Below are 53881 nucleotides of genomic sequence, written 5' to 3' on the forward strand. Positions count from 1 at the left end.
GTTCTGTCCTTCTGCACACTTACGACATTGTCTTTAGAGGGCCAAGCTGTGAGGATGACATATACGCAAAGGCCTCCCTTTATCATTTATGCAGACGGCAAACTCCCACCAACATCAGCAGCTGCAACAAAAATGGTAACAGTATGCCACTCTACCAAGGACAGTTTATTGTTCACAGGTTTAACTGTAATACCAATCCAGCTCAGTCATGAATTACTTAGTAGTTTTGGATAATATGTGCCGTCTGAACCTCAAAATGTGCCTATCTATGCAACAACAGAGAGCATGTCAGTAACCTATTTCAAGATTCATGTGAGGAATTTTGTATTTATAACTCCTGCATCTTATTTGGTACATGGGACACTCCTAGTGTATAATGAGTGGTTGTGAAATCCTTCACTATCTCCTCTTAATTTCCTTAACAATGAGATAAAGAGCACAATCTGAACTCCTGGAGGGAAGTAGTGAGTGATGGGAGTCACTGCGGCATCTGGTGTTCCACCATTTGTGGCAGCCAGAGTAGAAGGTGGGGCGCGAAAAGAATACATTTGCTGCACCAGCTCCAGGCTGGCGCAGCAAACAGGTGTGGCTCAGACTCCTCACAAGATTTGTCAATCGATACGAGCACCTTAGGGTCCAGTGGCTCCTTGGCTAGATCAGTTCCATATTTCTTCATTCCAGGGTTACCGTATTTCACCACGTAAGTGTCACATTTTTAATGCCGATTTTTCTTTTCAAAAAAGAGGGGTGCGGCTTATGCGTTGGCAACCATTATGTGGTGAGATACAGTAAATGCATAGCTTAGCCTGGGTCTCTTAACCCCGCCCTGCAAGCTCCCCACGGAGAAGTAGGCCCACTGCAAGGGCCCTGTCTTAGGCACACACCCCTCTAGAGCAGGCAGTTTACAATTGCTGGGCATATCCACGGGCCCAAGCCGCATGCCTCTGGCCAGGACCTTGCCACCACATTTCTCCTGTATCTCCATACTCCTCTCGGGTGAGGCCTCCTCAGCAGCTGCCTTCACTCCTCGCACAAGGCTGCCTCATCCTTCATCCTCCATGGGTTGAGGGCCGGCTCAGCCAACAGGCAAGTTCCACAGGTAGGAACAGGAAGAGGCTGGGAAACAGCTGTGCTAAGAGCAATTTCATTTACAAAAGCGGGCAAATGCTGTCAGGCAAAACTAATGTCCCACCAGCAAGGCATTTTCACTCTTGCGACTATTATGTGGGGAATGCTCTGGGGACGGCTTTTAGGGTCTGAAAAAGGGGTGGTGGTGCGACTATTATGCAGTGAAATACGGTACATTGACTACCACTGGTAGTAGCTTCTCCTATCCATGCTTTCAGTGGGTAGAGCAGGGACCTCCACAGTAGGCCACTGCCACATCTAAATCCACTCCAGGTTTGGATTCATTTATCTGTGTTTATTTCCTTTCAGTGGAGAGAAGCCAATGCTCCTAACAAAGTTCAAAAAATTCCTCCCCTCCAAAAACACCCACTTCCCTGATCCCAGCTTTCTAAGATATGCAAGTCCCTATATTATCTTACAAACCTTGATTTAAAAAAAATCAAAAAATCAAAGCACTAAGCATCCTTTGAAACGTTCAATTTTATTACATCCACATCAAGCTGGATTTGATCTAGTCCCAGTGTCTTTGATCTAGTCATAAAGAACTATCCTTACAACTAAGAGCTTAGACACTGCAATGTTTACTAGTGCACCCTTCATAGAAGCACTTAAGCTTGCACTAGAAAAGTGGTGGAATCTAGTGCATTTATAGTGTGATTGCATTGTGCCTTACTGTTCACAGAGTCATAGAACTAAAAAGTAAGAGGGAACTCCAAGGGTCATCTAGTCCAACTCCCTGAGACAAAAGTGATCCTGATTTCTATTTCAGTTACTACTGATCTATGCTTCTGACACCAGTATGGCAGTATGACAACCTGCAGCACCGGAAAAAAATATGTAGATTGCATAATACAAAGTACCCCATTCAATTTACACCTATTTGTGTATGTAGATTATTTTGCAAAAGATTTTATGATTTTCCTTGTGTGATGATTTCAAATTCTTCAGTGCAGAATTTGAAATTCTTTGATAAATATTTCATGACCTGTACCTCCAGACAATTTCTCAAACTGATATACAGAAATTCACCATGTCACACAGTGCCATAAGAAGTGAGAAATGCAAATAGAGAAGGAAAACGACAGTGACAAGTAAAAACAGAACTCTAGGAACAAACTCAGGGTTTCTGTGAAGTCAGTTATTATCAAACTGAGGCACAAAAGATGTAAACTTGGCCAATAGTTGCTTTGTGAAAATGCCAGATAAGTTTTAAAGGAGGAAGTTTGAAAGCTCAAGGCAGGACCCAGCCTCCGTTTAGCCATTTTACTGCATGGAGATGTCACACGCGAAGTTGAAACTTATGAAGGATTCCAACAGCACAGCCTAGGGCTGGAGGAAAGTATAAAATGATAAATGGGGCTAGGTACTTAAAAAAGAAAGAACTGTCTTAGGAAAGACTGAAGAATTAGGGGGAGACAACTAAATCTACCCAGCTGACACACAAGTTTTGCTATGCTTGCTATATTGTCATCTTGAGAGTTAGCCATTTCACATTACCAGAGCTGTGGCCATGAGGATGTAAGCAGGGAAGAGACAGTTTAGAAAGTTTTTGTTTATATGTCAAGCAAATTTCCAGCCAACTAGTACAAAAGCCAGGATGACTGTTAACTTAGCTGTAAACATTTAAAAACATCATAATACATGGAAACACATGAATACCACTTCTATTCAGAGGGTTTGTGTTTTTTGGGTACCACAGGCTCACCTTGTCTACCCCGATAGTTTTTTGTCCCATATCCAATGTTCCAGCTCTCAGTCCACACAAGACAAAGCAACGGAACATGCTGTTTGAAGGAAAGTGAACCAAGGGGGTGAAGAAGAGTACATTTCTGCTGCAGCCCTGCTTCCTCAAGAACATTTGCTTCCCTTCCTAGCAGTGGAGGAAAAAAGCCATTGGAGGAAAAAAGTCCCAGTCAGAAAGGCAGCTAATCATATCTTGTTTGTAGGGCTATGGCTAATAAAAGTATCCCCAAGGCTTAGCTGGAAGAAAAAGAAGGTTTGTGCAAATGTTAATCCACAAGTCCCATGAAATAAAGGAAACAGACTGCAGCAAACACCTTTAGTATGAAAACAAAGTTAACAATGGAGGCACATTCTGAGGAATGGTAACTTGGTAAAGTTATTGCAAGAGAAAAAATCCAATTGCAAAAAGTCATTGAACAGACAAGAATGTAATAAGGAATGATTTAAAATGTACTTGATACACACATTACATTAAGACTTAAACTAAACCATTTTAAGAAGCAACTGAATCATTTCAACATATAATACATAATTGTACAATCCATATAAACTGTTAAGTTATTTTAAGTACTTCATTTATATAAACACAAAAAGCAGTGAATAATGTGCAATTGAGGATGCTCCATAACAGTGAATTTTAAAAGGCTGTAAGAGAACAGAAATGTATGTTTAATAAAGGTTACACTATTGAGAAAAGAAACAATCAGTCGTATTAGTCATGTGACATGGTCTGCCGTTCAACAGAAGTACACACAACCCAGACTGGCCTCAGACTGTCTCTTTAAAAAGTCATTAATCCAAAGAGGGTTTCTTACAGATTATGTACACTGGGTACAAAGTGTGTTGCAAAAGGCACTTCTGAATTTAAGGCAAGTAAAGGTATTTTTTTTAATAGACATTTAAATATTAAAGAAGTAGGGCTATGGTCTGCTTCTCCAACAGTTCCTCTTTACAATGCTAAAATGTGTTTTCAAAGCTTCAGACCAAGAGGGCAATTCTATATTTAGTGTTTCTGAACCACAAAATTGAATGATCCAACATTTTTTTAAAAAGCTATTTGCTGCAATTCCAGGTATCAGCCAGCCACTGATATTTTGTGGATGTTGCTTGAAGGCCTTCCTTATATTATTACTCTGTAAAACATTTATTCTTTTAACACATTTACATGAAAAAAGAATCTTTAGAGAAGCTTAATACATTTATATAAAATATCTGATGTTGATACAAACCATGAGCATCTCCCTTTGAAAAAATTCTCATCTAGCCACCACAATTACCGGAGATCACGAACATCTTTGTCAGTGCAAATCTATATTTCCCTACTACAGAAAACCATCCACCCTCAAATACAAAAAAGATCTGTTTCTGAAATGGCAAGTTACATTTGGTTACATCCATCCACCCTCCCAAACTATTATAGTAATTATTATCAAGGGGGAAATTAAAGCTGCTTGTGCAAGTATCATTACAAACAGTCCTCCTTATACAAATTCATTGATTCTCATTAGGTGTACAATATTCTTGGTTGATCAAGGGATCTTCATGCTGTGGTCCTATTGCTGATCTTCAAGCCAGGATGGAGCATCTACTCCAGGCGTTTTCAATTTGATATGGAATAGCTTAAGAGTCTGTTCAAGCTGTTTTTGATTCCCCGCAAAGTATGCTGCAATGGCATTGTGGAACAGAACAAGCTGATTGTGCAATACTTTCACCTGTGGACAAGGATAAAGTTAAAGATGAAATGGCATGTAACTGAATATTGAAGAAGATCAGAGGTTAACCCCAAGGTGTTCCAGTTTTAAGAACAAACAAATAGTTTTCCAACATTCTTCACAGTTAAAAAGCTGTGCAGATGTGGAATCAGTAGCTGCTGATATGAGAGGGAAAACAAGAGTGCAGTATATGGAGGCCGAGAGAGTACCCAAACATTTTGGAGCTTCAGAGTTTAAAAAAATCCTAAATTCTTAAGCCTCAGCACACCCTGGATTATGTCAAGTATCTTCCAACAAGCTGCCGTCATCAGGAGGTAGGCCAAACATTCTACATCTGCAGACATTCTTCAAAATGACAACAGCACAAAGCACATAATTCAAATGATGCTACATATAGATGAGTGGTTTTTAATTATAAATAACAAAAAAGGGGAATGGACTGCCACTTTCTTCACAGGACATTGCTGAAAAACACTTCAGCCAATATTCCAATCTAAGTGTCCAGGAGGGACAATGGACACCATTCAGGTGAAAACAGTAAGAATGAATTTCTATCAGATATGTCCAGAAGAGCAGAACAAATGCTGCAGATGACTGAATGGATGGAAACCCCTGAAGGAGACTAGTAAAATAAAAGTTGTGGACTCCTATAAGAGAGGCGTCTGCTTCATCTTTTCACATACATACTCAATTTTGATCCGTGGATATTCTTAAAATTTAGCAGTACTATCATCCTTTTCTGTTATTATTTCACCTCTGCAAAATTGACTTTTGTTTCCTCCAGAACTCCCTCCCTCTCTCCCTCCCCCCCTCTCTCCCCACACACATCTTCTAGCTTAGGACAAAAACTTCCATGAATCTGATCCACAACTTATGCCATAATAAATTTGTTAGTTTTTGAAGTGTTACAAGTCTTTTTTTAGTTTTGCTACAACAGATAAACATGACTATCCCTCCAGAACAGGCATAGGCAAACTCGTCCCTCCAGATGTTTTGGGACTACAACTCCCATCATCCCTAGCTAACATCAGGGATGATGGGAGTTGTAGTCCCAAACATCTGCAGGGACAAGTTTGCCTATGCCTGCTCCAGAACGTCTGGAAATATGCTACATCAGTTAACTGTAGCAGTTACCATTTGGGCTCCCCGCAGCAACTTTTGCTACAAGGCAAACAAATACGATCTCAATTGATATTCCTTCCCTTTAATAAGCAAAAATATAGAGTGGCAATCTTGCAACACATCAAAATAAAAGCCAATGTAAAAAAAGGCATCAGTGCTGTATGGCAACTATTTGTTCATTGTTCACTTCTTCTACTATTCAGTCTTTTGGGTGTTTACAACTAAAGGCTGGGAAACCAGACTTCGTGGGTGAACTATGTGGGATGGACACACTTAAAATAATATGAACATCTGATTACAATACTCAGACAGCACACCTAGACATTGCTGTATTTTACTGACTAAACAGAATTTTAAAATCAAGTGTTTTGAATTAGATTTATGTATTCGCTTATAATTCACAATACTTTTAATGGCAGCCCATAATAGTCAGCAATACTCATACATACCAATAGAGCAACACTGACGTAAAAGAAAGCATAAAAGCCCCCAAAATCGTATTCCAAACATTGGAGGTCCCCCAGAACTGTTTTTTTTGGGTGCAGGGAAGGAGTAAAACTGAAAGTTCTGTAGTGCAAGCATAGGATACAACCCATCATATCTGAATACTTTCTATAAAAAGGGAAGTGGCAACAAGGAACAATGTATGCTTTTTTCATTTACTATTTGAACGCTAAATGCACATCTATAAAACTAGCTTGTGTTCAAAATGTTCAGAACTGTTGCGAATGTATGGGACAGAGCACATTTTTATGAATGTTGCTATAACTGTAGCTTTATCTTTTACTAATGCCATCATTAGAAGACAGCAAAGGCTTTTAAATGCATTTTTGAATTATTGAAGTAACCTCAAACTAAAAGATCTCTGTGCCATGCCACATATAGTTATTTAAGATGACAGATCTTCTGGAAGTTCCATTGTCCTGAAGTTTTAATACTTTACATTTATTTCTTGGAGACGCAGGTGCTTTAAAGGAGTGTATGGTATAGAACTCAGCAACTTAAGGGAGAAAATTATAGGTCCCATGGCTCCCACACACCCTTCTAAGATCAACGCAGTGCAAAAACAGGATATTGCAAAACAATTATGTTCCCTCAAATCTTCCCATGAAGAAGTGGATTTCACTACAATCCAGAGGCCTGCAAAATTATTTTCAGGCAATTATTTATATTCCTATATTCCTCTATCTTTCAGTATCAAATATTTAAAGGCTTCTTCTTAGCCACAACTTTGAATCATTAGCTTTGAATCTCAAATAGCAGGTATGTCCCTGAGGAAAGCTGGGAGAAGGCTAAAATCCTGTCCCCTGAAATCTAGCTTTCTGTATGCTGTTACTGCTGATCAAATGATTGGCACCAACAGTGAGCATTCCTTGCCAAGGAACGACCAGAAGGACTTTAAGGCTCCCAATTGTTCCTTGGCTGCTACATTTCTACCAACCCCACATGATGTCAGGTGTGGTGCAGGAGGGCGTAGCTTGGGGAAAACAGCCATACTGGGATCCATGCCAGGTCAAACTATGCCCACAGGCTGGAGATTCTCCATGCATGCTCTAAAGCAGAAGAAATTTTAGATCTTTTTCTTGTGTGTATGGAAGAGAAGGAAGAGGGGACTGCTATGTCCAAAACTAATCCACAGACATAAGTAGTGCTTCATGGTTACAAATAGACAAAATCAAAAAGAGTGATTTCCATGAGAAAATGACCCCCCCCTAATTTGGGTGCCATAAATTCCTCTGACTTTTGCCTGCATGTGGCTCAAAACCAAGGGGAGCTTACCAGAATTTGCTGTTCCCCACAGTGAATAAATACTATATGAGGCACTTATGGAAGCACTAGTGTGCAAACAGAAGCATGCTGATCCCAGCAGGACCTTCCACCACTACCACAGATTGCTTCATTGCAAAACTATTTACACCAGATGTGGATGACATTTCAGAATATTCTGCTACTCAAAATGTGCAGAGATCTATACAAGAGTGGATATTATTGGTTACATTTAATAAGGTGCAATCTGTGCAAACATAGACTAGGCTAGAATAACAGGTAGTGCTGCTAACTGTCAAAAGAGTTTTTGACATCTTACAGACACTTATCACTGCACATTGTCAGTACAGCTTTTTATTTTTTGTGAAGAGAGCAAAGATATCAATTTATCTTAACATTTGAATGGCTGCCAAACCTCCTTCCCCTTAGGGTGTCTATAGCTAATGAAGTCACTGTGACATAATTCAAAGACAATCAACATAAGAATTATTGACCCTCAAATTACTAGCCTTAGCAAATTTCTGAAAATGATGCAAAGGAGAAACCTGCAGCATTTTAAGTAAACTATCTGACAAATATTACAGAACTACATTCAGTTCATAGGATGAAGTCTCCACCTTCCCCTCCTTTCAACCCACGCACATCAGTCACAGCTTGCACACAGCTTCTGCCACTCATTTCCCTGTAAGCAGCCAACACAACAGGTATAAATATGGAACTGTCTTAGAAGTACATATATGTACCTTCAATGTGGTAGGTACCAGATTGCTGCTTAACATGGTGCAAATAGAACTATTAACCAGTCAGATAGTGGCTCATTATAGAGTTGTCCTACTGCTTCAAACTAGCACTTTTAATCAGTGGGCTATTACACATGAAACAAATCTTTTGGGAGGTTTGCCTTTGCCCAACGCAGCTACTTGTCATATACAGAATAAAAAAAAAAGTCTTGGCCCCTTTTTGTATAGAAGTTCATTGTACTCCAATTCTGATAGCAATCGACACTACTTATATGTTAACAAGAATAGCTATAGCTGTTACATTCCACATATTTAGCCAAAATGACATATTTGGTCAGGAAACAGAGGTCTACTAATGGTAGTACTGAAACTGGAACTCAATGATATTGGCCAGCAAACACTAACCAACCACCCAAAATTACAGAGTTTGGTTTCCAAGTATACCCTAATGTCAGAAAGAGAAACATTCAGTTCATGTTCTGAGCTTTTCTCCAAAAACTGAAGCAAGTAAGCATACGTTAGATGACATCTCAAGCTTCAGATAAAAAATGAATTTGCAATCTAATTTGGAACTCAAAACAAAAGCAGTTCTAGGAAGGGAAGAGTGCTGGCAAAACTTATGCTTGCCAGACAATAAAGCATTTTAATTTCACCAAATATGACAACTATTTCAGAACTGAGGGGGCTAATATCACCTCTAGAAGGTGTGTATGTGTCACACTTTCCCTTGCAGTAAAGCAGGACTGTTAACTGTTGTGGCTGCTCATTACATACTTCTGCTAGACTATCGATCAGTGGCAGGGGTTGAAACTTATGTCCATGTCACTGTAGCTCAGCAGCCAAAATTACCAGCAGGGTTAGTGTTCCACTCCTCCCTTTACAGTGGTGAACTTTTATAATCAGTTGAGCCCTGATTTTATCTGTCTTCAAGGGCTCCAAGGGTCCTCATGAATAGTCAGGTACATTACCAACCCCTTGTTGTCAATATGGCACTGAAATAATTTTAAGGTGTCCTGCTACGCACAAACAAGAAAAACAAAAAGGAGTTAAGAATAGAAAAAGAATCTGATTTAATGCTCTTACTCAAATCTATTCTAGTACTTACCTGTCAGAAGTTTAAATACTTTAGAAAAGAGACAGATATAATCAAATTCAATAGACTGTGTGATCTAATATATAGTTGATAATGCAAAGTTGAATTTCAAGTATATAGCAAATTAGGAAGTAATGCAGTTCCTTACCTTGTTTTCCTCCAAAAACTTCAATTTAACTGATACATCATTGCGCATTTTGTCATATTTCTCCTTATGTATTTGGAATAGTTGTTGCGACTGCTCAATTTTTGGCAATGTGTTTGCATCTCGTGGGCCAAGATTCAGCTCCTCTAGATCTGTGCGATAAGCATCATATTCAATCCTGAGAAGAAGAAAGAATTAAAATGACCTGTGCATATTTGCATGGAGCAATAGAAACACATATAAGTCTGGCGCCCCCCAATTTTAAAGGCTTACATATCATCCCGTCCATGCAAGTAACCCAGGTATCAGTTCTTGCAATCAGAAAAAGGGAACAAAGGCTCCCATTTGGGAATATGATATGGACCGAAGTAATGACAGAGTGATAACCAATAAGTCTGTCTGCTTACTTAACAGCAATCTTTTGCTTCTCACACTACCCTGGGTCTCACCAATACATGTAACAGATGTTTTCAAAAGATTACAAATGTATGATAATATGGGGGAAGCTAAAATCTTTTATTTTGTCATCTGGAGCCTCTTACAAATAGTTCCACTTTCTGTGCCTGGTAGGAATTGGTTATAAATGAGATGGGGAGATCAGATAGCGTTCATATTGCAGGTTTCAACAATAATGCTCATGGGAGCATGCAGGGTATTTCGCAATACTGTAAGCTACAGAACACGGGTGGCAAACTTTTTTTGGCTTGATGAGCCAGATCTTTATCTGACCAAACCACATCGGCCAGCTTTGATAGTACAACCCATCTGTCAATCACCTGACTTCATTATGATTGCAGATGACTGGCAGGTGGGCTGTTCCACCCATGAAAGTCCATTGCACAGCACTTCCTAAGCACTCTACAGCCAGTTGGTTGTTGGGCACTTGGGAACCACAGTATGTGGGGCTTTGCTGCTCCTATAGCACCAAGCAGTCTGCCTTGAAACTGTTGCTAAAATGCAAAGAACAAGCTTCATTTAAACAGCGTTTCAATGCAAACCTTTGGTGCTGTATGAGCAAGGTGCACCCAACGAGTGGCGGGAGCGCACCTTTCTCCAGCAGAGGAAAAATCGATAGCACACTTTAAGCTCCCAATTATTACTTTGTAGGCATGTTGATACCTGCTCCAATGGCGGGTGTGGTTTAGGGGAAATGGCTCAGCAGGCCAAATAGAGAGGTCTGGGAGGCCAACTTTGGCCTGTGGGCTACAGGTTTCCCACCCTTGCTTTAGAATATTTTTTAGCAATAATGGATGGCATTTCCACCCTTGACTGATCTCCACCCTTCCCCTCATCAAGGGAGATACTGACTTTTTAAAGACTTTGCGACTGGGTGCCCCAGGAGTCCTTTTGTTGGAGCAGAACTGCAGAGGAAGTGTGGAACCAGCTGTTGCTAATGAATGCCATCCACCCAGAGAGCTACAGAACCAGCAAGGTTGAGCCCCTCCTTCGAGTTTTGCCTTTTGGAGTGCCTCTTGCACCCCTTTAATTGTCTGAGGGCCCTCTTTGGTGACAGAAAGAAGTACCAGGGAGGGGTGTGTGCAGTTCAACGCATCTTTGGGTGAGACAGAGCAATCCGGGTGAGAGCCAGATTGCTATCAGGAACAGCAAATCTCTGAGTGACGGATGCGTGGCAATGTGTAGTGTCATTTATGTGGTTCTGTCAGTGAATGGTTTCATTGTCTCCTGGTGCTTCTGCAGTACATTTTTGTTGAGTGGAAGGAGTGGCGGGTGATAGCGGTTGTGATTGAGTGGGAGAGTGATTGTGTGTACTGGTGGATGTGTGTGCAGTACTGAATGAGTAGTAGGTGATGTATGATTTGTATAAATACAGGCAGAATGTGTGAGTGTGATGTGTATGTGTTAATGGGGTAAGTGTTTCATTTTGTGAGTCAGACTGCCTTGGCAAAAGGGAGGCTGAACTCTATAAAGATAAAGATGTCTCAAAATCTGTAGCTTTGCTGCTTTTATTTTTTATTTAAAAAATGTTTTATGGCAGTGAATTATATGGTAATTTCTCAGTATTCATTGTACTGTACTGTATTGTATTGAATTGTAATTGTTATTTTGTAAACTGTATAGAGACTGCCTTCAGTACTGAGTGGTATATATTAAATGAGTAAGATAAAAATAAAGTCATTTATAAGCAAGTACTAGAAACTATGGCATGGCCAGATCTTTCTCTGAAATGTTCCCCACATCAACTCACACCCTCAAATAGATTAATTTTGAAGATGAACAGCAGCTTGCTTCTTCAGCAGTGGAAAAGGACCAGTAAGAAAAGCTATGAAAAAAGCTGTAGCTACATAATATGGTTTCCTGACATGCTTATAAATTTGTTTTTGGGATGCAGACCAAGAACTGGTGCATCAGTTGGGTAGTTTTCACCTGCCCTCCACATCCCTGTTTCCTTTTATGTCATGTCTTAAGCCCAAGGGCAGGGACTGCTTTGTTTGCTATTGATCTCATGTAAGCTGATCAGGGAGGGCTTTCCATCTAAACAGCAGGGTAAAAATGCCTCAGACAGTATATTTGAATTTGTTTCTGTGGACAGTATGTCTTAATGAGATCTAAACTCAAGATTCAACGAACAACTAGCCTATGTGTTAAAACTACATACTTCAGGAAGACATCAGATAATATTGTATAATCCATTACCTGGCACTTTCATATTGTTTCACGGTTATTAATGTGTCCTCAATAGTTTTGTTCACCAAAGTGTTCACACTAGCAATAAAAAAGTTAATTGCCCCAAGCAGAGTTTCACCGTTTTTAGCAAGAAGTTTCTGAGTATCTGCATTGTATCCAAATTCCTCCTGTTAAGAGATTGGAAATATAAGTGTTTTTGAATGCTTAACTTTCCATTATTTATTAAACGCCAAATTATTGACACTATTCATAGCAATCAAGAGACTTCAAAGCCTTAAAATAGCCTGTGTTAGTTTACTGATTAGCTTCTCTCACAAAACTGAATTCTCCATTTGTAAGAACTTTATTCTATATGCTACAAGTCTATAATCATTTTAAAAGTGGAATGAATGGCTTTTCTATGGGCAAAAATTGTGGTGTCCTGTTTGTACATAACACTACGATAATTTCATTAATCCATGGCTTAGCTAATACGTGCAAACCATACCCAGTAGTTTAATTATGGTTCATTTACTTCCAGCAAATCATCATCTGAAGCCATGGCTTATTTTTAGCTTATGAACTTGATTTGTTTTAACTATGGCTTACTGTTATGCACAAACACTCAAGCATTCTTGGCTAGTTGGGCTACTGCACCCCAAATGCTCACCAAACTACAAAGGCACAAGGCAAAACCAGCTGGAAAACAAAGCAAGTTTTGGAGAAATGACTTACTGTTGTTTGATCATCTGTGGAATAACTCACGGTTCGTATAAGAAACCATGGCTTAACATTACGCACAAATAGGTACAGGTTCTGCCCTAAATTAGCTTATTGCAAATATTGAAACGAATGTGCAGAGATTAGCTAGAGTGGGCACAGGGAACCTCCGGCCTATGTGCCAGATTTGGTCTGCCAGGCCTCCCCACTTGGCTTGTGAAGCCATTTCCCAAAACCATGACCGCATGCCTCACAACTGATGTCATGTGATGTTAGGTGTGGAGCAGTTGGAGACATGGTTGGATCAGCTGCTTACAGAGCTAACCCCTAGGGAATGCAGGACCAAAATATCTGCACATCGGCTCTTGTCTGGCAAATTCAATCCTGCAGGGCTCAAGTGCATGAGCAAGGTCCCCCCTCCCCAGAAACTAGCTTGCATATTTGAACCCTGCAGAAATCAGGAGGCATGAGGAGTTGAACCCTGCTGGGGATTTCAATGTGAACTCCCTTTCTGGTCAGGGATACTTTTGCTCCATTTTAGCTGCGATTTCAGTTGTCCATCCCCTTTCTTTTCTCTAGGCAGGGAGATGGTTTCCACTGAAATAGTTGTAACATCAGGTGATCTGACAGGTGGGCAGGGCCCATGAAGCCAATCCTGATAAGTCAAAAAGACTCCCCCGCCCCACTGAGTTAGAAAGCTAGTGATTAACATGCAAGGCAACAATTCATGCTGTTCTCTTTTTAAAAATTATGCTATCTGTTATCAGGCAATTGTACTAAAAAATAGATGAAACAAATGGAGGCATTTCCAACTTTCCTGTAACTTTACTATTTTTCTATTGCAATTAAATGCTTACATGGAGTTCTAATGATTTCAAACTCAAGTCTGCAAATGTATCTCCCAGCTGTCTTTGGGTATTCACCATCTGGAAAAGCTGTGTGGACAATGTTTGTGCCAATTTCAGGACATTCTCGTACTTCTTTTTGTTATCCCTCAGTATTTCTATTTGAGCTTCCAATTCCAGATCTACTGTTCGTGAGCCTCGACCCAACTTCTCAGAGATAATCTGGCGAGTACACTGCAAAGTTTGCAAAACAAAGTATAAAATTACAATTTTCTTACAATCAGGCAGTATAAATATTTTGCTAAACAAATAAAAAAAATACACCTAAGAAGCTTTCTTCACAATTCGTAGCCTGTTTAGGACTCCAAAAATTATATTAAAATACTGAGTGCACCACACTAGTGATTCAAATGTTGATCTAGAACTCTAAAAAGTAGATCTGTGATCCCTGTAGTATGTATTCCACTCACTTAACTCTGTGAAAAGCCAATTAGAGAAAGCTAGTACAATTCATACTGGTTCTGTATGTGAAAAAAGAACAAGTGTATTTTTCAGATTAAAGGGTAAAAGTGTCATTTTGGGTTACTGCTGCTATGTAGCCATTGGAGACTGAAAAAGCTCATTAAAAAGATTTCAATTCATCCTGAAAAATAGAGAGCAGATTTTAGTATTAGTCAATCTTCTGTGTGGGCTTAAGTAAATATGCTGTAACACACAAAGAAACTCACCAATATTCTGAATAGTAAACCAAGTACAGGGCCACAATGAAATGTGAAGAAAGAAACCACTGCATTTTTTAAAAAGTTGCAGGAACTTTAATGAGGAATACTGTCCTCAGCAACTGATGAGGCAGCCGAATGGTGAGCAGATAAACAGAAAGCATGATCAAGAGAAAATGCAGCAGCAAGTTTTGAAACTATCATAATTCTTAAAATTTTCCATCAACAAAAATGATCAAACATGAAAGCGCAGAATGATTTGGGATGCACATAATAAACTCTGGGAGCAAGGAGCCAATTCACTACCCTGCTTAAAATTACCAAGTTCCATATGGACCAGTTCACACAACAATACAATTTCCTGATTCCGCATTGAAAGAAATTCTAACTTTCAATAGGTATACATGTAAATGGAAAAAACAATGTGGAAGTTATGGATCACGGATATAGCCAGTTAGCCACTCCCATGTTGAAAGTAGCATTTATATACTGTAACTCCTCTGAATCAGAAAATGAGGGAAGGAATGTAAGCATGCGAGCCTGAACTTTGTTGAAATAATGCATGCAGATCAGCCTTAACATGCTATGTCAACATGCAGAAGTGAGGTGCAAAAGCTGAGGGCAAGGTAACAGTCAGCCCATGGACACATTTCGTCACTCATTTATAAATGAGCTCATCTATGAATAGGTATAAACAGGCACATTAAGTTTCTCCATGTGAGGTGCACGTACATATGGGAAAGATGTAATGTGTCTTTGAACTAGTGGAAGAAATCCATTAATGGTTACTTATACTATATTTTCCTAAGCTGAAAAAGTTTGGCATCCTAGCGTATCCTTGGTGCCTAAAGTCGGAAACTACGGTGATGTCGCCAGGTCCTACGGACCTTCTTTGATGTGAGATTTTTGGAGTAATCAGTGAGTTTGTTTGGGCCATGGGTGAGAGCCAGCCAACTGAGAGGTGCTCAGGAAAGAAATGTGTCAGAAGAAGGAATTTATAGCAGTCTTTATTTATTAGCAAGCTATATGAATGGTTTCCCTGGTATTTTTGTAACGTTTGTTGCTGCTGTTTTAGTTTAATGTACACCGCTAAGATACATTTTTGTATATTAAGTGGTACACAAATGGTGTAAATAAAAAAAATATCCTTCCCAGGTTTGGAAAAATACTTTCTGCTGCCTTTAGTATAATTATGCTAGTAAGAAAAAACGTAACTCAGAAGCAAAAATATAGTTTGTTTTCTATTTTAAGTACATATATAGTTGTGGCAGTATAAGCAGTCTTCATAGGTGGGGCAGAGTCTTGTCCTAGTAAACAACTGCACATTTCAGATTAAAGTTGTGAATAGTAATTTCACTGGGAATATGCTGCAAAATGACATAATTATACACCCTAAGCACAAAACAGCACCATTAAAACACACACTGCCCCCTTCTTTTACAATCTAAAATCTACTGACTACATAATGAGCAGCACACATAACAATGAAATTCGAGATCTTATCGTGTGTAAATCTTACACATGTGTTGCATTTCTTACCAATTTCAGCAGTTCTATTAGGAGATGACCAATTCAAATAACCCCAAAGCAATTACTTAATAGCCCACTTTATTAAGAAGTTCACACAGTACTCAAAATCATCTTGAAGAAGCAAATTTTAGAAAAACAAATTAGGTTCCTTATTACATGTCACTGTTCCAAAAGCCTCTCTTCATCCCAAGGGGTCACTGTAGCAGAAGGAGATTAAATTTTCAAAATGCACGTCAGTCTCCTAAGACTTCTAATTCTGGTAAAACCCCAAATCCTTTTACATTTGTAGTATTGGAAACAGTGCTTCCTCTTAGCCAACAGGCCAAGAGAGAATGCTTAGCTTGCATCTGTGGGATCTAAACTGCAACTATGAAATACAAACCTTGTAAGTATTTAGGCTCCATCTTCTTACAAGCTCCAGCTTTTCCATGGCTGGGTTCTTCGCCTCCTCTGCTAGCACAACTGGTCCACTTTTCTGCTGCATTCTTAGATTGCCTGTTTAGAAACCAGATGTAAATAGGCATGCTGAAGTGTGCCACTTAAACAGAAAGCTACAAAGTAAAGCATTTCCCGCTTCATTCTGAAGTGAATAGCACACTAATCTCTGTGTTAATATTATGGTGAACCTTAAAGAATAAGATTGCTTGGGTATTTGGATTTAAGTTACAATAGTCAGTAATTTGGAGATCTTAATTAAGAAGCTTTAAAATACTTTTATGAACAGGATATTAGAAAATGCTACAAAGCAGACTCAATTAACCACTGCATTTGCCAGCTGTTGCATTGTTCACAGTATGAACTGATGTCCAAGTACACTGATGAATTAACAATTCTCTCAGCATGTGGAAAATATGCAGTATCTTGTATTTTCACTAAAGGCATATGTTGCAATAAAGCTTATGAAGACTGGTTCTTTTAAATATCAGCATAGCAGTTATGGTTACAAGCCTACACACATTTAACTGGAAGCCAGTCTGCTGAACTCTATGGGACTTGTTTCAGAGTTGAGAGGAACAAGATCAAGTCACAAGAGGACATCTACATGACATAGTAACTATGCCATTTCACTTTTAAAAAGATATGCAGACAGAATTAACTTCCCTGTAACTAATATACAGACAGATAGATAGATAGATAGATAGATAAATAGCTCTGACAGTTAAATACCAGTACAGCATGCTTGAGTGCTGCTCACTGTTGTCAAGGGAAGAGGCACTCTTCCTTCCAACCCCATCTAACTTCTATAGCACCCCATTACTCAAGGCGGCTTCAAATCTTTTAAAGCAGATGTCTTTCTGAGCTGTGAGCTGTGGTGAACCTAGGATGTGCCTACCATGTGTTTGCATGTGATGCATCACCCCCTTCAGATGTTTTGATGCTCAGAAGACATGTGTGAAGAATCACACAGTGATTCTAAAGTGACTCTAGTGATGACTACAAATACACTGCAAGGTAGAGGAGAGAAAGCAGCCACATTACAGTTTTGTCAACCAGAGGGCTTTTTTAGCGCACCATATTCCAAATCAGAATTATTATCCCAAATTCATGCAATGATTCAGTTAGGCATCTCAATAATTTTGAAATGATTTTTTACCATGACCTTCAAAATCAAGAGAGCAGTGGAACCCAGCCATAAGTAGAAGTTAGTAAAAGAATTGCAAGCAAGGCTGTGAATTTTAAAATGTTACCATCAGCACTCTATATTTAGTGGCATTGAACTGCAGATAGGGAGTGCATAAAGTCTGCTCTTTTTACAAACACCCACCAGAAACAAGCACAGAATTGTTGGAAAACATTCCAAATTGCAACATACGCCTCACCTATACCAGTTTTATGATATGTTCCTTCATAGCAATACTCATAGCTAACTAAAAAAAAATGTGTGGCATTGCAGCTTGCTAGTACAAAGATGAACTGTCAGGATGGTGTTGACTCCCACAGATGATGTTATTTTAGTATACAGGATAGAGCATGTTGAGAAGAAGAACACCAGCTCCTGCAATTCTAAAAGCTGCAACCTGAGATGTTTGCTATGTGAAAGCTAACAATCCAGTAGGAACATGTTTGGGCTATGACCTAAACATTAACAACCAATAGCAACTTTAGGAAGGTATCAATTCATTTGATTTCTGCAAATGATCCAGCAGAGCCACAAGCAAGCAGATTTTAAATTGCTGTAAACCAAAGTATTATCAATTCATTCTAAGTGGCTCATACAATTACTGGATAGCAAGTGCTTTCTATAACCTTTAAAATATGTTCACATTTCCAACCATGCATGAATCTAATTTTTAAAAGGCTAAAACATGAAGGCCTCAGGTACATTTAGAGATTTCAGTGCTGATCACTGACACATACTTTCAACTTCATCATACCTCAAATAATGTCTGCAGAATACCCTACACACAAAAGCCTTCCCCAAACTGATGTCCTAAATGGGTTTTGGGCTAAACTGCCATCAGCCCCAGCTAGCATGGCCAATGTCCAAGAATTATGGGAGGTGTCCAAAACATCTGGATGGCACCTGGATGGGGGAGGCTGCCTTATACAATAGACCTGGGAAATACTCTACCCTTTCAGAACGAAGTACCAACACTAGACTAACTTGATCAAAGCCAAGCAGTCCATGGTATAGTCTTGGAAATTATATATTCCTGTTATAATGGAGAACTAATGGAACACCACTACCACTACAAGAGAAAACTGCAGTAGCAAGGTCATTCCTCAAATCATTCTCCTGATGATAATATTTGTTTGATCATGTTTAATAGTAAAGAAAGATAGTATACAGAAAGAAAAATGCACTGGTTACTTTGCCAAGTGACAGAACCATGAAAAAGCAGCTGTTATGCTTAGCAATAGCAAGTAAAGGAATCATAACGAATTATCTGCTAACTTGGGAGTTAGTATTGTATTAGCAAGAGTGTTATCTGCTTAAACCTCTGAATACCTTTCGGCATAATTAAATCACTCCCTTGTTCAGCCAGTCTGCTAGCAGCTGCGCTGCTAGGAGATACAACAGGTGACATGGGTAATGACGAGGGACCTGAAAACGGGACATACACCATGAAAATCCATCCTTATTCGATCAACACATTACATGTACACAAAATACTGGAGAAACTAGACTGAAACTTGTACATCAGCATTTCATGTTAGGGCTGCTTTGAAACAGAGGCAGCTCCATTATGGGGGCTGCTCCACAGGGCAAGCCCTTTTGTGTATACTGACCATTTATTTATCTCACCACCACCATCATGAATTAGCCTTTAGAACTCAGCAGAGTTCTTTCATGTACAAATTCACTGAACGAATTGCGAATAGACATATTCTCCGGCCAAAGTGCTTTTTAAAAAAAAACATACAAATGAGTAACAATGAATAATACATAGAATCCCTTTTCTATCATTAATGTATTTGTAGTAAATATTCTTAGTTCATCAGTAATTACTTACCTTGAAATGGTCCAGCTTCAATGATTCCCTCTTTGGTACTGTCGAAGCCATGCGATGTAATTTGGGTTTCAGACAGACCAAGTCCAGCTGGTATTGAGTGCTTCAAGTCCTTAGAAATGTTTGAATAAAAAGGGAAATCCATGTAAAGATCCCAGATAAAGGAACTTGTAGGCATTATAACAACCTATCAAGCTCCTCTATAACAAGGCATTTGACAGCCTAGAATCTAGTTTATGGTGTCATGAGATTCTATTATGATGACTTAACACAGTACAGCTTTGCAGTCTGCATCATACATTTCACTTACATTTGTGAACCAGGTGCTATATGTCAGGGGTGTCCAACCACTAGATCGATTCCTGGATGACTGTGGTGCACCGCGGGATCCCTATAGATCGGCAGTAGTGATAAACAATGGAGTGAAAGTTCCCGCCCCCCCACTGCTCTTTTCCTTTGTTGTGTCAAATGGGTATTTTGCCAACGAGCTAGAAAACATCGTTGTTATAGGCGAGCGGTGTCCGTCCGTCCCCCCAAAAAATAAAGCTAACATGCTTTGCTATTCCTCCCTAAAAGAAGCTCAACAACTTTGGCTTCGTCCCCCCCCTAAAAAAAGGTCAACAACTTTGGCTCTACTGGGAGTAGTTCGCAGTCTCTTGGGAGTTGGATGTGCCTGCTATATACCAATGGTTTACAAGGACAAAGTGGTTTCTATTAGGAACATGGGGAGGGCAATATAACTTGTGGTCTAGAATGCACCTTGATTGGGTCAATATAGTACTTATATCCAATTTCTTTCCTAAAGGATTTTGCCTTGACTTCAAGTATCCCTCTGCCATTTGGAAGGCTTAAGAATGAGACGAGTTCCATCAAGTTCAATGCAACTGCATTCTAAATAAATGTGTTTAGGACATTTAGGACAGAGTTTTATAATTTCTGCCTTAGAGAATATCTCTTAAGTTTGGGATACCTTACATAAAGAAGCCACTTCTTGCAACAGTTTACTCAACAAGCCAAATTTGGTGAATATAGTTATGAGATGATAATAAAACATAACAGTTTCTAGCAAAAAGCTTTCTATTATCATTGTCCTCATCAATAAACTGAGCTAGACCTAACAGCATGTTAAGAAAATGTGTGGTATCAAGCACAACTTAGTGCCACAAAGTCCCCAGGGCTCCATTCAGAACCAACCTGGGTCTGATACAGCATGAATTAAGGCTTAGACAAGAATTTGGATCCCACTGCTTCTTCCCCCCAATTTAACCTGGTTAAGGAGGGGACAGCAGATGCCCCAGATTTTGAGTTTTCACACAGCAAGCTACATTTCCTCCGCTGCTCAGTGACAACAAAGGGAACTGCTGGTATGCCCAGGTCCTGAGCCTAAGGTATTTACTGTTGCCAGTCCTCCATGCAACTGACCCACAGTTATGGGAAGGTTTGAGAAAGAGGACCTGGGAGCAAGGGCTGATTGAGCAATTCCAAAAACACAAACGTCAGAGATTTGCATCAAATTCAGAAGGTATTTGAAATGGTTAAAAAAACCCAACTCCCTCCATTCCCCAAACTGGGAACTATTTTACCTTAAAAAAAATTAAAAAGTTTTTTAGAAGTTTACATTTAGACATTATGGCAGGCTATAGTTAGATGTTGCCAAAACAAACCCTTAGAAACTTCAGACTTACATGCTTCTGCTTTCTTCTTCAATCCTTATTTGCAGCAAACTATAGCTTGCAATTTTATACATACAAGTAAACTTGCCTGTAGACTAGGATCAAGCTTGGTTTGTAAGCTGGGACAAACCCCAAGATGCATCAGAGGTAGGGACTTGCCATGTGTCAGGGGAAGGAGGGAGTGCAGAGTTCTAGGTTCATGCACATAATGTCAAACAATGGGCAGCATTACATTTGACTAAGACGTAAGGCTCAATTTAGACAAGCTATTAACTAAATTTAACTTTGGATTTGTGAAATATCTGAACTGATAAACTATGGTTCATGACTTGTTGGCTAATCAAAATAGGAAATGGTTTCAAGTGGATTTACAAACCTCAATATAAATAATTATGGTGAAACAAGAACCCGCTCTAGTTGCGATTGCAATTTGTTTTAAACTGTTTTCAATGTTGTATTTTACACTGTGCTGACCAATCCTGGGACCTCATGGTGAAAAGCTAATAATAATAATAATAATAATGAAAATTAAAGGAGACAAGCATCTCTAGCCCAGGGTTTGCTATTACCTCTGGTAGCAATAGCATTGGCATGTCTGTGGTATGTTAGTGTAGCTAAGATTTTCTCAACATAATGACTAATAATGGCTGAGTAGTTCAAGAAATACTACACCACAGTAAAATGAGGATATAGTCAAACCTCAGTTGTTGAACATAATCCGTTCTGGGAGACCGTTCAACTTCCGAAACATTTGACAACCGAGGAGTGGCTTCCAATTGGGCAAGAGCTTCTTGCACTCAAGCGGAAGCCGCGTCAGACGTTCAGGTTCCGAAAAATGTTCGAAAACCTGAGCATTTACTTCTGGGTTTTTGGCATTCAGGAGCTGAAACGTTTGAAAACAGAGCCGTTTGAGAACCGAGATTTGATTGTATAAATGAATCCTACAGCTTCATCCTAATTTGTCCACACCAGGGCTGAAATCATAGAAGTCTGTGAGTCCAGGCTTCTCACTGCATGTATTCTGCTTTCATATTAAAAGTCAGAAACTTACATGCTAACTTATAGAAATAAGGAAAGTTGCAAAGGTAGCATTCTGCCACCCAGCAGTATGGCAGAGTTAAGAAACACAGTTAACACCCTGCTACATTTCCCAGCATTGCATAGGCTGATCAACTAAGTAGGATTTTTTTATTTCCCCTTTTTTTGCCAGAAATACAACTTACATTTCAGTTGACTAGCAATCACTGCCCTGACTGGCGGAATAGGCACTGATTTCCTTTGGTATGGATGCTTATTTCTACAAGAAAACTATGTGTGGTTTGGGGTTTGTTAGTTTTTTTAAAGAGGGAGAGAGAGAGAGAGAGAGAGAGAGAGAGACAGAGAGACAGAGAGAGAGACACAGAGAGAGAGCTGACTTATGGTGTTCCCCTCAGCCCAGGTAAATCCCCTTAAATATCATCAACAAGATTTGACAAAGATATGAACCAGATTTGCTTTTCAGTGGCTTTCTCAACTTTATTCCCAGGTACAAATCTCGGTTTTCTGAATCATTCTGTTACTTGCCCATTCTGCTAATGCTCTATAGAAGTATGCTGCTCTGTGGGACCTCTGTACAATATTCCTCCCTAGAGTCACTCTCATCCCCTTACCACACCCAACTTCTGGCACATCTGAAACATTTTCTTGTTTTCAACTAAGTGCCAAAGTCTTATAGCAATGAACAAACACCAGGGATTAAGGCTTTAATCTCTAATCAAGAGATCCAGCCTCTATTGAGAAAGGTTGTCAGCATTAGTTTCAAAACCACAATGTTAATGACCATAATAGGCACAAAAAACCATGCCAAAAGCCTACCCATATCTCAATTTTTAGCTCGATGCTTTAAAAGGTTTTAAAAAGCATGTATAGTTTCTGTAACTTTTTCAAGGCCTGGTTGGAATAGGGCACCTGCTTTATAGACAACTCTCTCACCAACCTTTTGTCACTTTAATGTAATTCACTGGCAACTCTTTGAAATGCAGAGTTGACAATGACCAAAATCCACAAAGAAACATAAAAATGAATGATGCCTATTCTCAGCTGCCTGTAGCTTTAACTGTTATTAATATGGGTGCCCAGATCAACAGGCTGGAATCCAAATGGTCCAAGCTACCCCAAGCAAACACTCATATAACTACATATAGGCTACCCTCTATAACATATCCCCCCACTATTCAGCCCATCTCTAACCCTAACTCCCCTTCTCCCACATTGTATGTTGGCACAACCCTCTAGGTTTGACAGACAATGTAAGGGGAGATACACGCAGGACAACCCAGACGGGTTGGCAGGAAAACATCACATATAACAGACATACAAAATGGCTAGCTTAAAAGCAACTGTGCTAAACTTGAGGGAACTGGGAAACCCTATCAAAAGAAAACACATTACCTCGTATGTAAGCACAATGAAATCACACATTGCCTTTCTACAGGAAATACAAATACAGGAAGCAAACTCCTGAGTGAACCCTGCTTCAGTCAACAATGGGTGGCCCCTGGCTCAGGTAAGGTCTGCGGGGTAGACCTAGTACTCAGTAGAGACCTAAATTTTAAAGCCACAACAGTGCTAAAAGACAGATTCATTTTTGCTAAAGGGGTACTAGATGGGAAACTAAACTGACAAATGGATCCATAAATGCCCCAAACACAAAACAACTAGAGTTCATCCAAAAGACACTAAGCAAATTCCTCTCCTTCTCCAAAGGGGAAGCAATCCTAGGAGATGACCTCAACCTAAATATGAGAGGCACCTCCCTAAAAGACATCCATCCTACAACCCCATGGGCAACCTTCCTCAGTGGGAAACCTCAAACAATTAGAGACTCTTCCAAACTACTGAAAATTCAAAGAAACAGAGGCCTTTATGACAACCAGGGAGAAAAGAACCTAGGAGACACCAGCCACATATTCCAGTTTGAATGCCATGGCACAATGTCCAGACTGGACAGAATTCAGCTCACACAAGGCCTGATCCCCGTGGTAGAAACAACAAACATTGGTAACATTAAAATCATAGACCACACCCCAGTAGAAGTTACTCTCAAAATAGGAGAGGAAACACAAACAACCCCATCACGGTCCTTTAGCCCCGTCCTAATCACAAACCAACTGGCTAGAGAGAGTCTCTTGAAAACTCTCCAAAGCTACTTTAAGGACAATTATGTGGGCGACATAATAACCCCCTCCTCTGGGACACAATGAAAGTGGTCACCAGAGGAGCCTGGATAAAGGAGAGAGCATCCTTTAAAAAACAAACCTCCAAAACTGGTAAATTAGAACAATAAATTACGACCCTCTCATCACACTACAAACAGGAGCAAAAAGCCTCCTTAAACTCATAGAACCAAAAAAAAAAAAAAAAAAAAAGGGGGAAATTGACTCTCCAGAAATCAATAAAACAATGATTAACATCCTATACTCTAAACGGCACTTTTACAAATATGGAGGGAAGAACTGGGGCTGGGGCTGATGAAGGGGAAGCAAGATTCATGTAGCTGCTTCTTTGGGGGCTGATGGATCCAAGTCGACTTCTGGGGAGGTATGGAGTCTCCCAGGGGGCCCTTGGACCCCATGCCAATGTCAGATGCTGGAGTGTGCTGCCCTACAGCTCTGACTTTAGAAAATGAGTTTAGGAGCTAAAGTCCCACGTCAGAAAATCTGCAGAAACTTGCATTTTTGGCAGCTGTGAAGCCTTGAGTGACTAAACAAGTAACCTAGACCAAAACCAATTCTTAAAAGGGGGCAAAACCCAATATATAGGTCACAGTGCAGAATTAGTTATTGGAAAGTCTGCCCTACACACCAGGCATATGAAACCCCCTTCCAACTTCCCCTCTGCAATATTTCTCCTCCTCCGTGGGGCACACCTAGAAGTGCTAATATGTCAAGTGCTCCCAAATGAGCAAAGATGAGTGATGCAAGCATTCAAATGACAAAGATAATTTCCTGACATTATTTATACAGCACAAGGCAGTAACTTTACTTGTGTGTCCCGCAGAATAATTTAGTCTGCTGGGTTTCCTGTCCTAAAGAGTAGTTAAGAGGGACCTGCAGCCAGGACTCCATTGAATGGGCTACCAGTAATGAAATCAAGGGTGCATATACTTTCTTCCATTTGAACTCGAGCAATTAATGTGATAACGTCGTCTATTCAGCATTACTCAAGAACAGATTTTGAAAGCCTTTTGTAGCTTCTAGTGTAACAAAGTGATAAGAGGATTCCGACTAAAACATCAGGAAAAACTTTCTGATGGTAAAAGCTATTGTTTTCCAATGCACTGTCTAAATAATTAAATACCTTAATCTCATCAGCTCTGATCTTTTAATACAAGTTTGCAGCAATTAATTTCTACTACTTTCGCTATGCAAGGGACTTGGGAGCAACATGGAGTTGTGTTTAGGAAATCCTTCTGACAGACAGGCAATAATGATTTCCTTCAATCAAAAGCCTTGGTGCCGTTTTAAGTAACAGCAGCAGCAGCAGCATTGTAACATCCCACACCATGGGTAGGCAAACTAAGGCCCGGGGGCCGGATATGGCCCAATCGTCTTTGGATGGTCCGGGAATCAGCGTGTTTTTACATGAGTAGAATGTGTGCTTTTATTTAAAACACATCTCTGGGTTATTTGTGGGGCATAGGAATTCGTTCTTCCCCCAAAAAAAATATAGTCTGGCCCTTCACAAGGTCTGAGGGACATTGGACCGGCCCCCTGCTGAAAAAGTCTGTTGACCCCTGTCCTACACAGAATGACACAATGGGAAGGGCTGCCCCCATTATTTCCATAGATCCATTCTGTAGCAGCATATTGCAACACTGCTAGGCTGCAAATTGCAGCTCCGCTGACATGAAGTGGCAGCAAGGCTTTTTAAAATCTTTAAATAAACTGGAAAACGCCCTGCCACATCCTCTCATATTGGTACGTTCCTTCCCCTCTGAAAATTAATAGATCTGATCTCTCTCAATAGTTGTTGAAAATGCTCTCCTACTTTTACAGAGGCAGCAGATGATTCTACAAACTTTTTATGGGCACAGCCAACCAGCCAGGTATAAAACATAAGATTTTTTCAAGTCTGAAAGAGGTTATCCCTCAAACCACACAGCCTATACCAGAGCAGCCCCTAGTGGACAAAAAGTATGTTACAATTTCATTTTATTCACGCAGTGTTTATTTTACAATAGCAATCCGTGTTTGGCAAGAATTATTTCACTTAACATTGTCAGCCTTGTAAATAAGCCAACAAAAGTTGCTAGTCTGCTTATGGATAATTTTAATGGGAGCATGATACTTTTACATATCCAGATGATAAGCCCTAATAACCAACACACACCACATTTGTAGGTCTCCTGCAGCCAGAAAAAGGTGCTCTTTGCAAAAAGGAGTAACACAGAAAACATTCTAAGAAAGTTAAAAATAATTAACTTCAAAGAAAGAATGCAAAACAAGGACACATATGCAAAATATTTCTACACCCTCAGCACTGATTTTCATCACTTATTACTTTGACCAGCCTCTCCATAGCCACCTAGACAAACCTTTTTTCATCCTTCCCATCAATAACAAACCTTCAGAATTCAGGCTGCAACTCCATACTCACTTACATGGGAGTCCCACTGAAGTCAATGGGGGCTTACTGAGCAGACATCTAGGACTGCCGCAACACACTGCTATCCTGTCATTTACAGTCACCCCACCACCACTTGCTCCCACACCTCCCCTATCACTCTCAGCAAAGAAAGCAATACTTAAGATATTCTTTTCCTCCTGTTCTCTCAAATCACTGCAGCTACATTAATTGTCTGATTCACAAAGCAGTTAAGACAGAATCCTCAAGTTCAAACTGACACAGCATCATGATCCCATCAGTTAGTATCAATGGAATGCTATTTCAAATAGCAATCATAATCAACTGGTGCTGGAGGGAGGTGGCAGCACATTCCTACTTTGCTTGCAAAACATGCTGGTCCCGTGAGTCTGGTGCTGGAAGGGAGGTGTTTGTGGGTGGGTGGTGGCTGAAGCATGTAGCTCTTGCTCTCCTCCCCATCCCTTTGTGGCTTGAGGTTGGGAAGCCTTGTGCCTCATGTACTTGCAGGCACATATTCTCATCCTGCCTGTATTAACAAGCCCTACTTACCCAAGCAAAATTCCTGGTCACCACAACTTGATAGAAATGAAGTATATTTCAAGTCCCAGAAAGCTAATGTTTCAAAATACAACTAAAGTTGGAGTCAACAAGGAGGGAATAACCTGAATAGTCTAGCAGTCTAATACGTTCTCAGATTCTCTGATTTATTCACCTGGATATTGGACTTTCCTTATTCCCAACAATCAGAACAAATTATACTCTAGAAAACATCAAATGAAATCTACAAATAACTTTTAACTGCAAGAAATTTAAGCATTACAGCATCTTACTCTTCTATGTTTTATTACTTTTATGGAGTTATTTGCAACATATCTTGTGATTTGAAAGGATAAAACCTATATTCATCTCTAGACAAAAGGCTGGCAAGCCTTCTTCAAGCAGGAGAACATTAGATTAATCTAGGCAATACTTTCACCCTATAATTTGCTTGCTCCAGGCATTAATCTAATTTGATTATTAGTAAAATTCTCAGGGATTTAATTTACACTATACTTTTATCACCATCACCATCATTATTTATTAATATATGTGTTGCCCAATGCAAAATGCCACTAGGCAACTTACAGTACCACAAATTCTGTTTTTTAAAGCAAAAATAATTTTTAAATCAAAAATAACAATAGAAACCCCCATTTTGAGCTGATCTAAATATGTGCAAATTCATCATTCAAAAAGTAACACTCCCCATGAAAAATATTAAGCCACTAGCTGAGAAAATATATTAAACTCAAACACTAAAAACCACTGCTATTATACATATTGTTAAACTGCTTAGTTATGCCTCATACCCTGTTATAGTTGTGCTCATGTGTATCTTCAAGTTCTCCATTACTTGTCACAGAAATCTCTGCTGCTGAATTTTTTGGAGATTCTTCAGCCATTGAACACTCCTATAGTTTGAAGAGAAATATGTTGAGTGTTATAAAATGATATTAATATTAAATGTTTAGCTATTTCGCTAAACTACCACATTTCACTGAACCACAAAGAGGATATTTGCAGATCCCAACCCAATGATCCTATGAAACATAGCTTGTTAAATTATTCAGTCTCCTAAACAAAAAGCAAGTAGTAGATCAAGTACCCTTTGTTCAGGTCAGTCTGCTCCCACCCCAGTGCTAGACACACATAAAAACAATTGATGGCCCACATAACTTCTGCCTCCTAGTCACAGTACATTAGATATTCCTGACACTTAACATTACCAAACAGCATAATATTTATATTTACTTTGGTACATGGCAACCCTTTTCAGTTATCAAAAGATGCTCACAGAAGGACTTAAGAGAACTGCACTGCATGTGAGTCATCTGCCTCTTGTTGTGCAGCCTCAAATATTAATGCCCGTAAGGCTGATGAGTGCTTCTGATCAAGCACCTGATTGTCACAGTGCCAGGTAAAACTCTAGTTTCCCCAGTTTCTCTATAGAAGTGTACATAAGACTAAGGCCAACCAACGGCTGTTCACTTACCTCCCATGGTGTTCCCACATTAACACTGTAGTATTATAATAGGTTATATATTTAATCTCAGCAGATGTACAATTTTGATACTGTAAACAGTGGAATAAGTAGTTTACGGGCAAACTGTTTCCTCTTTCACACAACACCTGCAATTTTATTAGTCAAAACTCATGTAACTATGGCATCTGTTTTTATAAGGTACTGAAAGCAAATCAAAAGACTAATGCACACATGTAAGCTACCGTATTTTTCGCTCTATAAGACAAACCCAACCATTAGTTTTTAGAGGAGGAAAACAAGAAAAAAAATATTCTGAATCAAATGTTGTACTAAACTATTTAATAAACAACCCTCTCCCTCTCTGCACAGCACCTCTCCTGCGAAGCGGGAGGAGGAACAGAGCCCCTTCTGTTCCTCCTCCCACTTCACTGAAGGGGCGCTGTGCAGCTCTCCCTCTCTGCGCAGCGCCATTCGCTCCGTAAGACGCACACACATTTCCCTTTACTTTTTAGGAGGAAAAAAGTGTGTCTTATGGAGCGAAAAATACAGTAATATGAAAACACTACATAGCTATTATCCGTAACTTTAGCTCATCTTTGCAAAAGGGCATATGCCCCATGGGCTAGAGTATCTCTGCATCTTCTAGGTTTTATTAGATTGTGGAAGGACCTAACGAAGAGTCCACATGACTATGTGGCAAAAGCCAGAACCAATCAAGTCACCACAGAGTATATCATGCAGAGTGCTAAGACACTACAGTGGTACCTCGCAAGACGAATGCCTTGGAAGACGAAAAACTCGCAAGATGAAAGAGTTTTTCGTTTTTTGAGGTGCTTCGTAAGACGAATTTCCCTATGGGCTTGCTTCGCAAGACGAAATGTCTTGCGAGTTTGTTTCCTTTTGAAGCGGGAACTGGGCTGGCAGGGAGTGAGCGAGGGAGCGACCTACCTTTTCCAGAGGGATCCTCTTCTGGAGAGGGCACAGAGGAGGCAGGTGGGCTGGGATCCAGCGGATCTGGCTGGGTCTCTGCACCGCCTCTGCCTCTCTCTCTCTCTCCCCCTCCCCACGTGGCTGCTCCATTTTGCCCTAACTGCGCGAAGGAGGAGGGGGACCAAGGAGGAGGAGGAGGAGGCATCCACTGCGCTTGGGTCGCCGCGAAGGCGCCTTTGCGGGGGTGGGAAGAAGCCGGGAGCAGATGCCGAGACTGTGGGGAGCCCGGCGGCGTGGCGCAAGGTAACGGGGGGAGCAAGGGAGAGTCCGCGCCGGGCGCTTCGTGCGTCCGCCCTCGGTTCCTGGGCTCGAACTTCCTTTGGCACCTCGTGGAGAGAGAGGGAGAGGAGCGGGCTGGGGCTTTGATGTGGGACGCGGTTTGGCGGAGCGAAGACGCGGCAAGGCTTGGCGACAGAGGAAGGGGGGCTGTTTTCGTGGGGAGGTGGGAGGGGGTGTCTTTGCCTCTTCCCGGCAACAGATCCTCCAGGCTGGGGAAACTCCTCCTGCTGGGGAGCGACCCGCTTTGTGCTTTGCCCGCTATCCCATTATAATACAGTACCAGGGTGCATCCATGCTTCGCAAGACGAAAAAATCCGCAAGACGAAGAAACTCGCAGAACGGATTAATTTCGTCTTGCGAGGCACCACTGTAGCTGTATTAATTAAGCCTGGTAAGGGTAAACTGTAAATTACAATTTATGATATATTGTAATAGTCATTCAAGCAGACCTGCCTTGCCACAGATCAGGTCACATCAATCAAATGTAGCATTCAGTTCTTAAAGCAATGGCATGGTTTGCACATCACATTAAACCATAGTTTTAATCAAACTATGGTTTGATGTATGCTGCTTAATAGTTCCCAAGGCACTCCTCTCTGTGGCTTCTACTAGTCTGTTCACTTGATGCTGAACCATGATTTCATAATATATGCTAGCAAAATCCTTACCTACTGTGGTTGGTTTCATATACCCAGTTGGCTATGAAGCTCTCTGCGTGACCTTGGGTAAGTAATAGTCTCTCAACCTAATCCAATTCACAGGATTGTTGTAATGATAGAACAGACAGAAGGGAGAACCACGTACGCCACCTTGAGCTCCTTAGAGAATCACAGAATTGTAGAGTTGGAAGGGATCCCAAGGATCATCCAGTCCAACCCCCTGCAATGCAGGAATCCTGCCCACAGAAAAGTTGGGATATAAATGCAATAAATAAACAAATCTTTTCTGTTTTCTGCCAGTAGACAGATTGTAGAAAGAAGGCTATCAGTTATGTACTTCTCTCTTTGATCATGTATGTCTCCTGAATAAAATCCACCTGCCAACAACATGCAATCCTATGTTCATGCTAGGAAATAAGGTATTGCATCACTTTCCGTAGGTGTAATACTTTTTCTATGATGTAATCAAAAGCATTGCTCTATGCAAAAACAAAAAACAAAAAAACCAATAAAAAGTTTCTCAATACAAATTAAAAGACACTTCATAAAACTTTAGTACACACTATAAAATCTACAATGCATTATATGACTCTGGAGGCACGAGTAGCCTTTGAGCCTACAGCTATACAATTCAGCACAATAGCACCATGTTCTAAAATTTAGGAAACCTAAACACAAAATGCCCAAAATCATATCAGTCAGGTCAAAATTTAACCAGCTATGATTATTTTAAATACTTTTATATCACAAGTCTTACTTATTTAGGGTTGTGTTCCCTGCTTTCTCAAAGCCAAAGGGAGACACCATCAAACTGTACTGAAGTCTGACTCAATATAAAAACTTACCCACGGCACATTCCTATGTAGCCTGCAGTCTCCTCATCCCCCTCCACATACTTTTAATCTGGCCTGCAACACATGTGCTGTCTGTGTGGGATGCCAGGTGAGCTTAAGGAAGACAGATTGCTCTGCCCCTGCTTTGGTAGTTTCTGGGTGGCTGCAGAGGAAAAGGTTTATCTTCCTCAGCAGTGATCATGCAAGCTGAGTGAACTTCTGGAAGAAGGAATGAGTGTCCTACCCTTCCTATCACATCTCACTTTACTGGGTGGAAAGGGGGCTTTCTTGTGTTTTTATATTGTGATTTTATCCTGTGAACTGCCCTGAGACATGCAGGTATGGGGAAGTACATAAATTTATTATCATCATCATCACCACCATCATCATCCTTCATTTGCAGCCAGTAAATGTCTATTCAGAAGTATGCCCCACTGAGTCCAATGGAACTGGCTTCAATCCCAAACACATTTATGTAGTGTAGTGGTTAGCAAGTCACTTTAGGACCAAGGAGACCAGGATTCAAATCCCCACTCTATCATGAAGCTCACTGGCTGACCATGCATAATGTCGTGCTTTGATGGACCCGGCCCCTGCTAGACTGAAAGCAGAATGGAAGATTTTTGTGCTCCACATTCAGCCAAGCAGACTTCTCTCCCTTCTTACCTTGGGAACTCACCAGAGACATGCTTTGCCACTGCCCTGGTGATGTCCATTTTCCCCACCTAAATGAATGACTACACTTCTTTCCTATGGGGACAAGATGCATTTTGGGATGAAACAAAGCCAAGCCTGTACTCCCAACACTGCGTAGCCACTACTCACAGGGTTCTTTACAATGTACAGACTCTTCCTCCAACATTCCCAGTCAACCATCATGTGAAGCAGTTTACAAGTTAAAAAGCAATTAATTACACTGGTGGGCACAGCCACCTTCCCCTCATGTTTGTGTTTCTCTTGATCGAGTCATTCCAGAAAGGGAATGTCCCTGCCCACTACTGACATGCAGCTGCCAAGAGATCAGCACCAACTAGGAGTATTGCCCCTTACAGAAAAACAGAACTTCCCACAACTGTTCTAAAAGTTGCAGGTGTAAGCTCTGGTGGACTGCACTATGCAGAGCTTGCCATAGTACCAGGGACACAACCAACAAGGCTCTGCCCTTATCCTAAGATACAACTAGCACAACTGATGCAGCAACAATTGGATATAATCACCTGAAAGTGGCCTGGAGCATTCTGCACCAGTTGTAGCTGTTCAAGGACAAACTTAAGAGCAGGATTTGGCCATTTTCTTGTGTTCACATCTTAATAGGACACTTTGCAAGAAGTTACTCAAGCACCAAATAAGCTCCTTACCCACAAAGGGGAAGCTGTGCCCTTACAACAAAAGCTGAAACTGTAATAGTCTCTCAAATTCGGGATAAGACTAGGCAACACTTTCAGTCTCAAAATAACTGGTAGCCAAAGATCCATATTATGAGGGTGCAAACATCCGAGATGGGTATGCTATATCCCCTATCTTCTACCTGGCCGACTGCATGCTTTTCAGCTAGATCTTGCCAAAGAACAGCAGTGGGCATAAGTGGGAGGTGTGGGGGAGGGAGGTATTATGAGATTTTACGTACCAGGGCATAGTGGTGAAAGACTTATCAAACCATCTAGCATCTGTGATTCTATCTTAATATTAATTATTTCTCTATAAACACACAAGAATCTGTCACAGAGGTCTGTCATGTGTATCTTTCCTGAAAAAGCACCAGGTGGCCCCAACCACCCAAAAACCTGTGGGGACAAAAATGAGGCTGAGGGACAACAAAAACACTTACAAGGTTATCTATAAAATCCTCATTGTTCCTATGCTCTGACAGAATACTTTGCTGTACAAAATCAAATGTAAAAATTAAATTGTTTTCAGTTAATCATGTTTTGAATTTGACAAATAATATTCTGTTATAATCAAGAACAATTAAAACAGAGATTGGTTCAATTTCCCCCCAGTCTGAGCCTGTTATTGGATTGGTTGATTATAAATCGCTACAACCACTTGTATCACCCAATCACCTCAGAGTCAGACTGGAGTTCTTCTGGAGCCTGGTGAAGTTCATCAACAGTTTCAGGATTCTTGCTGTTTTCTGACATACCTGAAAGTGAAATAAGTTGAGCAGGCATTGAGTTCTTCTAAGTAACTAAATTATGGGCTTTAAGGAAGTTCCTTCAATATATTTACAAACCTTTCCAACTATATGTATCCAAGTTAGTACACTTTTCATTAACTAGCAAATGTTATCATGAAATGTAAATTACTTTTACTCTCTTTCATAACACAAGGGACAGAACAACAAGAGAATAGTTAAGGGCTCCCTCAGCTAAACTAGAACTACTAATTAAAAAATACAAATGTTCCCAAGCAATCCAAAAACGAATTACTATTAGTTCTACCTATAGATCAAAATGCTGAGACTAACACAAGAAACTCAAGGTCACAATGCTGTATACCAGCACCTGATAAGCTTTTTCAGTATTAGATATCCACAACAATATTTTAGATACAGGTAATTTATAACTTATGCACATTTAACCCAAACCCTGCCCCTGCTCCCTTTCCGGGGCCAAAATCTGCATACACGTCAGCGGTCACACGCCAATCAAACCTGCATAGCCTCATGACTATCAGTTTGGAACCGAAACAGGGAAATCTAAAAACTGGACAGTACTTTCTTCATAACAAGGGACTTTTTTAGGTTTGCAGAAATGTATTTAGTTGTAAGGGGGGAAGCCCCCAGAAAAACCTAATCCTTAATTTCCAGGACCTATAGAATACTGAAGGCAGTTGAGATACAGAATGTTGAGTGTTATTAGAAAAAAAGGGAAATTGTTCTGGGTGAGCTTGTAACAGCTCTCAATGTTCTATAATTGGGATTAATTAGGAGGATTAAGGTCAAAGAGAAGATTGTCATGAGGTTAAAATAAAGCTCTTCTCCAAACTATACAGGGAGGTTTCAGGTGAAGGAGGAACCGAACTAGTACTATTTTTCTTTCCCTCTTCAGAAACCTCCCCCCACCCCCGCTTTTTAGTGATGGATAGATCAGTCCACTTGTGACCTGGGTCAATTTTACATGCATTTACTCTTAAGTATGGTCGGTCCTATCTCCACATTAATCTGATTTTTAAAAGAAGTCCATACAAATATTTATATTTAAGTATTAATTTTATCTCAATGTACATATTCCTAAACTTTCTATCCTAAAACACATTTTTAAACACATGCTGGTACATTTTGAACCAGGAACTGTTCTGCAAAATTATGTTTCAATTCATGTTTAAGTCTGCGAGATATGAATTAGGTCATCTCCTTTAAAAATACATAGTCTTCATCTCTACCACTCTGATACACAGCAAATTGATCAGGTTTGTTGGTGACAGTCCATCCAAATCTTTTAGCATTATACAGCACAAGAGTTACAGGAAGGTGGAAAAGAAAGAAAGAAGTTTTCCTTTATGCGGCTATTTACAATCCTCCTCACACAAGCCCTGACTAGTGTTATAAAGCTCCTGCTCCAGAACGATTAGATCCATAAACAAGAATAATCTTTTGAGAGTTGCAGAAGACTATGCTGCATACTATACTTTCTTATTTACTATATGTATGCTCCTACTTTTCCTGATTAAAAACCCTCCCCTAAACCTAAGTTTTCCTATTTCCCGGCCAAAACTAAATGCTGAGCAAACACTCTGCAGGAAGGTTATAGAGGGGAACAGGAAGACTGACTGCTGATGCCTTCAGTGCCTATTTACAACTAAACTCAAGAGACCTAGAGCATCTAAAGGCACTATCCAACTAAGGCTACAATCCTAGCCATGTCTTTTTTGAAGCAAGTTCACTGGATTCAATGCAACTTACATTCAGGCATGGGAGGTTAGGATTCCAACCTTAGCTATACTCAAGAGTAGACCCACTAAAAGCAATGGACCTGTCCACTGCAAGAATCATCATTTCAACAATATAACCAATTTAGAATGTTTTATTTATTCTGTAGCTAATTAAAAGTATTTCCATCACATGGCTACATTACCTAGCATACAAGAACACGCTGAACGTAAGACAGTGAAACTGAATCACATGGATTACATTACACTGATGTACATCTTGCTACATTATCATAGCCAAAAGGCAGCACTTAAAACTTTTCAAACCTTTAACAACTTTTAAATGCCATTTTAAGTATATAAACTCACCCGCTAAAAAAGAAGTTAATATTGGCACAATAGAATTAGCAGATATTGCACTATGCATTGAAGCACTTCAGAAACTTGGGGGGAAAAATATGAGTCTCAAGGAACACTAGTCCCCTTTCTTTTCAGATATGCAGGCTGCTGGAAAGCCCACACTGTTTCACTCCATATTCAACTCTTACTCTTTGCTGCTGCTGTTGAAGACTCTGACCATATGGTCTTACCATTCTAGACCTCTTTAAACCCACTGCCCCTTTCTCTCTCTTCTTCCATCAATTCAGAAAATATACACTGAACTTTTTAAAAGAATAATACAATAAAAATCAGGTCTTGTCAAAGACCTTTACTTTATGTGTAAAGAGGACATTATCAACTTGAATATTAATCTAGTATTAAACAAACTCTTTCACTTCATAATGAATGACATTGTGTCAATCACAACAGAGAAAATGGAGAGAATTTTCAACAAGCGGAAGTAATTACCATTAATCGCTGTGCTTCCTAGGACTGAGGAAGTTAAGCAAAGTTCACTGCAAATTAGTATGTTTAACAGTGTGGTTTTACATGATGCCTTTCTAACCTGCCAAGAACCCACAAATACACTAGTGGTAAACAGAAAATTAAACGTGCAGGGAAGGCTTCCAGTAAGTTCAAGTATTCAAGTACATTTTTTTTGGAAGCATTTCTTTCACAGTTAGCACCAGCCTGCATCTAACTGGTGTGGTCAGAGGCGGATTTAAGGGAGTGTGATTGGTTCACCTACGCTGGGTGCCAAGCCGAGAAGGTGCCACAGGGGAAACCACAACAATGACTTAGAATGGAAGACGAGAGGCAAGTGGGTGCTGAATTTTGGCCCTGCGCAGGGCACCTCTGAAACTTGAAAACCCAAAGTCTGCCACTTGTGGGATGTAATATGAGTAGGTAGACAGAAACAGGATTTTGCGGGTGAGCATACATGAAGTGTTGACTTGGCCATGTTATACCACCCATCAAACAGTTCATGCAGCCTGCCACATCCAAGTTTTCATTTAGGTTATGCTGAAACTCAATGTAGCAGTCAAGTCTCATCTGTTCATTGTCTTAAAGAAGCACCTGAGTATCTTACCTTAGATTGGATTAGGATTTGGTATATACCGGTACCTCTTCTCATCACTTCCCTGTAAAGCTCCCCTTCCTTGTCAGTGGGTGTAAAAGGAGAACACCTAACCCATGGATAGGCAAACTAAGGCCCAGGGGCCGGATCACGCCCAATCGCCTTCTAAATCCGGCCAGTGGACAGTCTGGGAATCAGCATGCTTTTACATGAGTAGAATGTGTCCTTTTATTTAAAGTGCATCTCTGGGTTATTTGTGGGGCCTGCCTGGTGTTTTTACATAAGTAGAATGCGTGCTTTTATTTAAAATGCATCTCTGGGTTATTTGTGGGGCACAGGAATTCATTCACATTTTTTAAAAAAATATAGTCTGGCGCTCCACAAGGTCTGAAGGACAGTGTACCGGCCCCCTGCTGAAAAAGTTTGCTGACCCCTGATCATGGCACCAAATAAAGTCTCACTACCTACCAAGCCGAAACACAATTTGTGGACCTGGAATCACAATTGAGCAATCTAAAAATATTCCAGTTCTTTTACCAGAAATCTCAGAACTATGTCATATTATGAATCATTATGATCCCATAATATATGCATGCTATAAAACCCCCAACAATTTCCTTCAATAAAACAATATTGTAATGGCAGAAGGTAGACTATATATATGCCATTACTTCCTTTTTACACTAGCTGCCTAGTTTTTATTGTTTTTAAAAGTTACACCCTGGGTCTTAAACATAGGCTTTATTTGGTTCTGTTGTTTCTGCCTTTTCTTTTTTGTTTTTATGAGCATATTTTAATATTGTGTGTTGCTTTGGGGGCTTTCCAAAAAGTTGCCTAAGATTTTAAAGAAAAACACTGGTGGCAACTGCTGCTCCTTGTAGCATGTTATTAAGCATAAAACTGTAAGAACTTACAAATATATATACTGTACAGCAAACATCATGGAATTAAAGCAGAAATACAACACAGAATTAGGTGCATGCTTTTGTGATTAGCCTTGTGTTTAAAATGTTTGCCTCTAAAGACACAGGAAAACATATCCTACTGTACAATAAAGCTGTCTTAAGGAACAATAACCTATGACCTCCACATAAAACTGAAAGGAGAAGCATGCATGGGGCAGGTGGGGGAGGACATTCTTGGGCAAATCCTCCAAGTTCTAGTCATCTATAAAACCAGAAAAGCCACAATTCCAGAAAGAGTTGGTACAATACACACAGACTAGTGTACTCTGCAAGATGAATGCTGCGGTATAAGAAGTGCAAGAAGAGACCCGAGTACATTATTCAACTAAGCAGCAGCCACATTTGTGCATCTCACTGTATTTTGAATGTACCTGCAAAAACCATTCCATGTCTGTTTCCTATGGATGACTATTTCCTAGCTTGACCATCAGCTTCACCTACTGACTTTAGAGAAGTCACTTCCACCCTAACAATCTTTAAGAACTGATCCAATATTAAATTTCTTCATAAGAAGACATAACTATTCAAGTTTTAAATCCCAGACAGTACTGAACTACAAGTTCCATTTCACAACGAAGAAAGCTACCTTTGTGTGAACATAGCCCCAAACCTTTCATCTATAACTCATCCAAATGGCTAGGAGTCATGGATTCTGGGGAAGCAGGGCAGAAAGAAGAGTGCATGGCCAGAATACAACCCCTGAGCAAAAACAAAGCAGCAGCAACTTCACTTTTGGAAGTCAAGGGTGTAAGCACCAAGGAACCTAAAGATTTTGGTTTTTTTTAAAGGCTAAATAAAGTGAGAAAGAGAAGAAAACCAAAAAGGGCGTTTTTCCATGAGGAGGTTTGTATTTCTCCGCTGAGCACAAGTACTTCCTCCTGGGCACAAACACATCAGCTTTACACCTGCCCTTTGCCCCACCCTCCAGGAGATAAAGACCAGGAACCCTGAGTGCGCACCAGGATCCCCTTCCCGACAGGCCTCCCAAGCGGATTTGTTACCTAACAGGCGAAGGTTTGCGAGGCGAAACTAATCTTCCCGCATCGTCCTATACCTCCGTGCCGTGACATTTAAAAAATAAATAAAAATAAAGCAACACCTGTTGAGCCACTGCCTGCCGGGCAGGCTGCAGAGCTCTCTTCCGGGAAAGAGCGAAAGGTGGGGGGACGCGCCCTTCCCTCATACGTGGCCTAGGCCCCGGCTGAAGCTCCGGGGCCGCAGCAGGAGGAGGCCAAGAACACCGGCCTGGCGCCGCGGGCGAGGAGGAAGGAGCGGAGTAACGGGAGAGGCGGCGGCGGCGGCGGAACGAGAAGGGCTTCGGCGAGGGAGACGCTGAGGGCTCTGCGTCGGTCCTGTCTGAGGGGAGAGGGTTTTTTTTTTGGGGGGGGACACGGCGCTCATCTCTTCGCCCCCCCCCCGCCCACAGCAGCCACCCACCACACCCTTCTTCTTCTCCTTCTCCCTCCCTCACTTGCCTTCAAGCTCGGCTGCTTCCAGTTGCTCCCCCCGCAAAAGCCACGGAAACACGGCAGAGCAGCTTAAACGGAAAGGGCTCGCGAGGAAACGGGCGCCGGTTACTTCAGCCTCTCTCTCTCTCTCTCTCTCCCTACCCCCCCTCCCCGCCCTGCTTCCCTCCCTGAACGGCTGCACCAACCGGAACTGCCTGGCCGGAAGTAGAGCGTCCGCTTGCTGCTCTGTAACTTTCCGAAGGGGCCGCTCTAGGCGGCGGCAGCAGCGAGGGGCCGCTTCCACGTTGCTGTCACCATGGCAACAGCATCCGGACCTGTAGTTTTGCGGCCGGTCTCCCCCACCACTTCTCGCTTCCAGCCTGCGACAAGCGGGCCGCGGCTGCAGACCTAGTGGAAAAAAAGGGGAGCTCCTCCGGTTGTGCAGGGCAACCAGTGCGCAGAAGTAGAATAGGGTGCCGTGCCCTTTAAGGGCTCCTCCACTTCGAATTGCGGCTCGCCAGTAGGAACGGGAAGCGAAGGATGTGCTGTGTGTGGCTTTTCCTTTCCCGCCCTCCCAGAGGACTTAAGTGCATTCAATTGCCTGCGGCAAAAACAAGGAAGAGCCTCGTTTCACCCGGGAACTTCCCTAAACAGGGTTGCCTTCAGATGTTGAGATTCCAACTAGACATCAGGAAGACCTTTCTGATGGCAAGAGCTGTTTGACAGTGGAAAAGGTTCCTTTGGAAGGTGGTGGGCCTCCCTTGGAGGTTTTTAAGCAGAGGTGGGATGGCTGTCTGTCATGGATGCTTTAGTTGAGATTCCTGCATTGCAGGGGGTTGATGACTCTCAGGTTCCCTCCCAACTCTACAATTCTGTGATTCCTAGGAGAGGTGGGATAGTTGTAAGCGGCAAACGGAAATACAGTCATACCTCGGGTTGAAGTAGCTTTGGGATAAATATTTTCGGGTTGTGCGCTGTGGTGACCCGGAAGTAACGGAGCGCGCTACTTTCGGGTTTCGCCGCTCATGCATGCGCAGATGGTAAAAAAGACGTCACGCGCATGCACAGAAGGGGCGAATTGCAACCTGCAGATGCACGGATGCAGGTTGCGTTCACTTTTGGATGCGAACGGGGCTCCAGAATGGATCCCGTTCGCATCCAGAGGTACAGTGGTACCTCGGTTTACGAACTTAATTTGTTGCGGAGGTCCATTCTTAACCCAAAACCGTTCTTAACCTGAGGTGTGCTTTCGCTAATAGGGCCTCCCACTGCCGTGCGACTTCCACTCACATCCTAGAGCAAAGTTTGTTACCCGGAACACCTACTTCATAAGCGTTCATAAGGAGGACGGTACGTAACCCAAGGTTCCACTGTACACGAGAATTCAAGTGCTGCTGCTGGGCCTCCACCGCACCTGATCACACACACACACCACCCTTAATGTAGCTGCGTCCCCCCACTGCCACCACCATGGAATCAACAGCCCAACCCACCTTCCCTGCTGGGCTGCCAGTGTGGCGTCTAACCTTCGGAAGGGCAGCAGTGCCGCTTTAGAATAGGACTGACCTTGATTGCCATCTGTGGTGGCCACCATCTTTGGATCGCATAGATCATTGTGTTCTGGGTAAATCAAGATGGTGGGCAGCCACCATAGACTGGACCTAACCATGGCTTCCAATAAAAAGCAGCAGTGCTATCCGCTGCTAAGACACCACCAGGGGAGGGGGGGTAGCAGTGAGGACAGTGAGTGGTGGCATAGCTGAGTTGAGCTGCAGTGAGGTCCTTAGCTAGTGTGCCAGGGCTGCATGTAATTAACATCATGTGAAGAAAAAGTAAGGCTGCATACACTAGTTCTATTCAGTGATCTCTGCTTAGGAGATATGCACCTAATTCGTAGATAATGTGGGGGCAAGCCTGGCACACATGCTGCAATGACAGGGCTAGCACACATGGCTCTGCTCTTTCTTCATGTGCTGTTGATTGCATGGAGAATATCATGGCTAAATAGAGTTCAGTGAAGAATGTGAGTTGGACTCAAAGTCTATATTGTGGCTGGAATAGGTTGGGAGGGGCAGTCACCTGGCTCTCTATTGATGTAAGAGGAAGTGGAATAATGTGCTGTACTCCTTTTTTCGGGAGTAAAGTTACATTGGTGGAAACAATGGCTGAGTGAGTGTAGGATTTGGACTAAGCCACCTGCCAAGCCTCCGCACTTCACCCATTACAGGCTCTTTCCCTGTGATCACTCCTGACTTTTCTGCATTCAGCATAAAGGCCTGAATAAAATTTCAAAGCATGTTCAGCTGAGTGCATTCTCCCATCAGATCTTCACATGGAATGCTTGATAGGACATGATTCTACTTTTAGAGCACAAGTGGTGAACCTCATGCCAAATTTGGCCCTACAGGGTTCTCTGTTTGGCCCCCAGGACTCTCCACAGGCCACACCCCTCACCAGGCCTGCTCAACACCCTCCTTGAGTGTTTTGCCCTGCTAGAATGTGCCCTTGAACTCTGACATTGCAAGATAGAGAGGAAAGCATGAGTATAGGGAGAAATTAGCCTTCTAGTTAGTTGCTCTGCTCACTTTGGCCTCAGGCTTCACCCCCCCCCCACTGGCCTGTGGCCCCAGAAGACTGCTCAGAATAGACAGCAGCCCTTGAGCTGAAATAAGGTTCCCTAAACCTGTGCCAGGCATAGAGTAGGGCGCCAAAGATCCATGTTAAAACAGCTACTGCAACAAATAGACACATCTGTCAGCAGATCTCTCAAATTAAAGCAGCAGTACTGACATGTTTTACATATAGTACAGCTGAAGTTACGTTTCACACTTTATTTTGATGTGAGATAAGAAGATTCCTAGTTGAAAAGTACTCAACTCTTTAGTTCACATGTTTGAAACTCAGTCTAGAGAAGTTATGGAAAATATTCTTATTGGGCAAAGATACCAGAAGGGCTTGTTTGTGCTCATTCCTTAACTGTGTGCTTGTGATATACAAGAATATACCCATGGCATTGCTACTCTAACTCTGTGACGTTTATTTATTAACACAGTGACGTTTATACCATGAGATCAGGGTACTCATTTGAAAGCCAATCTAATTAAAGCACTTGAGGATAGCGAGGTGACAGAACAAATGTCTCTAGATGCATTCGAGCCTCTGAGGGAGTTTGGGGGTTGTACCATGGCGGAGTCTTCAGATGCTCCCTCACTTCTGCCTGCAGTAAGGAAGAAGAAAAGCTTATCACTCAAGGACAAAATTAGTATAATAGCTGCAATAGAAAGTGGCAAGAAGAAGGCAGACATTGCGGAAAGATATGGTATAAAGAAAAACTCCTTGTCCTCCATCATGAAGAACAAAGAGAAAGTTTTAGAAGCCTTTGAATCATGGCAATTTGACCCTAAAAGAAAAAGGTTAAGGACTGCATTTCATACAGATCTGGAAGAGGCACTGGTGAAGTGGTATAGAATGGCTCGGTGTTCAAATATACCAGTGAATGGGCCAATGCTACGCTTTCAAGCTAATGATTTTGCACAGAAACTTGGACATAACGATTTTAAATGCAGCAATGGCTGGCTAGATCGTTTTAAAGCAAGGTATGGACTGGCATTCAGATCTCAGCCAGTTATAGCTACTGCTCGTACTACTCGTACCACTACTGCTACCACTGCAGAGGATACAGCAACTGCTTGGCATCAAAAGATTCTGTCTTACTATTTAAAGGTTTATCAGCCAAATGATATATTTAACATGAAGGAGACAGGATTGTTTTATCAGATGTTACCTAGTCCTACTTTTACATTTAAAGGAGAAACATTCTCCCTGGGAAAATTAGGCAAAGAAAAAATAACTGTAGTGGTTGGCGTAAATATGGATGCTTCAGAAAAACTTCCGTTGCTTGTTATAGGAAAGAACAAAACTCCCTGCTGCTTTCAGGGTGTCACATCATTGCCTGTGGAATATCAGTCAACTACTATGGCACAGATGACTTCAGAGCTGTTTGATCAGTGGGTGAGCAAACTTGACAAGAGATTTCAAATACAGAAGCGTCACATCATTATTTTTGTGGACTCTTTCCCTTTTCACCCGGAGGTAAGGAATTTGAAGTCTATCAGACTTGTATCCTTCCCTTCTTGCTCACCCTCCAGATTTACAGCTGTGAAACAAAATATCACCAAGAGTCTGAAAGTAAAATACCGGTGCCTTCTTCTCAAGAGATTTGTAGACTGTGTTGAAAGTGGTAAGGAATTCACGCTGACTTTGCTTGATGCCGTTGACATGTTATACCTGTGTTGGAGGGCTGTATCTCCAGGGACAGTAGTTAAAAGCCATAGCAAAGAAGGGTTTAGATCACAAACTGGGGAAAACATTGATGAGGACGCAGAAACGGAAATTAATTTTGATTTGGCTGCATATGCATTGGCAGCAGGAGTTGAGTTTCCAAAAGGCTTGTCTTTGGAGGAATATGTAGCTTTCAATGATGACTTGATAAATTGTGAAATGCCTCCTAACACTGAAATATCACAGGCTAAAAAAGGTACTTCAAGTGAAACTTATGAGAAAGATGAAGGTGATGACTTTCCAGGATGTAAACACCCTTCGCCATCAAAGAAGGAGGCCCTTACTGCTTTAGATACTCTTCGAAGATTTCTTAGACATCAAGATTTGAAGGAATCTCTTCATACTTCCTTCACGATTCTGGAGGACTTTATTCATCTTGCAGCATCTAAATAAGTACTTTAATGGAAACTACTAATTGCTTAGTTCGTTTTAAAAACAACTCTATCATATAGTACAGGCCTATAAAATTTGAGGCCTATTATGCTAAACCCGGCCTATGAGCCATGTATGGTGGATTTTGCTGCCTCCATGGGACTGCAAAAACCCAGAGAGCTGTCAAATGCCCACCACATGGCTGGTGGATTGTGTCTGCCTTGGCAGGTCACAAACTGGACAGGCCCAATGAACAATGCAAGATTTTGTGAATTGTGTTGCAATGGTGCTACCCCGATCCATAATTTGTCTACGCTCTAAGGTTACAATTGTATTCTTCTCACCCCAGAAGAATTCAGAGTAACATTTGATGCTCACAACAACCCTGTAAGGTAGATTATGGCAAGAGATCGAGATGTATCTTTGTAAGCACTGCTGTATAACAACTAGTTTACGTTAATGCAAGTTATCCTAAAATAGTAGTTTTTCTTTCTGCATTTATGATTATGATTAGATATTTATTTATACCCCGTCTTTCCCCTTGATGGGACTCAAAGCAACTTACAGATGCAGTGGTATCTCGGTTTACGAACAGCCCTGTTTATGAACTATTTGGTTTCCGAACTCCGCAAAACCAGAAGTAGGGTCCCAGTTTGCGAACTTTACCTCAGTCTAAGAACGGAATCCGAATGGTGAAAGGGCACCAGTGCAGGAGGCCTCATTAGGGAAAGTGTGCCTTGGTTTAAGAATGGTTTCGGTTTAAGAACGGACTTCCGGAATGGATTAAGTTCATAAACTGAGGTACCAGTGTATAATGTTTTGTTACTGCTTGCTGTTTCTTTAGCTGAAGATGCTTCCCCAGCTCTTCCAGTCAGTAGCTCTTGAGTGGAATCTTGGCATATTGCTTTGACAAGCGACTCCCCACCATCTAACACATCTAATATTATACCCCTAAAGAGATCACATTGCAAAACTGTGAGATGCATAGCAGCAAAGTGGGTCAGGTTTGACATGGATGTAAAATGTGACTTGAGCTGCCAGCATGAAGTACTTTACGCAAAGCGTGTTAAGAAAACACTAAAATAAATGAAATATTTAAGACTAGAATGTACTTACAACATTTCACTGGCTCTGTTTCACATGATGCAGACTAAATAAGTTATTTTGTTATGAATTAAATCAAGTAATATTAACAGATAACAATATATACCCACATGCTCAAGCCTTTATAGCAGCTCAATATATTAGGAAGATGTTAAGACCCAGAGGATTCAGATTGGGACCAAACAGACAGCCTTGACACACCTGAATAACCTGTTTAGCAGTCCAACTCACCTTGCCATTCAGACACCTCACTCGGGGCAGGGGGGCTTTGATCAGCTTCTGCACCCCTTTACAGATCCAGGTTTCCACCACTTCCTATCCTAACCTCCTATCTCCCTAAAGCTGAGGAAGAAACAGAACTGGCGAAGAACCAGAGGTCTGCTTAGAAAATGTATACTTAAGTGGGCAACTGGTGCATCTTGGGACCCAGTTGGTGATCTGAAAGAGAATGGCCTGGCTTTCCTAGCATAAAACAGCTCAGTGTGTGCCTGCTTTTTTGTTCATTCTGGCACTGGCTCCTGACTGGATCTCCCTTTGCTTTGTGCCAGAATTCTACCTGCACTTTGGTCTCTGTGCCTGGTTGGACTCCAGTAAGATGAGCTGATCTCGGACAGAAGCAAAAAACGATCCAAATAACTGGTGGTATTCAACTAAGTTTTATTAAAAGCAGACCCACTGAAATTAATAAACGCAACCAAGTTAGATCTGTGAATTTTAGTGCGTCTACTCCGAGCAGCATACCACCCAAAATATCAGCTAAATATTTTCTGAGGTGTTCTGGATACATACAAAAAACCCTTCCTACACAGCCTGAAATTTCCACATGCTTCAGACTATAACTCCCATGACCTCCAGCCATCCTGGGTAACAGATGGGAATAATGGGAGTTGCAATCTGACTGCCTTAAGGAAACCCATTTGGCGCGCTCTGACTTTAAAACTCTACTTCTTTGCTCCTGCTGGCAAATTACAGTGCCTTACATAAAAGTGTGTGTGTGTGCGCACACATGCGCGCGCGCACACACACACACACACACACACACAAGATTCTGACTACTATTCTTACCACTACAGCACATGATGGTGATCTCATGATATAATTTCAGCAGTACTATTTATGGCAGTATTCCAAAGCGTGTATCCCAGTACTACAGAACATACTCTATATATATATATATATATATATATATATATATATATATATATTTCAATAAATAAATAAATATGTTACTCTGCCCATCTGGTTGATGGTTTTCTTTTCTTTACGTTGCTTAATTCATCTTTATAGGGGGCAGGATCAAAGGCACTTTGCAAAAAATACACAAATTATGTAATCTGTGGAAAGTGATCCTGAGTATGTACTTTGGCTTAAGGATGTAAGAGTGCCAGAGAGCAACTTGGAGGTTTACTGGCAGGGCAACAACTAAGGCTATGCACACATTGAATTTATTCTGGCTCCAGAGTGCTCCCACTGCTGGTTTTTGAAACCGTGTACACGTGACATTAGTCGCAATCCACGTCTATGATGCAGTTTCTCAAATAACAGAGGACAAGTCTGCTTTCTCTTCTCCATGACAGCCACCCAGATGTTTGAAGACTGGTATTATACCTACCCACTGCCTTAATCTGTACAAGGTAATTTTATGGTGGTATGGTTTAACACAGATTTCACTTGTAAGAGAGAGCATTGCTGTTCCCTCATCCCTGCCTTTGTATGTCTTGGGATGTGGTAATGTTGTTTCCTGAGTAAACAGTCATTGAATGACACTCTTTCACACCTGGAAGAAGAAGAAAAGAGAATTACGTTATTACTATTTGAGTTCGGAATAAGGTAAATACATTACCATAACACTGCTCTCAAAATGCATCACACAAAGTTTCCGTTGTATTACTTGGTCTGTAATTTTATTTTATTTTTGGGTTGTGTTGGTCCTTCCCTAGCAATGTCCCTGCTCTTCCCCTCTGTTATAAAGCTCTTGCTTCCTGTAGTTTTGAGGGTGGGCCCTTCAGATTTGGTTGTGGTCCAACAACCTTTGGCCATGCTGGCAGGGGCTGATGGGAATTGGAGTCTGACCACTTTTGGAGGGCCACAGGTTACCCACAGGTTGCCCCTAGGTCTTGATCCAGTGTGACATCATTTTCCCCTCCCTGCAAAATGTAGTTATGCTCATAAATCCTACCTGGGTGACTTTAAAAGGTGAACTTAGTGGACCATGAAGCCCCTTAAGAAAAATAAACCTATATTTGGCAAGTTCAGATATGCAAACAGTGGAAGCAGAAGTAAAAGAATTTAGAGAAACTGTTGAGCATCGACATTACAAAAGAAAATCATTTAAAGATTTAGTGCTTCTTAATGAAATTTGGTGCTCTTTGGAGATGCATATTCTGGGATTCATGACCCCTAGAAGCTAAATATAGTTAGTCTTTTGAAAACTCTACTTTCGGGAAAACCCTGCCTGGTCAGTAGAGTGCACACACAGTTATAGCCAAAAGCAGGGGAGGCTTGAGGGATTCATTCATACTTTTATACAGTACTAGAACTCCCAGGATCCTCCAACTGGAGCTAACTGCAAAGAGATAGATCTAAAATTAAAGAATTCTGAGCCCAGGAGTTTGTCTGAGTGCTAGAACTAAATGGAATTCACAGTCCTTCCATATGGTGTCTTTATTGCAGCAATATATTCTTATGAATTTAAACCTAGCAAGATATTTAAGCCAGGCAAGCTTCCTGATGTTACTGCCTGCGTGATGGGTCATTAAGAGAACAAAAGGAAGGGGGCTCTGTGTCAGATGCCAAAGGGGTGGTGCCCCTCCTCCAGATCTTAGATAGCTAGAAGGACAAAGCCTCAGTTGGAGAGCAGAGTTTGCTGTGATGTGACCTAGAGGAAAAAGCTGCAGGCTGTAAAGGCAAAGAGAGAGTCAGAACTGATTTCTGCTTGAATCCAAGGCTCTGGCTACGAGAGAAACAAGACCCCCTTGGGGTGTTAATTAATGCTGTGAGCCCCTCCATCTCAGGCTCAGGTCGTATATATATGTAAATAAACCATATATCATAAAGACACCATAGTCTCTGCTGTGCCTCATTTCCAAAAGGAAACATAAATCCTGGGAAAGTGCCTGGAACCCCTGGGATCTCTCACTGCTCAGAGAATGGGCTGGAGTGCAACACTATTTTATTTGGGCAAGGTGTATGGAATTGTATTTGTTGCCATTGTTAAGTGGTTGGGAATCAGAAATCCTTGCCAGTCTACTTCAGATTACGTAGTGACCTACCAATAGATTCCATTACAGTGGTACCTTGGGTTACATATGCTTCAGGTTACATACGCTTCAGGTTACAGACTCTGCTAATCCAGAAATAGTGCTTCGGGTTAAGACCTTTGCTTCAGGATGAGAACAGAAATCGTGCTCTGGTTGCGCGGCAGCAGCAGGAGGCCCCATCAGCTAAAGTGGTGCTTCAGGTTAAGAACAGTTTCAGGTTAAGAACGGACCTCAGGAACGAATTAAGTACTTAACCCGAGGTACCACTGTACTCCCATATCGGATGTGATCCTATGCACACTGACTGGAAATAATCTCCATTGAACATTGGACATTGCTTCCAAGTAAACCTGCCAAGCACTGAGCTGGGAAGTCTGATCTAAATTACAGCAATGTTGTTCCTGTGCATTTACAAAGGAGTTAGGCAGAATATGATAGCAATCTTTAGAATTAAGAAACAAACAAACAAACAAAACTGGTTAGTTTTATTTAAAAGAATTAAAAGTTTTAACATTAAAATTTAAAAAGAACCAGCCTCAGCTTTGTTCTAGCAGTTGCAAAGATTGAGTCTACATATTCCTCACCCCCCCCCAGGCCAATTTAGGTTCAGCTTTCAAAACCACCTTAATAATGAAACGCTCCAAGCCCTTAAGGTGCACACCTGTTGCTGTTAACATTAAAACCCTTCTGTAAACTGTAGCAGGTCATAGCAGGGCACTAGAGGGCGCTGCTAAAGCAGTAATCAGAGTATACGTGTGGTTTGGTGTGGGGTGGGAACTAAACCACAAAAATATCCAGCCAAAGGTTTAAAATGATATTGCTGGTTTCGTATTCTGCATATTGTTACTTGTTCAATTTTAAATGAACCTAGACATATTTGGGCTCTCTATCTTGTGTACTTCTTAAATATTATGATTGCAGGATCTTCAGTGAAGTTCTATTTTTAAGTTTTCATTTATATCAGTTCTAAGGCAATGCGGTACCTCGTATACGAGGAAAACCCCACCCTTTGGACACATAACCAGGGCAGGGAGCAAACCTGAACAAGCACACACACACACACACACACACACACACACACATATAGCACACACCTGAGATATTGAGTGATATTTAAGGGTCACTGCTATCTTTCAGCCTACTGTACCTCACAGGATAAAGGGGAAAGCTATTTATGCCACAGGAAGCACCTTACAGGAAGCGTGGGGTTTAGAGAGATGAATAAATAAAGCAAGATGATTGCTTTAAAAAATTGAAAGTTGAACTCCATGCCCCAATACCACGTCTGGCAGAAAGACCTGGTGTAGTCAAGAGATGAGGAAGGTAATGTATTTCTGGTCAGGGCTGATGTGACCGTTGGGCAGAGGGAGGCAGCTGCCTCAGGCTTCACTTGCTGAGGAGTGGCAGCAGCAGCAGCAGCAGCAGCACCTCCTTGACTGTTCCTCTCTGCTGGAGGGCAGAATTGGGTGTGCCAGGTAGACTGCCCTGCACCCCCTAAATTACCCAGTATCCCTCAGATGTGCTGGGGAATGCTGCTATCCTGTTGCCAGCCTTGAAGTTTGAGTCAGCTCTCAGTCCCTTTGCCTCTGAACATGAAGGCTGGCACCATCTTGCCCTTTGCCTCAGGCAGCAAAATGTCTTGGGCCGGCTCCTTCTGTGGTCAAGGAGCATGCTGAGGAGTAATGCTTTTTTCTAAAGCAGAAGCAAGCCTCCGTTTCATACCAAACACATCAGGCTTGCCTTCCCTTATACAAGTGAAAAGCATTGAACAAAGTGAGGATTTATGCTTGGAGGCCATGGTTCTGCGTACTGCAGCTTTACCCTGTGCTTTCAATGAGCCACCTTTATTGTCTTAATGTTTTGCTGTTGTCTGGTAGTCCTAGCAATGAGTCGAAAACCAAATGAACTGAAACTCTACCAGCTATTAAGGTAGAACGAAGGGCTTTAAAAACGGCACGATCTTGTCCCCAGCAGCTGATGGCCTGCAATGGAACAGAACACAAGGCTTTGCTTCAACCCAAACCATATGCTTTGACTCTGTGCCAGGCTGGTAGCTGCTGCCACAAAAGCACCAGGCAATATGTTTTATAGGCATATTGTTGCTGGGTGTCGACATCTACATGCCAATGCTCTGCGTGCTTTCCCAGCTTGCTTTCTGTTTTGTGTACTTAGCGAGGTGTCCAGGATAACAAGCCAAAAGATGGAGGGAGATACCTTGTTGCTTGGCACCGAGCCTTTTAAGATCAGGTGAGAGTTATGTATATGAGTATGTTGGAAGTCTGCAAAGGAGGAGTAACTGCGGGTGCATTTGCACATTCATTTTATGAACCTAAGTCTGTAGGGTGCTTTTGGTGTGTCTGGAGCTGTGCACCATATCTTTAAGAGCACGTGCAAAGGGATCAAATGTAGCTATTTTGGTAACACACTCTGAATGCCAGACCCAATCTCCATCCATGTATCTGTCACATTTATTTCCAACCCATTCTCTAAGGAGTTCAGGGTGGGGGAATTGGGATTATCCCATTTTATGGCGTTGGCAAATACTGCAAGGTTGCTTTAGGTCACTTCCAGAGACAACCTGCTCAATGAGCATTCATCCTGCTTTGTTTGAGGGGAGGCCAAGTGATATTGCATCAAAGCAAGTGTTTTTTCCACACTTCTGGTGCATATCGCCATCACTTTCCTTATCAGATTTATTATGCAAGACCTCCTAAGCCATTATCATCATGGCACCCAAATCTGCCCATTTGTTGTTGTTGTTGTTTAGTCGTTTAGTCGTGTCTGACTCTTCGTGACCCTATGGACCAGAGCATACCAGGCACTCCTGTCTTCCACTGTCTCCTGCAGTTTGGTCAAACTCATGCTGGTAGCTTCGAGAACACTGTCCAACCATCTCGTCCTCTGTCGTCCCCTTCTCCTTGTGCCCTCCATCTTTCCCAACATCAGGGTCTTTTCCAGGGAGTCTTCTCTTCTCATGAGGTGGCCAAAGTCTTGGAGCCTCAGCTTCAGGATCTGTCCTTCCAGTGAGCACTCAGGGCTGATTTCCTTCAGAATAGATAGGTTTGATCTTCTTGCAGTCCATGGGACTCTCAAGAGTCTCCTCCAGGACCATAATTCAAAAGCATCAATTCTTTGGCGATCAGCCTTCTTTATGGTCCAGCTCTCACTTCCATACATCACTACTGGGAAAACCATACCTTTAACTATATGGACCTTTGTTGGCAAGGCAATGTCTCTGCTTTTTAGGATGCTGTCTGGAGCCGTGCACCATATCTTTAAGATATGCCCATACGTGACTGAATCGCACCGGAAAATAATGGCAGTCTGGAAACACCCTAAGCAGAGAGATTAAAGTTTGCCCAAGTCCACCCAGTGAACCTTATGGTTGAATGGAGATGAAGACTGGAAGTCAGATATCCCTGATCAGCTTTACCTGCCCAATTGTTTCTGACTGTTTCAAACTGGGCATGGTTCCTTTTGGTTTCTGCTCTGCAGGTAGGAGAAAGATACCTTTCGCAATTGGCTTTGACTTACACAGGAACATAGGAAATGGCCTTCTACAGAGTCAGATCACTGATCCATCTAACTTCTTGACACTGATCAGCCATGGATCTGCAGCGCGACAGGTTTGTGTATATGTCTATTCTAAACAATTGTGAAGAAACTGAGATTTTTGGGAATTCAGAGAATTTCTTTAAAAAATTACAATGAATGGTTTGGTATCTTCTTTAGTTTCATTCTCTGTGTTGCTCACCAGTTTGGTGTGTGTCCCTTTCCCCACTAGGTTTCAGTCTCCAACAAAATAGAATGTGTGTGTGTGTGTGTGTGTGTGTGTACACACACACACACACACACACATATACACACATAGCATAATAAGCAAGTTTTCAAAAAATCATCTATATTATAGATGAATTTATAATTATATAAAGGGCATTCTCTGCCTTGAGTCGCCCTAAGTTGTGGAATTCCCTCCCTGCAGAGCTGAATCTGAATCAAGTATACAGAATCACAAAATTGTGGAGTTGGAAGGAACCCTGAGGATCATCTGGTCCAACCCCCTGCAATGCAGGAATCTCAACTAAAGCATTATTAAGAGCTCCAATTCATCTTGCTTGTTTCCTCATACTCTATGCTTTAGTATAGAGACAATTGAAATCACAAGTCATTTCCTCCAGCTGCTTCATTCTTGTAGTTTCCTACCCTTTAGCAGGTTTCTGGAGCACCACTTTAGTTTCCTGTGCATCAATGAAGCTATGATCTCCAGTACTAGGTGTTCTTCTGCTGTTTGTAATATTGCCTCACTCCCTGCCACCTTTGCTATATAGCTTTCATCAAATGCTGGAGAGGCACCTCTTTGCCTTGACCTTATCACTTCAGATGTGCATTTTCAGAACCCTTTCTTTATTATGAATGTAATATGCTTTATCTGCTTACAGTGGTACCTTGGGTTAAGAACTTAATTCGTTCCAGAGGTCTGTTCTTAACCTGAAACTGTTCTTAACCTGAAGCACCACTTTAGCTAATGGGGCCTCCTGCTGCCGCCCTGCCACTGGAGCACGATTTCTGTTCTCATCCTGAAGCAAAGTTCTTAACCCGAGGTACTATTTCTGGGTTAGCGGAGTCTGTAACCTGAAGCGTCTGTAACCTGAAGCGTATGTAACCCGAGGTACCACTGTATTCTGAATTTTAAATTGTTGTAACCCACTCTTGGAACTGATGATGAAGGGCAGGCAACAAAATCAGTAGTATTAGAAGTAAATAATAGTGATCGAGAAGTATTTTTTTATTGTAATCAGTTATTACTAATACAATAAATATTCAAAAGTTATTATTAGCCTGCATTCTCAGAAAATATGGATATTATCAGATATGATTGAATTTTACTAATTTGCACATTATAAGATCTTGGACTCAGCTACAGTGCAGCAAAGAAAACGTTTTAAATGTGTTGTAAAGTGGCACTAGATGGCAACAGTGAGCTATGCCAAATTCAATGTATTTTTCAAAACTTTTTTTAAAAAAGCATTTCACAGCGTTTTTAATATGTGTGTAGATTCCCCCCTTGTTGCTCTGATGCTTTTTGGTGAGCAGCACCATCCGAATGTTAGGAAGGTTTATCTTGCAGGCTGAGAAGCAGGGTAGGGCAGTTGCAAAGGCAACTGGCTTCTCTTTTGAAGTCATGCTGTGAATCATGCTCTTCGGTTAGGCAAAGAGGCTCTCTCCCTAGGCGTGGTACAGCCTGGGGGACAACGATTACGCTAATGTGCAGTTGCTTACCTTTTCCAAGCACTTGGGCATGTGGGTTACATTTATCTGCCAGGGTGGAGCCTCAAACCAGATTTGCCTGGCAGAGTGTCTGTGGCAGGATCACCATCAGTTAGTCTGGAATCGAAGTCTGCAATCCTTGCGGTGAGCTACTTGGAGGCTGCAGAGTGGAAGAAGAAAGGGGAGCTATTGTGCTGTTGGGTCCCAGTTCCTCAACGCCCCCCCCCCCTCTGACACTTCACAGATGAAGAGAGAGAGATCATAATCCTGTGCATGAGTGGGTGGTGCTAAGGTCAGAGTCAGGAAACCTAGCAGCAAGTAGAAAGCAGGAACTAAAATATATCTGCAAACAGATGGCTTCAGATGGCAAA

General features: G+C 41.4%; 2 protein-coding genes across 6 annotated transcripts; one reads left to right on the forward strand and one right to left on the reverse strand.

Annotated features, from left to right (window-relative positions):
- Nucleotides 1-3173: 3173 nt before the first annotated feature.
- On the reverse strand, nucleotides 3174-39355 carry ARFIP1 (ADP ribosylation factor interacting protein 1). Of its 5 annotated transcripts, none has more exons than XM_053403091.1 (10): nucleotides 39193-39355; nucleotides 33487-33566; nucleotides 27989-28090; nucleotides 19345-19453; nucleotides 18840-18935; nucleotides 16272-16384; nucleotides 13719-13874; nucleotides 12106-12263; nucleotides 9454-9628; nucleotides 3174-4583 (listed from the first exon to the last, which is right to left on the reverse strand). In XM_053403091.1, exons 2-10 carry the CDS (start codon nucleotides 33562-33564, stop codon nucleotides 4425-4427), a joined length of 1146 nt encoding a protein of 381 aa, XP_053259066.1. In that variant the 5' UTR covers nucleotides 33565-33566; nucleotides 39193-39355; the 3' UTR covers nucleotides 3174-4424. The 5 variants fall into 5 exon arrangements, with proteins under 5 accessions (XP_053259066.1, XP_053259065.1, XP_053259067.1 ...); XM_053403090.1 differs by having other exon boundaries at nucleotides 13653-13874; nucleotides 39193-39351; XM_053403092.1 differs by lacking the exon at nucleotides 33487-33566 and having other exon boundaries at nucleotides 13653-13874; nucleotides 39193-39350.
- A 1199-nt stretch (nucleotides 39356-40554) lies between these two features.
- TIGD4 (tigger transposable element derived 4) lies at nucleotides 40555-45473 on the forward strand. Its single transcript, XM_053403095.1, has one exon. It carries the CDS (start codon nucleotides 42301-42303, stop codon nucleotides 43897-43899), a length of 1599 nt encoding a protein of 532 aa, XP_053259070.1. The 5' UTR covers nucleotides 40555-42300; the 3' UTR covers nucleotides 43900-45473.
- Nucleotides 45474-53881: the final 8408 nt, after the last annotated feature.

The sequence above is a fragment of the Podarcis raffonei genome, chromosome 9, assembly GCF_027172205.1.
Source record: "Podarcis raffonei isolate rPodRaf1 chromosome 9, rPodRaf1.pri, whole genome shotgun sequence".
Classification (NCBI taxonomy): Eukaryota; Metazoa; Chordata; class Lepidosauria; order Squamata; family Lacertidae; genus Podarcis; species Podarcis raffonei.

Excerpts from the sequence above, each read along its gene's own strand:
- ARFIP1 (XM_053403090.1), bottom strand. The coding sequence starts at position 33,564 with ATGTCAGAAAACAGCAAGAATCCTGAAACTGTTGATGAACTTCACCAG. Across the intron at positions 19,454-27,988 it reads ATGAGCACAACTATAACAGG|GACTTGAAGCACTCAATACC; the intron begins GTATGAGGCATA and ends AACATTTCTAAG. Across the intron at positions 13,875-16,271 it reads GGAGCCTAAATACTTACAAG|TGTACTCGCCAGATTATCTC; the intron begins GTTTGTATTTCA and ends CAAACTTTGCAG.
- TIGD4 (XM_053403095.1), top strand. The coding sequence starts at position 42,301 with ATGTCTCTAGATGCATTCGAGCCTCTGAGGGAGTTTGGGGGTTGTACC.